This window comes from Medicago truncatula, chromosome 4, assembly GCF_003473485.1.
Source record: "Medicago truncatula cultivar Jemalong A17 chromosome 4, MtrunA17r5.0-ANR, whole genome shotgun sequence".
Taxonomy (NCBI): domain Eukaryota; kingdom Viridiplantae; phylum Streptophyta; class Magnoliopsida; order Fabales; family Fabaceae; genus Medicago; species Medicago truncatula.
This window is the reverse complement of record NC_053045.1, coordinates 50,222,685-50,284,804: the sequence shown is the minus strand read 5'-3', so window position 1 is coordinate 50,284,804 and position 62,120 is coordinate 50,222,685. Positions and strand designations below refer to the sequence as shown.

The 62,120-nt window shown below is 33.8% G+C and overlaps 7 protein-coding genes across 10 annotated transcripts in view; 5 read left to right on the top strand and 2 right to left on the bottom strand.

The window, feature by feature from the left end:
• The first annotated feature begins 8,269 nt into the window (after positions 1-8,269).
• Positions 8,270-8,911, top strand: LOC112420927 (uncharacterized). Its single transcript, XM_024780747.1, has one exon. It carries the CDS (start codon positions 8,270-8,272, stop codon positions 8,909-8,911), a length of 642 nt encoding a protein of 213 aa, XP_024636515.1.
• Positions 8,912-9,450: 539 nt separating this feature from the next.
• LOC11407135 (uncharacterized) lies at positions 9,451-10,628 on the top strand. The gene is made up of 2 exons (XM_003608761.3): positions 9,451-9,654; positions 9,848-10,628. The coding sequence occupies exons 1-2, from the start codon at positions 9,595-9,597 to the stop codon at positions 10,463-10,465; spliced, it is 678 nt and encodes a 225-aa protein (XP_003608809.3). The 5' UTR covers positions 9,451-9,594; the 3' UTR covers positions 10,466-10,628.
• A 945-nt stretch (positions 10,629-11,573) lies between these two features.
• LOC11412024 (peptidyl-tRNA hydrolase ICT1, mitochondrial) lies at positions 11,574-17,211 on the bottom strand. 2 transcript variants are annotated; one of them, XM_003608762.4, is made up of 8 exons: positions 16,836-17,204; positions 16,686-16,745; positions 14,210-14,292; positions 13,909-13,973; positions 13,774-13,807; positions 12,547-12,617; positions 12,252-12,382; positions 11,574-12,129 (listed from the first exon to the last, which is right to left on the bottom strand). In XM_003608762.4, the coding sequence occupies exons 1-7, from the start codon at positions 17,128-17,130 to the stop codon at positions 12,292-12,294; spliced, it is 699 nt and encodes a 232-aa protein (XP_003608810.1). In that variant the 5' UTR covers positions 17,131-17,204; the 3' UTR covers positions 11,574-12,129; positions 12,252-12,291. The 2 variants fall into 2 exon arrangements, 1 of the variants encoding a protein (XP_003608810.1); XR_003011492.2 differs by lacking the exons at positions 11,574-12,129; positions 12,252-12,382 and adding an exon at positions 13,498-13,624 and having other exon boundaries at positions 12,565-12,617; positions 16,836-17,211.
• Positions 17,212-22,694: 5,483 nt separating this feature from the next.
• Positions 22,695-30,038, top strand: LOC11415626 (arginine--tRNA ligase, cytoplasmic). The gene is given in 19 exon segments (XM_039832796.1): positions 22,695-22,703; positions 22,760-22,947; positions 23,129-23,204; positions 23,289-23,390; positions 23,533-23,751; positions 24,101-24,149; positions 24,409-24,440; positions 24,747-24,830; positions 24,932-25,036; positions 25,515-25,693; positions 26,130-26,214; positions 26,311-26,329; positions 26,909-27,079; positions 27,216-27,285; positions 28,716-28,785; positions 28,985-29,074; positions 29,338-29,406; positions 29,516-29,617; positions 29,706-30,038. Coding segments are annotated over 19 exon segments (1,830 nt in total). The 3' UTR covers positions 29,817-30,038.
• A 2,708-nt stretch (positions 30,039-32,746) lies between these two features.
• On the bottom strand, positions 32,747-36,613 carry LOC11416622 (neurogenic protein mastermind). Of its 3 annotated transcripts, none has more exons than XM_039833445.1 (7): positions 36,431-36,613; positions 35,222-35,808; positions 34,928-35,103; positions 34,764-34,844; positions 34,561-34,636; positions 34,366-34,440; positions 32,747-33,259 (listed from the first exon to the last, which is right to left on the bottom strand). In XM_039833445.1, the coding sequence occupies exons 2-7, from the start codon at positions 35,748-35,750 to the stop codon at positions 33,069-33,071; spliced, it is 1,128 nt and encodes a 375-aa protein (XP_039689379.1). In that variant the 5' UTR covers positions 35,751-35,808; positions 36,431-36,613; the 3' UTR covers positions 32,747-33,068. The 3 variants fall into 3 exon arrangements, with proteins under 3 accessions (XP_039689379.1, XP_024638513.1, XP_039689380.1); XM_024782745.2 differs by having other exon boundaries at positions 35,222-35,780; XM_039833446.1 differs by having other exon boundaries at positions 34,928-35,097; positions 35,222-35,780; positions 36,431-36,612.
• A 5,607-nt stretch (positions 36,614-42,220) lies between these two features.
• Positions 42,221-57,230, top strand: LOC11406385 (SNARE-interacting protein KEULE). Its single transcript, XM_003608754.4, has 21 exons — positions 42,221-42,668; positions 43,826-43,884; positions 44,854-44,935; positions 46,614-46,692; positions 48,810-48,860; positions 48,955-49,051; positions 49,170-49,202; positions 51,216-51,341; positions 51,442-51,633; positions 51,729-51,812; positions 51,891-51,989; positions 52,113-52,189; positions 53,518-53,614; positions 54,313-54,438; positions 54,591-54,686; positions 54,830-54,949; positions 55,037-55,111; positions 55,983-56,173; positions 56,451-56,541; positions 56,632-56,721; positions 56,814-57,230. The coding sequence occupies exons 1-21, from the start codon at positions 42,281-42,283 to the stop codon at positions 56,868-56,870; spliced, it is 2,310 nt and encodes a 769-aa protein (XP_003608802.2). The 5' UTR covers positions 42,221-42,280; the 3' UTR covers positions 56,871-57,230.
• A 3,079-nt stretch (positions 57,231-60,309) lies between these two features.
• Positions 60,310-62,120, top strand: part of LOC11407938 (sucrose transport protein SUC5) — a 3,486-nt gene continuing 1,675 nt past the window's right edge. The window contains exons 1-3 of the mRNA XM_003608753.3: positions 60,310-60,681; positions 60,769-60,980; positions 61,071-61,503. Coding sequence (XP_003608801.3) covers positions 60,310-60,681; positions 60,769-60,980; positions 61,071-61,503 — 1,017 coding nt within the window. The remainder of the gene's footprint in view (positions 60,682-60,768; positions 60,981-61,070; positions 61,504-62,120) is intronic.

Genomic DNA, 62,120 nt, shown 5'->3' with positions numbered 1-62,120 from the left:
TTTTATTTTTGGGGTATACTTCCTTTAATAATAATTATTCTAATACACCCTTGTAGTCGAGACTATATCTAAGATCATCAAAAAGTTGCAATGTAAGTCTCTTTGTAAAGATGTCAACAATTTGATAACGAGAGTGAACATGTAAGACGCCCCCTTTACAACATGCAATTTTTTCACGCACATAATGTATATCCATCACAATGTGTTTGGTGCCTTCATGTTGAACTGAATTTTAGAATATGTATAAGGCGCTTACGTTATCATAGTATACAAGAGTAGCTTTTGTAACAGAACAATGTATTTCTAAAAGTAAGATTCTAATCCAACATGGTATTAGCTAGTCCTTGGTATTCGGTCTCTACGCTTGATCTAGACAAGGTATGTTGTCTTTTTGCAGAACAATAGATTAAATAATCACCAAAATATATACAACAACCACAGGTAGTTCTTTGAGTGTCTGAACATCCAGCCCAATTTACGCCCGTATACGAAATGAGATTAATTACGAAGCTAGAATAGTATTTTCATTTAGTATTCATAAAAATTAAGAAATTAGGTGAATATTGAAGAATATACATGCCTATTATTTATTTATTTTTTTTGAGGGAAGAATATATATGACTATATTATGTTGTTATAGTACAACTCAAAGTCTGCACTTTTCTTGTCAAACAAATAAATATTCCATGCACCTCATAACAAGTTGCCCCTTTAAAATCCCGGTCATTGAAAATTGAAACCATATAAATCAATGGCTAATATTGAATTGGGGTATGATACACAAATTCTATCATCCGTGTATGCTAAATGTCACCATGACTACGATCTTAAAATCAAAGGCAATCATTTTCTTTCTTTGGCATAACAACTCCCAAAGATATCCAGTATGTAAACTTGAAGTGTAAAGTTATAAGTTATAAAAGATATCCCGTATGCAAACATGAGGTTCAAGCTATATTATTGGAGAAATGTGAATGTAAATATATTTATAAATATTGTTTGAGTTCTAAAATCTTTCTTAATTTGGAATAGAACACCATCCTTTCATCCTTCGAATTTTTACGGTTTTTAATTTGATTTTGTAAAAGTATGAGATTATTTTTTCTCACAATTTATTTTCTATTTTAAAAATAGGTCTAATACTTTTTAGAAATTTTAAAACAATAAAACACTATTTTTAATATTTCTAATTTTCTTTTATCTTCTCTTTATCGTAATTTTTTAATGCAAAAATATTTCATGTTCTTATTAACAATTTAAAATAACACAAATTTCAAAAAGTGAAAAAAAATGTTTTTGAAAATTTACAATCCTTAATCTTCCATTGTAACTTAAAATTTATTTATGAGATTGACACGGCATCTAATTAAGGAAGTTAATTTGTAATACTATTCACAAATTCAATTTCTAAATAAAGTAGTTTTTTGTTAGATTTTATTTATTTTTCAATTAACTTTCAGATTAACATTTTTGCATGTTGAAGTAGGACTTAAGAAACATGTCACACCTTGTTTATAACCACATTTTGTTTCTTACTTGCATGTTTAAATTCTCAATATGAATTTTATATAACAATGGTAAGATACTTGATTTTGATAAAATCTAAATTTTATAACTTTACAAAATTATATATCACTGATTTTGGGGAAGCATCAATCCACACATACATTACAATATACATACATGCCAATTATGATCATCCCTAAAAAAAATGTCTATTATGATCACAATCTCTCTACCGACACAAACACACAAATTGTTATAAAGGAACTTTAGGATTATCTGATTAGGTAAGTATGCGAACATATCAACAATTTGTCAGCAAATATACTTGCTTCCAAAGTGCTGCGTAGATGTGAATGTGACTTGGACCCAATTCATATCTTTATGTTTATGGTGACCTTGAACCCCTAAAAGACAAACACTTCCTTTTGGAACTATATATTTTTTTGGTACAGCATCCTTTTGAAGCTAATCTTATACATTTTCCTTATATAGCATAAACAATCGATAAAAGAATAAACGTGACCATTTGACCCTTTCCTGTTGCCACATATATTATATCTCATACCTTCTTATCAAAATCTCATCGTATCAGAATCACTGTAAGCCAGCATTATTTTATCACATATATGAAAAAGGAACTTGCGTAGTTGCGTACTGAAATATAAAATTCCACCGTTCTACATTTTCGTTAGTTATTTTATTTTTTAAATGGCTAGCCAGGTTATTATGATATTATTAATAGCAAGTAAAGAAAGGGTTATGTGTATATTAAATAATGAAGACGGCCATGGTTCTTAAAAAAAAAATACGGTCATGGGAGCATGCATATATATGGACCAGTTGGACGTTATTTTCAGTTTGGTTGGCATAATATAATATCGTACAAGAGGCTAGGGCAAGTTGGGCACCTAACCAAGGGCAGCAATAGCATGGTGTGCGTAAGGTGTAAATAAGCTAAGCTATTTGTATATCAATTAATATTAATATTCCAGCCCAATTCTTTACATGTTCGATCAAACTCGTTTATTTTATTGAAAAAATAAATTCAAACTTAAGAATGAGTTCGATTAATTAAATGAATTGTGCTTAAGCCTTAATAAACATCCCATAAGAATTCCCGTGAGCTTAGCTTAATTGTTATGGATATTGTGTTTTATATGTAGGAGCCGGAATTCGAACCCCGGACACTCCACTTCTCCATAATTAAATTGTGTGAGCTCTAGCCACTAGGCTACTGACAAAAAAAAAACATCCCTTAAGAAAAAGTACATTAACAACTCGTAAAGTCATGGACGGTTTCACCGTCCAGCGATCCCGGGCGGTCGTCCGGGCTCAATCGATAATTTTTGCACATTAGACTCAACCCAAAAGCCAATTAACACACTTACAAAAAGAAAAATTTGGGCAATCTGAAAATTCTCACACGCAAATAGGTCTCGGAATTTTATTTAGCACACAATTGATAAGTTCATCTCTCTTATTTTAACGGATTAATTGTTCAAATTGACTCTGTAATATACCTTATGTCTGAAAAATGACCCTTAAAAATACAAAACATATATTCTAGCATTGTAACTTGAATTTCTTCTTATTTTTGACCACCCTGTAATATACATGTAGTCTAAAAATGTGACCTAGATGTTGAATTTTTTCCTTTTTTTTTTCATACATGATTAGCACGTTAAAATATAGTTTTACATAAAAAAATTAAATTTCTTCGACCAGAGATAAATTAATTATGAATTTTCATCCCCTCATAATTATGAATTTCTTAAAACAATTTATAATTAATTTGTATCTCGTTTAAAGACTACAAAATTTCACTGTGAAGGTTCTTATCATGCTCTAGTCATGCCTACAAAATTAGGGAACTAAATTTGACTTGTGAGTATACGCTTACGCGGAACAAAATTTCAATTTTGCACGTTTTGGTTGAAAAATCATAATAAATTTAAACGACTTCGAAATGCTATGAAACTTTACATATCCTTTTTATATATTTTTATAGATGTCTCTACGAATAATGAGCTCAAAATTTGATTTATAGGTCGAGATTTTCATTGTTTTGTTTTTTGAGCTTTTGTCACTTTAAAAATTCATAATTAATTTGTCCTTTGTCGAAAATTTATAAATTTTTTGTGCAAAGCCGTATTTTAACGTTCTTAACTCGCCTCTAACAAATCATGAAAAAATTCAATCTCTCGAATTCTTTTTTGGACTTCGCGTATATTACAGGGTTATAAATAATAAAAATTTCGAATTACATGGTCAAAATACATGTTATTTAATTACAGGGCCAATTTTCAGACTTCACATATATTACATGGTCAATTTTAATTAATAATCCTATTTTAAATTGTACTTTTATTGACAAATTGATAAACCTCTTTTATTTCGATTTTTTAATTATTAAAATAAAAAATTGATTTATGACTGTTGATATAATTTGGGATAAATTTTCCGCTCGGGCTCTATAAATTTCCTGGCTCCGCCACTGCGTAAAGTTTATAGTAAAAAAAAATTAATCGCGAGTAACTCCTTTTAATTTTTATTTTTGAATAACACTCCTTTTAATTTTACAACATATAGTACATTTTTAACACTATTATATACAGAGTAAAAAAAACCTATTATATATACAACTAATTAAAACAGACAAAATTTTAAATGATGTTATTCGATTAATAAGTTGATGACGGTCCTGTCAAAAATAAAATGAAGTTGTTAATTGAGACTTTTATGGTACTTTTATATATATCCAAAGTTAATTAATAATTATTTTGTACATTCATCTGTATTTTTCTCTTTCACCAGGTTCCAACCTCAATCTCTTAACTCTCCCGATTCATTCCACTCTTAACTCAAATCGATCGAGTGATCCAACCTCTCAATTTTGTTAGCATTTATTATTTATATTAATTATTTAAGTAAGTAAACTACTCAATTCATATTTGATATGCAGTGTTTATTTTTTTGTCAAAAAAAATGTAGTGTTTATTTTGTTCATACATCTTTTTTAGGTAGATATATTTGATATTTTTGTTGTAGCTGAGAAGTTATAGATTTTCATTTTATGCATTATTGAAATGTAATAGTTTAGAATCATAGATTTCCACATTAAGTATTTTTTATTGACAATATTAGGTGCACATTTTTTTATTTGTACACTATTAACTAAAAGTAGGTAAGAAAAATGTGCATGAAAACTAAATTAGTTATAAATAAACAAATCTCAGGATTTTATATTTATTAACGAGTCTAAATGAAAATAGTTTTTTTATACGAGAAAATAGTGTATTTAATACATTGGGAATATATTCTTTTTTTTTTTTTTTGAAGGAAAGATGCTTATAACATTTCATTAAAGATGATATTTGTTTATACAATGCGGAATATTAAAATAAATGACGGGACTGGCTAAAGAAGTGGCCTCCCTTGCAAGTGCATGAGCTGCCGCATTCGCTTGTCGCCTAGTGAACTCAACCCGAGAATTTGTAAAGTGAGTGGAGAAGAGAGCTTGACAGGCTGAAATGATATGTCCAAACTCAGAGACGTCATCTTTATGAGAGTGAAAGGCATCATAGGTAATTTTTGAATCCGTCGCAAAGTCTACATTGTCAAATTGCATATCACTTAGCCATTCCAAAGCATGGTATAAACCCAAAGCTTCACCAACCCGGACCGTGTGCACAATGTCGAAGCTGATTGCTTTAGCAAGCACGTAAGCACCGTCGTCATCTCGCACACAAATGCCTATTCCGATTCTGTTCTTAGCCGTTGAGAAACCTGCATCCACATTGCACTTAAGACGACCATGGGATGGCTGCTGCCATGTAGCAGAATGTGTAGCAGTCACAGGAAGTTGCTGCATGTGCACAGGAGGCTGCTGTGCAGTAGCAATTGAAGCCTGCAAATGCACATTCTGCTGTGCAGGAGTGGAATGGTTAGCAGTCGCGAGTTGCCATTCTTTCATCATTACGCGCACTCGATCAACAGTCATGGCACACGAATCATTCTTATTCTACCACACCATTAGGTTCCTAGGCTTCCATAAACTCCACATTGTAGCAGCAAAAATCTATCTTTGTTCTATTGTAAGATGTTGCAGCAAGTGAAAAATGATAGCAGAAGCTGTGTCTAACTGACTTAAGGCTTGTTGAATTTCAGACCACAAACTGGACATCTACCAGGCCTGAATAGCGTAAGGGAAAGCAAAGATAAGGTGTGACACATCCTCCCTTGTTGCTGGACATATAACACACGCTTCTGGACATTGCACGCCTTTGTCTCGTAACTGGTTCCTAGTTGGCAGCACTCTTCTGCAGACACGCCACACAAAGTTTTTGATTTTTGGAGGGACTTTTAAACGCCAAATCCCAGACCAGTAGCCCGGACGCCTAAGGTAGGATGTATCAATTAAATCCTCAACACAAAGCTTATAGGCACTCCGAACTGAGTACTTTCCATCCTTTTCCGTTTTCCAAATAATATGATCCTGCTGAACCTGAGAGAAAAGAGGCGCGTTTATGATGACAGAAGCAATGTCATGAATGAAAACTTGCCGGATCAGCGGTTCATTCCATCTTTTTAAATTTTCCTTAAGCAAAATCTTAACAGTAAAGTCACGAACAAAGTGAACACCTTCAATAGAACCATTAATGCGACCCCCGTTCAATAAGAATAGGGATGTCACCACCTGTCCTAATACTCTAGTGAGCTCCCCCACGAACAAGGAATCTAGCACGAAGGATACTCCTCCAAACATAACTCGGATTGTGACCGAGATTGGTTGTGAGATAAGATGCTGAGGGGAAATACCGTGCTTTGAAAATACGGGATCCAAGAGAATCCGGTGCTGTGTGCAACTTACACCCTTGCTTACCGAGCATTGTTAAGTTGAAAGCAGTGAGGTCTTTGAAGCCCATACCTCCATGATTTTTATGCATAGAGAGCTTCTCCCAATTAGCCAGTTGATACCGCGTTGATTAGTTCTTCCATGACACCACCAAAACGAATTCATCATTTTCTCGATGACCTCTACTCCAAGCAGACATGTCCTCTGCGCAAACACTCAGTTTATGAAGGAGAGCAGCATTACCTTGTTGTTGCCAAGAGTCCGTAACAAAATCTTTGAACCCAGGTTCTAATTGCCATGCATTTTTGTAACGGAAACTACGTTTGTGTGTAGATGAGGTCGAGTCCTGGGGTTACGGTTCAGCACAATGGGGTAGTGATCGGAAGTCGGGGCTACAAGGTTCTCTAACACAGAATTGGGAAACAAATTAAACCACCCAGTAGTAGCTAGTGCTCTGTCTAACCGTTCCTCCACCGCATGGGGGGTACCCAAACTCTTGAACCACGTAAAGGGATAGCCCTCCACCGGAACATCCAGCAAACCGGAATCAAGAACGAATTGTCGGAAGCCATTAATGAGCCAATTGGGTCTAGTTGTTCGACCTCGCTTTTCACTCGCATCCATAATGTCATTGAAGTCACCAAATATGCACCACAGACTTGAATATCTACAAGACAAATCATGAAGAAACTCCCACGCAGCACGCCTACGTCCCCCATTAGGGTACCCATAGTAGCCAGTAAGTTTCCAAGGACGCAGATTAGAATCAACAATCTCAACTGTTATATGGTTATTTGAATAATCAATAAGTTGACAATTAAGAGAAGTGTGTCAAAAGAAAGCAAGTCCGCCGCTTCTACCGGTTCGGTCAACAGAAAAACAGGAGTTAAAACCAAGAACATAACATAATTCTTCAATTTTATTACGGTGGACTAATGTCTCACTTAAAAATAAGAGGTCCGGATTGAAGTGCCGAACTAGGTACTTTAAATCTGGAATTGCATTCGGGCTACCCAAACCCCTGCAATTCCAACTTATCAGGCTCATTTTCCTCGACTTCCTCGACACCTAATCGTCTTCATGATCAATCCCTTTTTGAAAGCAAATTTAGAGATCAATCGTACCAACATCCAAACAATTAAAACCGTAATTGAAAACTCCACTACCATGACAACATAATTCAAGGATTACCAACCACCACATCCAACTACCATGTAATCATGAGTCACGAGAAGCTCACATAATGCAATTTTAATTCATCAGCACATTTCTTTGAAAGCTAGCACAACTAATATACATGGAAGTGAAATTGAAGAACTAACCAGCCAAGACACAAGGGGAACAAATAGAAACAACGATCAAAGTTGAGAAACAATCTGATCGAACAACAAGCTCTCGCAATTGGGTGGCGGCAGCGAAACCCTAGGAGAGAAACAACAAACTCACAATTCGGAGAGAACAATGATCAAGTATGTAGATGAATCAAGTACGTAGATCTTAAAGTTATAAGTGTAGTTATAATTTAAATTTGATATTATTAAAAAACAAAACATTGAGAAGATATATACTCTATAGATCTAAAGTGTATACTTAGTTTTTCAATATCGTTCTCTATAGATCTCAATTTCAAATTCTACATAACTTTTTTGTGGTAGATATCAGACTTACATAAATTAATTTCATCTAAATTTAATTAAACTCTTTGTTAGTAGACATTGAAATTGATCCCTCAAATTAGTCGATTCTTAAATTCAAAGATCGAATTTCAAAAAATAATAAAGGGTCAGTATGTTGGTATAAAAAAATTAATGGAGTTGAAAAACTCAAAATGACCTTGATACAATTTTTTTAAAAGAGACTTATATATTAATTGACAGGTTATCCACACGACAACAAGCTCTTGTTGCAATGACCCTTTGGAGCATGTGGAAAAGTCGTAATGCCAAACTATGGGAGTCTACGGATACCTCTCCCTCATATATAGTCACTCGCGCAAAGGACGCACTAAATGAATGGAGTTGTATGCAACGAGCAAAGGCACCAATCCACAACAAAAATTCCGAGCACGCTTGGATCAAACCACCGGTTGGCATGATCAAATGTAATGTAGATGCAGCTGCTTTCGACAATAACTCTGTTATGGGGTATGGTATGTGTTTCCGTGACTCTATGGGTGTATTATTACTTGGCAAATCAGACTTCTACTACTCATCAGCCACTGTTTTAGAGGCTGAGTCTTTAGGCCTTCTAGATGCTATCAAAGTGGCTATCTCACATGGAATGCGTGACATCATGTTTGAGACCGATTCAAAAATCTTATCTGATGCTATTGCCGCCGCCACTATTCCCATCAACGAGTTCGGTGATCTTGTAACTCATTGTAGAAGGTTACTTCTTAGTAGACCCGACTTTGTAGTGTCGTATGTTAGGAGGCAAGCAAATAGAGTTGCTCATAATATTGCTAGAGCATCACTATCTCACCCTAGCCCCCATATCTTTCATCATGTAACACCTACTTTGTATCCGTTAATTTTTAATGAAATGAACTAACTTTGCCTTTGCTCAAAAAAAAAAAAAATTGTTCTAAAAGGCTTTTTTTTTTTGCCTTCTCATAAATTTTCTTGACCAAAAGATAATCATATATGAAACACTTAAACACTAAATTTAAACTTCTCTCACTTGAGATACAACAAACTTTAGTTCATTAAATCGTCGGAGTCTAGTCCATTCCACTACATGCATCCAATCCCCACATTTATTTCTTTCTCAAAGGGTATTTATGTCTACATACATTGAACTGGATGTTAGCTGACAAGATCCCTACATGGCTGGCTTAAATGTACACGCATGACTAAGAGAGAGAAAGTAAGGGTAGCTTGACAACATTGCAACAAAGTCGTCAAAGAAAGAGAAAGAAAGAAAGACTAATTTTATTTTTACCAAAAAAGAAAAAAAGAAAGACTTTGAACAAAACAGAAAGGCTAAAGTTTATCCAAATCTCACCTTCACCTACACGTTGGATTTGTCCAATGTCAACCCTATGCTCTTTCTCAACAAATTAAACTACTCGGTCCTCATCTCTTCTAGCCGCGTTAATAAATGCATGCTGGCTTCTCTCTTATATTCATTTCAACACTCTTATAACTTATCAACATTTTTTCCTCTTCCCAATTTTCAGACCCCACAATACAACACAACCTAAAACAAAATCAAAAACATCATCCGAAGAGAAAATGAAACTTGTCTGGTCCCCTGAAACAGCTTCCAAAGCATACATCGACACAGTTCAATCTGTAAGCAACCAAATCCTTACACACATACATGCATGAATTAACTTCTTCTTTTTCATTTCCATATTAATCTTGAATAAATTAAATTTTCTCAGCTCAGCTATAAGAGTTTGACTTTACAGAACATAGTCAAAATCTTATCTCTGTAAAATAACCGTGTTACCGTTATTAATAATAATTTTTTAACCTACATCAGTGCAAGGTTTTACGTGGATCCGGCATGGCGGAGCTAATTTCAGCCATGGCAGCAGGATGGAATGCAAAAATGATAGTAGAAACATGGTCAGAAGGAGGTGTAATCGAAACAAGCTTAGGTTTATCAATAGCAAGAAAACATACAAATGGGAGACACGTATGCATAGTTCCAAACGAGGCATCAAAATTAGAGTACTCTAAAAGAATGGGTGAACAAGGAACATCAACAGAAATCATTGTAGGAGAAGCAGAAGAAGTTATGAAAGATTTCATTGAAGAGATAGATTTCATGGTGGTAGATTGTGAAGGAATTAAGGATTTGATGAAGGTTTTGAAGGTGGCTAAGTTAAGTGTTAAGGGTGCAGTTTTGATATGTAAGAATGTTAATTTTAGGAGTGGGAATTTTAAATGGGAGAATATTGTTGTTGAGGAAGGAGGATCAAGGTCACGTCGTGTTGTTAGGTCGGTGTTTCTTCCTGTTGGGAAGGGACTTGACATAGCACATGTTTCAGCTGTTGGGGGTAATTTGGGAAAAGATGGTCATGGTCGTGGTGGTAGTAAGAGATGGATTAAGCATGTTGATCAACGGTCAGGAGAGGTGCATGTTATTAGACGATAATCAACATGCTTAATCCATCTCTATAGTATTTTTGGTATCTTTTTTGTTTTGACAAAAGTTTTTGTTTTGTAAATAGGCTGACAAATTATATTTGTGGTATGCTACTTGCTACAAATCATTATATTTCTTTATTCTTATCAATCTATAGCCCCAATTGTTTTAACACGTTTATAAAAAACCAAAGTTATAGCAAAATATAATTTTGAAATATTCATTTGAGTAAGTCAGATTATAAAGTATATGTTTTAATTCTATAATCTAAAACCAAGTTTAAAGGTAAACATTTTCTTTATTAGAAAGAATCTAAGGCGAAATCTGCACTTAACTACAGTAAGTGAGTGAGAAAATTGTCGGTTCAAACCAGCCGTGTTCTAGCATATCAAATTTCTTTACGGTTTTTATAGCTTTCTTGTAACTGAAAAATGGTGCAGTCACGCAGTCAATGCATCGTAAACCATTGAATTAAAATTGAACAGTACAGATTTAATACTAGCACAAATATTACTGATCAGATGATTGATTCACACGCAGTTTGTTGTCATGCAGGGAATCCATTTCCTATTTCATGGGTAAGTTTAAAGGCAAGAAGTCAGGTTAGGGTATTGAAAAAAAAAACACATAAAAGTTTTGCGTAAATCTTATGTTTGGAAGAATGTGGCAATGTAAACAGTCAAACGTAGAAGGAAGAATAAATCTTCTTTTGCTTCAAATGGACGTTTCTGTGCTTCTAACGACTTTCAAATCTTAGGTGTACTTTTTTTATCAAACCAAACGAACTTTGAAGGCAACCCCAATTTCAACCGTAAAATCAAACACAACTAGTCTTCTTTCTTCCTCATATTCAATATTTTTTTCAACCGAGGAGGCTCTCATAGAAGTTTCTCCTCCTCTTGTAATGATACAAATTCTTCCTTCCTTCTGATAACTTTTTCTCTCCCAAGTATAAATATCGGCTTTATTATTGATTTTAATAAAATTGGTTTTAAAATAATAGATATTATTAAAGGAAACGATTTTCAAAACATTCAGAATAAAAAATTGATTTAGGTGAGTTAAAGAAATATTTATGTTTGGGTAGAGCAAAGTAAACTGACTTTTAGAAAGAAAATCACCAAAACAGTTAAATTAAAATAAAAAATATTGTTTTCTTCAGAGTACCATACCATCAAAAGCAAATGCCAAACCCTTATCAAGTGAAAATAACATTTCATGTTTCTGTAGTGAAACTGTAAAGCAATGTACTACTGGAATTGGTTTCTTTCACTCTATGGGAAACACACTTCCTCTGAAGTGAATCTTATCCAAACTAAATCATAAGGGACCCAACCTTCCCAAGTACAAAAATGGACATGTTCCCAGGGTTGTTGACTTCCCGTAAAGACACGCGTCGAATTCCCGTAATTGCAGCTCAAGCTGATAAGGAAAACATTGTAGATAAAAGCAACATATGGTATTTCAATTTGAAAATTTCCTATTGCACTAAATCGTAGCTGCGTCACAAATTTAACCAACACTATGCAGCAATAAAACCACTTTGGATATCCTTCATGTTGATTAATGTTTTTCGAGTCCTTGATTATATCTTCAACCAATCATCTGATGTCATGATGTATATGTAAGATGTATCCAATTATGGTAGTATTAAAGGATTGTACTTCTGTGCTCTGCAGCCAAGAGATTCAAGTAACACATTAATTGAGAATGACATAAAAGAAATTTGGTAGTAGCAGGTTTTATAAATGAATCTCAAGTTGCAAATAATCGCGAACTTACTAAGATAACTTACTAAGATGATAGATAGTTTAAAGATTCTGAAAAACAATGTATTAGTCCCAACTACTTTTACTTCTTCTTTGCGCTTTCTTATCTGATTGCACCTTCTTGCTTTTGAGACGTTTGTGCTCTCCTATGGCAGCCCTACAGAAGTGCACATTTGATTAACAGTTGCTGGTTACAAGCCCTTAGTAATTCTAATGTTAACAGATTCCCTTAGCAAAATGTTAACCAAATAATAACCCGTATTTTAACCTGAAGAATAAAGAATATATATATATATATATAAAAACGAGAAGTGCTCTTACAACTTAGCAATTTTCTTCTTTTGCTCTTCTGAGGGAGGTGGTGGGACATAAGATGCTGCATCAATGATTTCCTATTTTTTTCCCATTTCATAAACAGAAAAGCACCATTGTTATATCTTTCAAAACAAGAAGTGAAAATATTTAAGTCTGTGTAATTGAAAGGGAATGAAGACTGAAGTCTACTTTACAAAACGACACGTCATATCCTAGAAGGGATTACCACGAAGAGTTACATATAATTATAACTTTAAAGGGAAGAGAAGCCTCACCAATACTCACTCTCAACACTCTCTTTCCACAAAGGGGTGGAATTCACATGAAACTCTTGGAAATGGATCTGATATTAAGGGGGGGAATTCACCCAATAAGAGAGGGGTGTTGAAAAGAGTGAAGTGATTGTTGATACCACTTTTCTTTGAGGAAATTATTGGAATGCTTATAAGATTTCCCATTTATTACATTTTGTATATGCCACAATAAGACTGAGACAACAGTCACCAAACCCCATTTTCCTTCTCATCAATCCTTGGATGGTTCCAAACAAGTAGATTACGGACTTTGTTATAAGGACAGTAGGGCGCAGCAACCCACCAACTCAACAGCAAAAGGAACAGACAACCAATATAGATTTGAGTCCTCCAAGAAATATTCAATTCTTCAATCAAGAATTCACAATATTATTATAACTCCCTAGTCCTCAGAGAATCATAAAAATAGTCAGAACCAAAACTCTTAGAATTTGATTTACTATGAGGGAATACCCGAGAATGAAGAAAATAAGTGAGATATTTTCACTATCCTAAACTGCATTTCCCCCTAGTTTGTTCACTATCAAGACAAAGGATTGTTTTGCAAACAGAACATTTCAGAACAAACTCCTCCCAACCCCGCCGCTACCAGAGAAAAATAAGTAATAGAATCGAGAACTACTAGAAAGTTTATATAGCTTACATGACTTCACAGATACTGTCTTTCATGACAGAAAATTTTGTTTAAGATGCCACCATTATTTGTAAAGAATAACGTCTCTGGTAAAAGAGCAAGACTCGAAAGCTATAAAACCATAATCATTTCTAACCTACAAAGCAATGATAACTGTTATAGAACTCATTCTTAGGTCTCACTAAAGCATTTGAGCTTTAAGGAGATATGTTATTTGGCAATAATATGTGATACTAAAGCATGCTATTAAACAATTTTAAAAAACTAAATTTTAGATTTAGATACCTGAAGCTTTGCCAAAGCATCCTCAATGTTTCCCCTGAAGAAAAAATCATAGAATAAGGAGGTCAGCCAATCTTACTTACAGCCAGCATACAATGAGAAAAAGACAATAAAATCAATAGAAGGGAAGAAGCAAACTTCTGTGTTCTAGTTTTGGTTGAAGAAATCACAAGCTCCCCATCCTTGTTCATACGATTTTTCTCCTGCAAAGGAACAATACAGTTCAAGAGTGTTAAAATATTAAAGTAGATCATAAGTCAATTTAACTACTTATTTAGCAAGAAGGATTAAACTCTAGATCACTTGGTAACAGAAGCTCCTATACGCCTATACCACGCCATGACTCAACATTTCAAAAGCTTGTAAATATTTGACATGTAACAAACAAACAAACAGTCAATTATTTGTTAGTGATGAGAAAAGATTAGCTGACACAAACCATTTGCATAATCTTCTCCCTGACCCTTTCACTTAGCCAATGTGCCTTTCCAACATTGAACCGCATGTCGACCTTGGTGTTCACTGTACAATCAGCAGGTAAATGTTTGTGTGTTATTAACTGCAAGTGGATGAGCTTAAAGCTCTTACAATGGTGGAGAAACAAAATGAAATGCATAAACCAGAGTTCTATGTCCCAGAGCTAGGCTCCTAATCTAAAGAGAGAACTCTCCTAAACGACTCTTAACAACTTTCTTGAATGTTTTACTCACTCCCCTATCTTTTCTTTTATAACCTCCTAATAGAATACTGCCAATTCAGGCTCTCTATTGGGCTTAAGCCCAAACCCAGTATCCTATCAAATCACAATACATACCAATGAGCCCCAACATGGCTATAAAACAAATGGTTAGATATGTTTACCCCTAGAAAATTTACATTCAATACAGGGACTAAACCCGCGTGGTTTGGTAATTCGTAGGACTATGGCCTATTTGGATAAACAACTTAGTGAGGCGCTTATAGCATAAGTGTTTATGAATAAGCTATTTTTATAACAAATGATAAAATAAAGTCAAATTGTTTTCATATAAATTATAAGTTGTTTTCTAAGTTATAATGAAGAGTTTAAAGAACTAAACTGAAAACAACTTATGAACATGTTACAAGTTAATTCCATAAGCTCTCACCAAGTAGTCCCGCAAAATGCTTATACCAGTAAATAAGCTCTAATAAGTCAATTCAAACTGGTATGGTAGGACATTATAACAACACAGAACTCACTCACTATGTAGAATAGAGATAACAGAGGAGCGATTTGCTTTTTTATAGGCTTAGTTCATGAATACATAAGTAAAGGAATTCCTACATGTTAAGAAAAGAAATGGTGATGTACTATAGGAGACAGTGCAGCACTTTGATCATACTAGTCTTAATCGCTAAGCAAAAAAACTTAAAATAGCTAAGAAAATCAACATGGGCAAGGATTTAAGGCCGGTGGCTTCATTTTGGTCCAGTTAAGACATTTCCTTAATGACAAAGTATAACACTATGTCATGCTTCCATAATCTTCTAGCATTTACTTGATTTAATTTTCAACATCGCCAAGCTTTGTCATTCCAAACATCTTCTTCAACTTGCGTAAAACAACTCAATCTTCAAAGGTTTTATAAAAATATTCGCAGCTTGTTTTTCAATGATCACCACTTCTTTCCCAACAATTATATTTTGTTGAGGCATGTATCTTATTGTTAATTGATGTCAATTCCATATTTCTCAAAGATGTTTGTACCAGCAAGATATTCTAGCCCTCTGTTTGTTATGAATGTTTCGATTATGCAACCACTTTCTTTCTCTACTAATGCTTTAAATGTTTTGAAGGCATCTTCTGATTTCAACTTCAAAAAATATATGCAAGCTTTTCTGCCAAAGTCATCAATTAAAGTACCTGCAGCTACAAGGTGTTGGTATTTTAACTAGATACGAGCCTAAATAAACTATCTCTAGTAGTTTCTTAGTCCAACCAGAAAGTCTTGGAGGGATAAGAAAGTATTGGAAATAGTTCATTCAGACTTGTGTTCAGTTGAAATACCAACACCTGATGGTTGTGACTTGTGAGTACTTAATTTCTTTTACTAATGAATTTAGCAGAAAAGCTTTAGTATATTTTCTAAAGCAGAATTCATAAGCTTGTGATGCCTTCAAGATGTTTAAAGCATTTGTAGAGAAACAAAGTGGTGGCAGAATCAACACATTCATAATAGAGAGGCAGAATATACCTCAAGCTTCTTTGAGCAACATGGAATTGAGCATCCGCTAACAACAAGATACACGCCTCAACATAATGTAATTGCTGAGGAAGAAGTGGTGATCGAGTACCGTCCCAATGAATAACAAGTTGTGGATATTTTTAAAAAACCTTTGAAGATTGAGTTATTTTACAATTTGAAGAAGAAAAATAAGGTTGAAATGATAAGTTTAGAAGCTTGATTTAAGGGAGGCAGTGTTGGAAATTCAAGTAAATGCTAGCATAACATGTTATTATTCTTTGTCATTAAAGAAATGTCTTACTTGAACCAAATTGAAGGTATCGTCCCTAAATCTTTGTCCATGTTCATTTCCTCAGCTATTAAGATTTTTTTCTTTTACAAATTAACTCAACATGATATACAAGCATGCCTTTATATATGCTTTTTGTTCTTAACATATAAGAAAATGAATTCTTATCCCTTGAGCAAATAAGCAAACAGTGCCTCCTAATTTCCAAGGGTTCAATTATAGCTTTTCTTAATCATGAAAATAGGAATATGCCATACTTCTATAATCTTCTAGCATTTACTTATCAAATTTCCAACACAGACTAACCTAAAAAGTGAATACAAGGACTAAAAAACTAAATTCCAAATAATTATAGGAACTCAAAACGATAGTAACTATAACAAAAAAAGGGAAACAAGTAAAAAAAAAAAAAAAACCACCTTTATTGACATTCTGACCCCCAGGTCCTCCACTTCTTGCAAAACTCACAGTAACATGATCTGAAACCCAACAAAATTATATAAAAATCAAACCATATTTTTTGCAGCATATATTCAAGGAATGAGAAAATTCATGAAAACAAAACAGACCCAAAGTGATTTTAGGAATTGGGGCGTTGTAATCAGCGGATAGAGATCGATGTTCAGCTTCTTGGAGAAGCTCATGGACCTGCGAAAGCCGAGAGGATACTTTGTTGTTCCCAGAATCTGAAGCTGAGGAAGCGCATCGAATTGCAGTGGCGGGATGCGAACGCTGTAACTGAAGAGAGGAGAGGAAGAAAGGGCGAGAAAGGTCGCGAGTAATGCGAAGAAGAGAAGAGGGAGGTGTGGAAGAGAGGTGTAATAGCAAAATTCCCTTCAGCATTCTGGTGGTTGTTGAAGCCATACCATACGTCCAAGTTTGGTTTCAGGTTTGAACCACGTCCACTAACAATCTCAACCTCTTTCTTTTGTTTTGTTTGATTTCGATCCCCATTTGAAAATTGCTCTTTTTATGTGTCAATTTTTTTATGCAAAATAGATGTCTCAAATCATTAAAGAATTTGATAAAAAGTTTTTACACTCGTTTGACGTCAAGAAACAAACATTACTTACTTTAAATCGTTTACGATTCTTTTCGTGATTTTTTTAATGTGATGAAGAAAGCATGATTAGAACTTTTTTTTTTTTTTTTTTTTTATGTTAAAAACAATTTCATTAACGAAAGTCTGATAATAAATCAAATGTCAATAGTTCTTAAGAATGGGTTGCATTTACATTACTTATTATTTTGCGACAATTTTAGAGCAATAAATCTATTTATATTTAGCTACCCAAACAAGTTTAATATCCAAAAATTAACATAAATAATAAAGTAAAAAAAAATTACTATACAAATGATAGAATTATTTGTATTGGTTTTATATTTTAAGTCTCAATAACAGCTAACTATAAAGAAAACTTTTTCAATAACAAATAGATAATGCGCTTTATTTTGCAAATAACATATTTATTTACATTGAAAGGATATTATTAATCTATTTAGTAAACATAAAATTATGGATAAAAGTGACTTTTTAAAATGCGTTTAGCTCAATTTTTTTAAATAACTTATTGTCAATTTTTATTTCCTTTGTTGTTACTTCAATTTACATTTCATATAAATAAAAGTTATTGTGATTTTTTTACGCTTTAGTTAAGTTTCGAATTAAATTTCGTTTTAATATCTACAATACTCACAATTTTAAAGTTAAGTTGATAAGGTTTTTTTATTTTATTTTAGTCTTTAATTTTTTTTATAGAGATTATTGCAAGACTAAACACACACTTTTTTTTGTAAAATTTTAAAAAATTGAATAAATTTTTTGTAAGGACTAAACCTAAAAAGTTATAATTTATGAGACTAAAATATGTTTACCCTTAAATTTAATACGATGGTTTTAAAAATATTTTGTTTTGTCTTTATATATTTAGTCCCTGCTTAGAATTTTTGCTAGCTCCATCGATTTCTCTATCAAAGTCAAGTACCGTTAGTACCATGTGTTGTCCCTCCGTTGCTTTATTGGCCGCCCATCTATGTCAGGTTTGCAATTTGCATAGTCTCGTTTACGTCATTACAAATTAAGTCTTATTTCATTGATCACCACTTTATTGGTATTGTGTTCCAAAAAAATGAGGGATGGCAAAGTGAGAGATAGATCGTGGCTAAATGCAAGATGAATTGTAGAGTCAACTCTAAGGATTATAAAGTGGTGAATGTCAAAGGGAAAGATTCTCAAGAGGGGAATGGCAAAGAGAAAGATTCCAAGAGGTGGATGACAAATCGAAGGATGTCAAAGAGGTGAAGTCCACAGAGTTAGTTAACAACATCATGAACGTGTGAGAAAATGTGGTTGAATCTTCTTTAAAAGAAAAATATGTTGAAGTCGTAGTGCAACTCAAGATGTTCCTCAACTATGTTGAAAGTATCATATTAAATTCTGTGAATGAAACTTTTTGTGAGCATGGACAAACTATATCTTGAAACTTGGCAACCCAACCACTACAGAGTTAAATATGCTCACGGAAAGTTGTAAAAAAATATTTGTTGAATAGTAAGAGAGATTTGGCAAGAGGTTGGGAGACAATTCACAATATGTTATGATTGCAGTGCATTGAGATACAAACATCTTTTAGAGGAGTTGTACTAACATGCAATATGTTACTATTTTGTTTAAGTGTGAGAAAGAGAGATGATGAAAACTGAGCGTGTGAGTTGTGACTAAAAATAAAACGATGTTGTATATATCAAAAGGATTGAAAAAAATAAATAAGTATTGAATGTTTGCGGGAGGGTTCTACTAATACCGGGCCAAATACAGCCATCCAAACCACATTCACTAGTATAAACTGATTATGCTACCGTTTAATCCGCAAAGCGACCAAACCCAACCACTTCTCATTTTTACACAGATTTCACGGTTTTGGGTCGGGTGAGACCCGCTTATCCACCCCTACTAGAACGTGACATCGAGAAGTTAACATGAGTTTGTTGAGTAGGATGAGGTCATGTGAGTCACTTAAATAAATAATTAGATCTCAACCATCAATATTAATCCATTGGATGAAAATTATCCATCTCACTCTGAAAAAGAATATTTTTACTCGCGTGTGTGTATCTCGTTGAAAATATTTTCTCGTGATTTTTCAAATATACTAAGTGTTGATAAGATTGAATCTCTTATGAGTGAATATATTTCTACGAGAAAAAACATGATTTTGTTGATACTAAGGCTCCATAGATTTTTTTTTTTTTTTTAAATTGTCATTCAATAATTTAAATATTAATAATTTTTAGAGATTTTATAAAAAAATAAGTATAATCTATTTTGTATTTGTTTCTCGTAATAAAAATCACTTTATTTAAAAAAATTTTTTTAACAATATATAAAAGTGATTTTACAAAATTATCTCCACATTTTGACTCTTATTTTTCTCTTTTCTCTAAAAAATAATAATAATTTGAGAACAACTCCTTATTTGATGCTATTTTTATGATTTTGTTTAAAAGTTGTAACAAAAAGATATAAAAAAAACTTGAGAATGCTTAATTTAATATGAATGATTATATTCCGAAGGAGAGTCCTCTCAAAATATGTATTGTACCCGTGAGCTTAACTCAGTTGGTAAAGACAGTGCATAATATATGCAAGGTCCGAGGTTCGAATCCCGGTCACCACAAAAAAAAAAATATATATATATTCCTAATGGGAATAAACATGATTTTGTCGATTCTCCCTAAAAAAATAATTTTGTTGATTCCAAGAGTGGATAACAATTAAAACTGAAATTATTGTAATAATTAATTTGTTTTATTTCAAAATTCCGTATCATTTTTACAAGTGAAAGCAATATGATACTAAGACTACTATTTTAATACTGAATTCAATATGTTATTGTGGCAACTCTATTATGGTGCTGATACCACTCAAATATGGTATTATCACCATTTTAATTTTTAACTTCTTCAACTATGATATTTAACCATACAAATATGGTGTTATCACCATTCTAACATATAACATCTTCAAGAGTGAAGAAATATGGTGTTACCACCATTCTAAATTTTAACTTCTTCGACTATGATATTTAACCGCACAAATATGGTATTGTCACCATTCTAACATATAACATCTTCAAGAGTGAAGAAGAATATATTTTTAAGATCATTCTTATTATACCGAAAAGGGACTATGATCTTAAAATATTATTTATCATGAAGGGACATAAATAATTGAACGGACTATACTCTTAAGACCATTCTTAATTTCGAAGGGACATTATACCGAATAGGAACTAAGGTCTCAATAACACTCTTAATTCTGAAGGGACAGAAAAAAAAATGAGATGAGGAGAAGAATAGCTCGTTAACACAAAGCTTGAGGGAGAAGAGAAAAAGTTCTCGACAACTCAATAAAACTCTTTGGTTTGTAAAATGGAATACGTGAGCTCTCTATTTACAAAATTCACTACTAATAAGTGATGAGAAACTTTGGGAACAAGTAACATTACTTTGACATTAAGGGGGGTGTATTGGATTGAGATTTTAAAAGACTGTTTTGATAGAAAAAATCTTGAAGATTTTAAAAGACTTTGTTGGATTGTATTGATTTTGTGGGATTTTAAAACACTTTTTTTGAAAGACTTTTTACAATCAAGATTTTAATGGATTCATGGTATAGATTTTAAAGGATTTTAATGGATTTTTAAGATTTTAAAAGGGTCAATAAATTTAAAGATACAGTACAATATAAATACTATTAGATGTATAGATCAGTTGTCAAAAAATCTCAAAAACAAAAGTACAATTATAAATCAACCGGAAAAAAAAACATTGAATCAATGAGTGTATAGACTATTAGATAATACACTACTAGCAGGTTGATTGATCTTAAAAATTCTCAACATATGATATCAAAATAAATAGACCTAAAAATAAGTTATGTTAGTTTATTGATTATAATAATTTGATTGAAAAATGCATGTTACATGTAGAAAAATGCAAGTAGAAAAATTATTATAATACCAATGAACGTAAAGTTGTGATTTTTATAATAATTTGATATATAGGTAGATGGTAAATTAACCACAAGATTATACAATACGTTCTTTTTTTTTATTGAACGTAAAAGTTATGTTAAGAAAAGTGCAAGTTAGAGGCATGATGATTTCGACAATAAGTTTGCAAAACAAAATATATAACCTGTCATTGTTACAGTAGAATAGAAAAGAATTTGAAAGAAACGTAAAAAAAAATAAAAAAATAAAAAAATTGGAAGAGTATTACAAAATCTCAAGAGTTTGTGTGAGATTGTTGGATGAGTGTATTTTAACTAAAAAGTCTCACACAATCCATTACACAAATGAATCCATTGAAATCCGTCTAATTTTCAATACCACGAGACATTTTATAAGTTTTTAGAAATCTTAATTGAATACCAACGGATTTTGATGTCTTGAAAAAAAAGTTTTTATTGTCTTCATTGAATACCACAAGATTTATTTAGATTCCATAAAAATCTTGATTCAATACCTCAAGATAAGTAATTAACATATTAAATCTAGTACAAAAATATCTTAAACTATCAAAACATATGCACAAAAATATATTATTGAGTATCAAAATATATTTCAGATCACGTACCAAAATATATTAGACTATGAACTAAAATATTCTAGATTGCATTCTAAAGTATATTAGCAAAACTTAAGGATTAAGAAAACACTTTCTAATAATGATTAAATTAATTATTTAATTTGTCATTTCCATATAATAAAATATATATTATTTTCTTTAGTCTTTTAATTTAATTTCCACACATATTCCAACAATTAGTTTACCTAAAGCCAACCCAAGTTAACTGACGTTATAAAAGTGATTTTGACATTAAATAATTTAGAAATTATTTTGTAGAGATTCTAAAAAAAAATTCATAATCTATTTTGTGTTTGTTTACCTTGATAAAAATCACTTATTTTAAAAAAATAATTTAGTTTGTTTGGATACAACTATATAAAAGGGGATTTTTTTGCAAAATTAGTTCAAATCTTTTGACCCTTATTTTCTCTCTCCTCTAAAAAAATTTATTTTTTAAAAAGTGATTATTTAAAAAAATGATTTTTTTTTCCTTAAAAAACTACTATAACAAACAGGCTCTAAGAAAAATCCTTCAAAAAAAAAAAGGCTCTAAGAAAAAGAAAAAAAAGAGCGCGGAGACTTGGGCAGCACGCTAGCTAGTAGTAGTATTAGGGTTTCAGATTTTGGTTCTTTCTCAACTCAACCAACCTCTCTCTCTCTCTCTCTCTCTCTTCTACATATTCACCGAACCAAATTCGTGAGTTTTGATAAATAATAACATCCTCTTTCTCTCTTTCTCTCCTTCTACATATTCGTGAGTTTTGATTAAGTGAAACGCACAATCCATATCCACCATGTTCATTGTAAGTTCTCCAAGTTAGATTGTTATTATTTATCATTATCATGATTATTTTGGTAGTTAAATGGTTGTTTTGGCTTATGTGTTTTTATATAGGAATTAGATTGTCCGTCCAGTGTCAAGAAGCAATTGGCGGAGCTGTTTCGAGAATCTCTGAAAGCAACTGTGCCTAGTGAACCTGATGTTGTTCCCTTAGTTGAAGCATGTGTTGCAAATAAAAATGGTGTAAAACATGCTGATTATCAGTGGTAAGTTAGGGTTTGTTGCTTATGAAACAACTTACCACTTTCTTAGAATAGATTATATTATATGAAAACAATTTGACTTGATCAAAATTATGTACAAACGATCACTTACATTGCCAAAATAAGCTTTTTTGTTGCTTAAAGCTAATCAATTTTTTTTTTTTATTTTTAATTCTGGATGCAGTAATAACGCGATGAGTCTTTTTCCTATTATTAAAGAGAAGCAACCCGAATTCCGAAATCCACGTTCACTTGGAGAGGTATAATCTGAGACTTTTTTTCATTCCTTATTTATTAATTACTCTTTTATTAATTAGATTTTTTTTATTTGTTATTGTGTGTAGGGCATTGCGAAAAATCTCCCTCCATCAGAGATGGTAGAATCGTGCTTTGTTGCCGGTTCTGGATATGTGAATATCGTCTTATCAAAGAAGTGGATAGCACAGGTGATTGATTGTATTTCCATTCGTAGTTTTAAATTAAAATTTATACATGTCTCCAAATTTCTAGGCCACTATCTGAATTGTAGCATGTGTTGTTTGGAATTGGATTATGCTCTTAACATGAAATGTCTTTGATCTCTTGCAGAGCTTACAGAAGATGCTCACTTCTGGTATTCATTCATGGGCTCCTCGACTTCCTGTCAAGAGGATTCTGGTTGACTTTTCCTCGCCTAATATAGCAAAAGAAATGCATGTTGGTCACCTGAGGTCAACCATTATTGGGGACACAATTGCACGGATGCTTGAATTTTGTCAGCCGGAATGTCTCATCCGCCGAAATCATATCGGTGACTGGGGCACTCAGGTAGATTTAATCTCTAAAGTAAACTATCCTTTTAGGGTTAAGATAATGCTGGATCCACCCATGTTAAAATTTGGGGCCTAACCCATCATCACAAAATCGGCTTGTGAAGTGAGGGGTTCCTCCTCTTTATAAACTTTCATCAAGAGTCTCATCTATCCGATATGGAACTTGAGTTTTTTCCAATAACCCGTAAAGAAAATAGTTTGGATATTGAACTATTTCAATTGCGACCTAATTAACAATGTTAACTTATAGCATATTTGCTTTAGTTATAGAACATTCTATCATGAAAAATCTCATTTTGGCATTGGAGCATATGACTTATATAGTCCACGTATTGATTTTGCAGTTCGGGATGCTGATTCAATACCTCTTTGACAAATTTCCAAATGTAGAAGATACTTCCTCCGATCTTATATACAAGAAAATATTCAAAAAATTATTTGGTCTTATTTATAAAAAAATATCACAACTTTTAAGGTATAGTTATTGCTTAAAAGACTTTTCTATCCTTTGTTTTATGTTTGTCTTTTTTTTTTTTAATATTAGAGGATATATTTTATGCTTCACAATTTTTTATGAGGGTATATTTGTAAAAATATTCAAATTGATTTTGATGTTTTTTTATTTTTCTTCTTAGAATAAGGACCGGAGGGAATATTAATGAATGTGATATTGGAGATCTACAGGTGAGATAACATATGGAAATGAACTTCATATAGCAGTTTTCTTAAGTAGGTGTTTATTCATATGTTTTGTCTATTTTTGGTTCAGATCTGACATCGTTTTTAGTTAAACTAGCTGCATGGTTATTATACATTATATATTCATGTTTTTTAGAAATTAAAAAGATGTCAAGATGTGAATTCAGGAATAAATGTCCGGGCTTATGTTTGACTGTAGATACAGCTAGTATCCAACTCCTCATTGTTATTCAGCTTTGATGGAAAATTGTTTTAGTTATTTTGAAATTATTTAAGTTGGTGCATTTTTAGGAATTCTATAAGACCTCAAAATCCAAGTATGATAGTGATCCCGATTTTAAAACCAAGGCACGTCAGTCAGTGGTCAAGCTCCAGGTAAATTTTTACTTCATGTTTTTTCTCTTCTTTTTGTCACCTATTTGCTAGATCACAGGGAATTGGTTATACATTTTTGTATGCCTGAATTTTGATTTCAGAGAGGGGATCCCAAGTATCGCGAAGCATGGCATAAAATTTGTGAAGTTAGTAGGGCTGAATATAACAAGGTCTATCGACGCCTTGGAGTTCATTTGGAGGAAAAGGTAATGGTTCTAGTTTCTTTTGAATCTCCCATGAGGAATTCCTTATCCCTTTTCTGTTCTTTTAATTTAGTGTTGGGCCTCTTAGAATTATGTGTGCCTGGTATATGTTTGTTTTGTACAAACTCTGCCTGTTGTTGTGGCTTTTATTGAATGTGTTGCGGCTTTGATTATGTGTTTTTGCCAGATATACCAAAAGTTTGGCTGGTTGCTTGCTTGATTTAGCTTGTTGGTTTTTTTCTGTTTGAATTCTGTTCTCACTCAGTTCAACTAGACTGATTTAGTTATTACTTATTATGACTCCTCTATTTGCTCTATTTCGTGTTTTAGCATTAACAATAAATTTGGTCAGTTCTAGCATTAAAATGGATAATGTATACTGCTGTAGCAATAAATCGAATATTTTTCATTTTTATTAAATAATAATAGTGATATGTTTTACTTTGTACTGATTGGAGATTGGTAATGTATTTGGTTACAGCCAGAGAGCTTCTATAATCCATATATCCCTCCTACTTTGAAGAAACTGGAGAAATTAGGGCTGATTGAAGACAGTGACGGTGCCCGTGTGATATTTGTTGAGGGTGTAGACAGACCACTAATTGCTAGGAAAAGCGATGGTGGCTACAACTACTTTTCAACTGATCTAGCATCACTTTGGTTAGTGTTTTTTTTTTTTATTTTTTTATATATCTTCTCGAAAGTTGCAATGTGACTAACATGAATATTCAAATTATGTTATCAATTAGTCAAAATTAGTTTATCTTAAATGTCACACGTACTGAAACACATTTAGGAGCTGAACCAGATCATAAATATGGTCCAGTTTGGTTTGGGTTTATGAACTATGCACCCACGTACGTAAGGGTATTCCAATAATTAGACTTGGAGGTAAAATACCAAGAAAAAATGTATCATTAATTATAAACAAGCATTTAGATTTTATGATTGTTTCTATATATACATTGTTTTTGTTTAAAATCTGGTGCACATGTTTCTATTTGTCTTGTATTTTTATGAGTATGGAACAGGAAATAGATTTACTGTGGAAAATAAACTGTTCTGGTTACCTTAATTAGCCACTTGAACCTTGCAGGTATCGTTTGAATATCGAAAAGATTGATTGGAATATATATGTTACAGATGTTGGGCAGTGGCAACATTTTGACATGCTTTTTAAGGTATTACCCAATTGACTGATATATTGTTAGTTCTACTGCTGATATTACAATGAGTTTAAATGTCAGACATCTCTTTTGATTTTTCTATCATATCAGGCCTTCAGGCGTGCAGGGTGCAGGGACGGATCTATTAATGTTGGTGTGGGAGTTGTTTCCTGGACTAACATTTCAAACTTGTTCAAAAACTTGTTCAAATATACACCATGCAGTATGTAATTTAACACTTCATTATAATAATTGTTATGCATTTTAATGTGTTGTTTTTCAAAAAATGCAAAGTAATAATAATTGTCTACTAGATTCAACCAATGTGATGAGTGAATTGTTTGTAATTTTTTAAATGTGTGAGGTGTTGTTTTAAATTTTTATAATCTTTATATACATTAAATTACAAAAATAAACTTAAATGTGTCTTTTATGAGTCATTTTAATCTTTAAATTTGTATCTAGAATAAACTTAAATGTCTCAAAAATATTTTTACTTTGTAAAATTGATCACAAAATTACTAACAAGGGATATATTTGAAGATGTGTTAGTAACTTTGTTAAATTCAGATATTTTAGTGACAATACTTCACACAGTTGGAGACTAAAATAATTATTTACTATATCTTTAAAACTCTATATGTAGTAATAATTGAAAGAGATATATACTGCCTCCACTAATCAAATTTTCTGCATCCGTCCCTGGCAGGGTGGCTTCCAAAGGATGCAAATGAATATCCAATATGCACTCATGTAGGTTTTGGTCTTGTTTGTGGCGATGATGGAAAACGATTTAGGAGTCGCAGCAGCGAGACTGTTAGATTGGTTGATTTACTTGATGAAGCTAAAAGCCGCTGTAAAGATACTCTTCTTGAACGTGGTAAGTAAGAATTGCCTATTGCAATTATTATTCCTTCGTGCGATCCAAAATCAAAGAAATGAAGTTTCTGTTTAAGATATATGAAACTGGTATTATGCATCAGACAGTTAACCTTCTAATTCCTTTGTTCATCTAGATAATGCTAAAGGTTGGACAGAGGAAGAGATTGACAAAACAGCCGAGGCAATTGGATATGGGGCTGTTAAGTAAGTTCTTTATCTCAATAATGTTTTCCCATATTCAAAGTATAATAGCCAACATGCTTTCCAGTTTCCAGTACTAACATGTAGTTAACTTACTTGTAGACATACTTTATTGAGTTAAATTGGAAGCAGATGTACTGTCTGAAAATTTCCTATTTACTGAATTTTAGAAGTTTAAGTGTTGCTTTTCATTCTACTCTAATGTTCTGAATCTGGTTGATATATACTTATTTTTAGTTTGAGGTTAGAATATGTGTTCTAAACCTTGCTACACATAGCTAGTCCCAAGCCCGGATAAAAGGATAGGGTTGTGTTAGGCCTCAAACGTAAACTTATTCGAATCCCTAACATGAATCTAATATCCAATAGCTGTAACTAGTGATGTTGTATGGAACAGAGTGTTGGGATCTCAAGAACCAACACGAAAATAAATTAGGCTTAGAAAAGCTAAAGATGTTTTGTTTGAAAGGATTAAAAATGAAACATTATAGAGAGTTGGGATAGCACTTATAATAGAAAAGATTGTGGAAACTAGGCTTATGTGGGGTGTGTTTGGTTTATAAGAGAAGTTGTCATTTCTAGAAGTAGGTAAGAGTGTGAGAAATATCTTCCATGGTTTGGTTAGATAGAAAGTGAGAAGAGAGAAATACTATTAGTTTTTAAATGACAAAAATACCCTTTAATTAAAAAACCAATATAAGCTTTTCTCCATCAAATTGTGAGAAGAGAAGTTGTGGAGAGAGAAGTAGGCAAGAGTGTTTGAAGAGAGAGAAAGGTAAGAAATACAGTAGTTTTGATGTATTATTTGGTATAAGAGAAAGAGATGTGAAATAGAAGAGAGAAAAGTATCTTCACTGCTTGGTTAGATCGAAAGTGATACCCTCGCAAAACACCATCGACACCATCAGAACAACCTAGTCTCTCAAACTTCCACCGAGAACTAAACCAAGGCCATCAAGTGTTTCAAATTTCACATTAAAAAGAAGTAGGTATGTATTCAATGTGTCAAATTTTTGTATGAAAGTTCCTATGATACCCTTTTGTATATGGATGTGTTCGATTTTAACTTCTCATCGTCTGCTAGGACACTTAGTAGTATTAATTACGGGTATATTTATAAAATTAAATTAAATTAATGTATCTAGTAATTTGAAAGGAAGCTGATATTTAGAGATATTTTTTTCTTTCAAAGAGGGCTAATATTTAGGGACATGGATAGTAAAAGCCGACGCACCGTTTTCTTGGTTATTGATTTTTTATCATGCCTAATGTTCCCCATTTATAGTGATTGTTTTTTGTATGAAATGACTCTGCATATGATTTTAGGTTTGACTTTACGACATTTATGTCGTCTCTTATGCCTTTGTTATTAAAATGTTGAATGAGTTGTAGACTTGTTGTCCATCATGTTCATGCTTTTGATGTGTTCACAGATATGCTGACTTGAAGATCAATAGATCAACGAATTACACTTTCAGCTTTGATCAGATGCTTAATGATAAGGTGCATATTTACTATTTTCAAATGCTTGTCAAGTAACAGAAAATCTTGTAGATTTTGTAACACCATTATTGATGGCCTCAAACCTGTCCTGCTCCCTTCTTATAGAAAATATTTCCAACTAATGTAAAGTTACAAATGTCGCGCCTTTTTAGTCCAAAAATAAATAAATTCTCACCTTTCTAAGCCTTTTGTCAAACAGGGAAATACTGCTGTTTATTTGTTGTATGCACATGCTAGGATCTGTTCCATTATCGAGAAATCTGGTAAAGACATAGAAGAACTAAAAAAGGTAAGTTTTTCTAATTTCCATGATGATGACATTAGATTTGTTGAAAAAAGTAATTTAATTCCTTTTTGCATCATATGCATAATTTTACAATGTTAAACATATATATGAATTGTGTATAGGTTTTATACTAGAGTATATCATGGTTAAATATTAGTCAGTTAAGCAGTCATCTATTGTGATTGTGATATGATTCAATACTGCATTTGTGTTTATAACTGGTGCAAATTTACATGCTTCATATCTTGTTTACCAACTTGTGACAGAATGGGAGTTTGGTGCTCGATCATAAAGATGAGTGTACATTGGCTCTTCATTTACTACAATTTACCGAGGTAGAGTGAAACATTTGTTCTTGAGTTTTATTCCTTGCATGCTATACATGTGTGTGTGATTTTACAATCTAAAATATGTATGCACTTACATGAGATTTTCATCTTTCAGGTTTTTGTGGAGTCATGTTCGAATTTACTCCCCAACAAGTTGTGTGAATACCTATATGATTTGGCTGAAATCTTCACAAAGAAATTTTATTCTAATTGTCAGGTATCCAAGGCCATAAATTCTGTCTATTAATTTGAATGTCGTTCATATTAACCTATTTGTTGTGTATTAATGTGAATGTCTTTGCCAGGTTGTTGGGTCACCTGAGGAAACTAGTAGACTCTTGTTATGTGAAGCAACACTTACTGTGATGAGACAGTGCTTCTATCTCCTTGGAATTGAACCAGTTGACAAGTTATGACCACGTTTGAAAGCGGAGTTCAAGAGCATGTTAGAGGGGAGTTCAAGAGCATGTTAGAGGGGAGTTCATCGAGTACGTTTTGGCATCGTAGTTGACAAACCTTTTAGGCTATCGCTGTTAATGCATTGTGACTTTGAGGGATGATTAGTAATCTAGTCCTTTTAAGTTTATTATATATAATCTTTGTAACCTTTATTATATGGTATTCTGTTAAAATTCTAATCTCCTTTGTTATTCTCTCTTCTTGATTCTCTATATTGTTAACAACCAGAATTGAAAATAATTTCTAGTATTAAACTTAGTGTATCTTGAAGAATATTCACTAAATTCTCTATATTATTATTTTTTTTCTAATTTTCTCAATAAAATTTTCATAATTGAGTCACTGCACAGTTAATATTTCTTCCACATTTCTTTCTCATATCTTGAAGAATCTGGCTGAAGAGTATGATAGTTTAGGAGCGTTCAGAACCGCAGTAGCCGAGTAACGCAAGATGGATTAGAATCTTCAGGTTGTAGCTTCTGTTGCTGGTCAAAATCAATACAGTTTCAAATACATTACATTTTCATAGTATTGATCATAATTATTCATGGCAAATTTTTAAGGATAAAACCACATCGGTTCACAGTGGACGGTGCATTTTGATGTGTTTTATTTTAGGCTTAAATATTGAACTCGTCCCTCCAAATATGGCCCGTTTAAGTTTTGGTCCTTGTAAAATAAAAATTCAGAAATCAGTCCCCGTAAAATTTTTTGTTTTTGAAAATAGTCCCTCCAGGGACTATTTTCAAAAACAAAAAATTTTGCAGGGACCTTTTTAAAAAACAAAATATTTTGCAGGGACCAAAAACTACAAAATGGGTTCAATCAGCGTGCGCCACGTAGGCATTTTGGTGACTTGTCATGACTTAAATGGGACAGGGGTATTTTTAAAAGACAGATTTTTTTGCGGGGACTGATTTCTGAATTTTTATTTTACGAGGACGAAAACTTAAACGGACCATATTTGCAGGGACGAGTGCAATATTTAAGCCTTTATTTTATTGTTACACTCTGAGTAATTTGTTTCTTCTAGATTTGTACTCCCAGAAACCAAGACTGAGAATGCAGTATTTCTTCTGTTTTGTTTCTAAGCACCTATGATATGGGAAGAAGTCCCCCCTCTGAAAACAACTCAAATCAATCATCTAAACGTGGAAACTACTTAATAATTAATAGAAACATAATCAGATCTAAAATTGTTAAATTTTCTGTCAATAATTAAAACCAGCTCCCAAAAGGTTTCTAGTCAATGGACTCGTCTGTTTTCTACTAAACTTACTCTGCCACCCAATTATTGATTGGCTTTGGTGTCTGGAATTAATTTCAAGAAATTTTTCGCTCCTCTTTATATATTATATACCATTCACATCGATATATAGTTTTTTTTTTTTAGAGGAGATGGATATATAGTTCACATGATAGATTTATCAAATCAAAATCTAATAACGTTGTGAAGGTTTTCTCTCATCTTCATTTTCAATTAGTTTAGCACAACTCATTCTCCAATCATAATATATTATTTCCAACTTCGGGAAGATGCTTAGGCTTTAATGTTGTATCGTTCAACAGAATGTACATGACTGTGGGAACAACGACAAGATATATGTTTGCATTAATGGTAAATTTGGTGGCAAAATCACGGTGATCTCATGATTTTTTTAAACTTCAAATTGAAATGAAATTTTTATCAAAATTATAGTGGCACATCATAATTATCCAAATCTCATCGTCAATCTATTATTCTCACAATCTTTCTTAGATATCATTCCAATTATGTGTACTCCTTTTAGTTGATGTCTTGTCCTCTACAATAACAATAAACGATCACGTCTTGTCCTCTAGAACCTAAAAATTATCTTGTCACCCGAAACTTTAGGGTGCATCTCGTCAGATCTATATCACAACTAGTGGGAAAATTTCCCCCACTATAGACATATGTACATGCAATGCATCAATGAGGATGTCTCTTTACACATGATCCCATCAAATAATTCAGTTTATGTCATCTACCCTCTCGCTGGTTTTGGAGTATCAAGTGAGTAAACAAACTCCTGTTAAATGTGAGTGCTGCACAGCAGAAAAATGGAATCCATGTGTTGTTTAAGCTCTTAGATAAAGATGTGATGTCCTAATAACTTTACGTGGTTGTTTGTCTTACATGAAAAATCTCCACAATGTTTTAGGCACTCCTCGGTGACCTAATAGTGAAACCAGAGTGAAATATTTGACTTAAGATAGCCAACTCAATGTATCAAATTTTTTTTATCGGATGACGTTCGTGTGAGTCAAGTTGGTGAAAAGTATAGTCTTGAGGGAAAGGATACCTGATGCATGGATGAACTAATATTGGGAGAGATGGTTAAGAGTATTATTTAAGTCTAAATAAAAAGTTCTACATTCGATGAAAATGTTAGTACTGAACCGTGTGAAACACTCATACGCCCATCTTGTGACTTGACACCCTAGTTTGGATATCAGCACATGGAAAGATAGGTAGGGGGTCAAGTAATATCAACTTGTGAAATTACACAGTGGACTCTAGGTCTTGTCATATAGAGAGGGGTCTGATGGCCTCATTCACAATGGAGAAGGAGCTTTGTAGTTTGAGTTCTCAAGGCATATTCGTGTTTCAAATAGACTCTAGGCAGAGCTCTTAGACACACTTTATGGATTAGGTCAGATATGGGAATCAGAGGTGAGGTAGAGGACACGGCTACGCCATGGCACACCCAACTTTTCTGTATGTACGTATTCTCGTACAATTTTCTATATGATAGATGGTTCTTCCTTCGAATCAATCTAGGATCTCCCCCGACACAATTGCTTTTTCATGCAAGCATCATTTTTATCAGAGAATCCTTTAGCAAAATAGAGCATGGCATAGAGGTTGCACAGGACAAGATAAACACCTCATACAAGGACACATGTATACAACTAAACAACCACAAGCAGTATTAACAGGCAGCAATATAAACCCCTATACGAGCCGCACTAAGTTGTACAGATCTCAGACGCTGGCATCACTATAACATTTTCAGTGGCCGAATCTGTCCAACCAAATCATAAAAGCTACAGCTAAAATTATCATGTATACCTATGGGGACGGAAAGAGAAAAGACACCAACAGGTAATAACATGGAATATCATGACACTGTTGCTAAGGTGAATAGGACTTGAGTAATGGTCAACTTGACTACAACAGTAGAAAATTAATTTCGGCCATGCCTTCCTGGGTGGTATGCACCCCTGCCATTTGAATCTGTCCTTTCCTTCTCTTCAGCATGAGAAGAACCCACCTTACCTCCAACTTCGGACATTCTCACAGGATGAATGTGCTCCGATGAAGGGAGCAGCCGACCTCCTTGCCCAGCCTGCCCAGCTTGTCCACCATGGCTAGCTCCTAAAACATGAACAAGAACAGGTTAAAATGATATAAATGGCGTACTGCTGTTTTGAAGAAACAATGACATTCAACAGCAACAGTATTTTAGCGCAGAAACCCACATAATACCATATACATAACCCGTGTGCCACACATTGCATTGAATTCTACATTGGTCTTGCTGCTTTTTTATATAAAAAAATGAGACAGGAAATTTGGAAATAAAAAATGGTAAATTATTTTATGAGATTAAGGAAAATACCCACAACATGTATATATTACTATCCCCTAATCATAACTTATCATTTAACATTCAATAAACTGCACTAAAAAAATTGGTAAAAAAAACTGCCAACACAACAGGCATACTACACCATTGAATGCACGGTCTACACCATTGAATGCACGGTACTTCACTACCACTGTTTCCTTACTTCTCATTAGTCAATAATAAAGAGCATGAGCTAGGAATATCACACTAGTGAACTTTGTAGTTTTCTACATATCATAAAGAAATCAATAATAATATATCCAACGTGATAACGATTTCACAACAATGGACATCAGAAATCAGAATACACCCCATGTGAAAGCATTTCACTCCATACAAGCTACATGTGAGCGCATGCTTGTATGCAAGTTATAGTTAATATATAAATAGACAAATAGATGTGTGAAAATATCAGGTAGTTGCAGAGAACTGAAATAGGGGGTGAAAAGATGCATGCATCGTAAAAACATACGCTGATGCACAAAAACAGTGCTATGAATGTGTCCACAGATACATTGTAACATAACACGGGGTCTTTCTTTCGTTAAACTGATTATTGGCTGAAAAATTGCAAATACTGCATGGCATTTCACGTGTAATGATTTTACGATTTTCGTAACATATATCATCACTCGTACAATTATTTTATTTCCTTGTATTTCAAGTATTCAAGTAAACTCACGTTTATAAAACTATGAATTTAGCACAATTTTACAAAATATGCTAATAACACTAACTTCACAGAACTTTTTGGCACGAGTATATAAAGGTAAAACTGTCAATAATATTTAATAAATAAGAGAGATATTCTAGAAATAAATCATCCATATTCCTCAATTAATCAGTTACTCACCAATACTCCCGCTCCATCCAGGCAGATACTTTTGACCCTTCCCTTTCCATTCTTCTTCAAAGCCAGCTAGTTCATCTGCGAAAAAACAATGCAAAACCTTCAGTAATGCTGACATACAGGTGTAAAGAACTGCTATAGTAGTTATTGTATCACGCCACCAGAAAAAGAAAAAAAACTAAGCATAAGCTAACTAACCTTCATTAATGTTGTGCAAAGTCTGCATAGTATCCACCTTACCATCTGGATTAAGTTTTCTTGAAAGGGTGTGCCCCTACAACAGATTAGATAAAAGTAAATTCAATTAAAGTAAGGACGTGGCTAAAACCACTAAAGAAACACAGCAAAAGTGATCCCAAAACCAAACCAACTCAATATAATATCGCTACCAAAGAGGATACCTTGTCATGCAGGCCTCTAGAAATCCTGTGAGAAGCTTGCCTTGTGGAAGTATCAGCCTCCTTGCTCTCCTCAAGTGTCACCTAACACAACGAAGATGGAATCAGAAGATAACATTATGCAAATCCTTGATTTGGTCTAGCTGTAAATCAGCGTAAAAGCTTACTCCGTCACTTCCGGTCCTCCTTGTCTTTGATGAAGTATAATATGCTCCATTTGGTCCACCATAGCTGACTGTGGAGCTCTGGAAGCTGAAACTGCGAGTTTGAGGCTGAAGCTCACTTGCATTGAATCTGTTGTACTCATTTCTACCCTGCAAATGTCTGATCTTCTTCCCTGCAACTTGACCCCAACCCAATAAAAATTAGCCAAAACAAATACAAAACTACAATTTTTTAGAGGGATAGAGCAAAAGGCACAAGCCCCAATTGGTTAATTCTAAACAGTAAACACATATTACCTTCAAGTTCATCATCTGGATGTTCTACAGAGGGTTCAGTGTTTGATCTTCTATGCTTTTTTGGATTTTCTCTCTTCTCTTCCGTCTCATCCTCATTTTCATTATCAGAGTCCAATTCCTGAATGATTGGGCCCCTTCGATTACTACGCTCTGGAGGTGGAGCACGAGCTTGATGCTCAAGAAACCCAGATGGATGCATGTCCGGGTGGAAAGGAAACCCAGATTGATTCATGTCCGGGTGGAAAGGAAACCCAGGTAACTGCATATTGGGCATATTCTGTCCGAGATCAAAACCCGGCCGATGCATTTCCGGAGGAAAAGGAAACCCAGAAGGACCACCCATAATGCTAGACTGGAACATCCCTCCAAAAGGCTGCGTGAAGAAAGGGTCGTCAAATGGGTCCCTTCCCCCAAAAAAACTTGACATTAAATTCCCAGGAGGCCCAAAGGGACCAAAGCCTCCAAAACCACCGAAAGGCCCGCCAGAGAAAGGATCCCTACCACCAGGCCCACCACCACGTCCTTGCATTCTGCCGTTCAAACTCAAGTGCAGCGATCACTGGAAGTACAAATGGCATTTAAGACAACTAAATCACAACCACAAATAACGTATAAACCATACAGCCAGCAATAAAATATGCAATTCAAGAGAATAATACAATATGAACAAACCCTTCCTATAATCTTCCAAATAAGCTACATTTTGTTATTATTCTCAAAATATTAAATACTTCTAAGTGCAATATTCACCAAGGTACATCGCGCATTTAAGATAACTAAATCACAACCGCAAATAATATAATATAAACCCTAAATTTCATAACACTAATAAAAGGATTCAATTCAAACACAATTTCAAAGAATAATTCAATATCAGCAAACCCTTATCGTAATCTTCCAAATTATTTTTTACCAAATATTAAAATACCTGTAAAGTTCAGAAGCGAAATACTCATTTCAAACAACAACAGAATCATCATAGTTCGTAGAACGATTTAAGCAAAACAAAAAAATAATCACCAATTCACGAATTATCAAATACAGAATCGATAAAATAAACTAAACATGATTAAAACTAATTGAGTTAAACACGAAGATATGAAGATCGATTAAATGATTGAAAATTAGCAAGCACAAAACGAAATGAAATGATCAAAATCGAAATTCAGAGCCACAGAATATTTATGAGAATTGAGAGAAAGAGAGTACCTGGGAAGCGATTGGAGAGAAAGGAAAGGAACCTCAAAGTGTGATGAATTTGATTTTATCTTGAACGAAAAAAATAATGGTTGGATTTTATGTAGATTGCATTTCACAATTCGTATTCCATTCTGAGGCATGGAAATGGAACTTTCTAGTATAGTTAATGAATGAACACGAGGATCATGACCGTGTGCATGAAAATTTTATGGGCTTTGTTTCTCAACTTCAAACTGACCAAATGGGCCCAATTCTATACCGCCTACCAATTTTACTTTATTGTTTACTACATTTTATTGGTAAACTATACCCGTGGGTTCGCAAGGATCGTACGCTGCGAAGAGTTTCGTTGATCGGCTAGTAGGCATGACAACAAAATTCATATATGCGGTTACCCATCCGAACCAAACTCAATTTGACGGGTTTTTTCCGGTTTGACTGAGTTTAGGTATGGGTATGGATTTTCCCCGATTTCAAAACACGGTATGGACGGGTAACGGGTATATAGGTACCCACCCTGAACCCATACTCAAACACGTCCCAAATATAAAAAGTACTTTATGTTGATATGCCATGTTATTTTGTTTGATAATTGTCTTGTTAATAAAAACTACTGTTGATATTTAAATGAGCAACTAAATCATCCTCTCTAACAAATGTTAAAGTGAACATATTGTTGGATATTGTATTACAACATTGCTCTTAGCGATGCCAAGAAATTTCTAATTTTTATTAAAAAAAAGTATTCAATGCAGGGACGGGAATGAGATTCAATTTCTCATCCCCGTTTGGTATGGGTAGGGTAACGAGTAAGTATATGAGAATCGGGTATGGGGACGGGGAATGTAAAACTCGTTCCCCCCCCCCCCCCCATTGCCATGCCTATCGGCTAAACGAGTCAGCCGATATGTATGATATTTGGTTAAGTACTTCTTCCGATCTTATATTTAGAAATAATATTTTTTTTTAGATTTATTGAATAATTAATGTATTTGGTTTTTATTTTGTATTAGATGCATTAATTATTCAATGAACTTAAAAAAGAAATATTTTCTTATATATGAAGGGGGTAAATAATTTCTAATATTAAATGATGTTGACATTAAGAATCAAAGGTAATTGAAATTTCCTCTTACACCTTAACTTATAGGATCTAACATCTCAATGTTAACTTTAGTTTCTCCTGCACCTTTAATCTTGCATATAACCAAAAAGGTTTAAAATGTGGACTTTCAATTGGAACAACTAATTCTTATGATTATCAATGAGCTCGCTTTTTATCAACTCATCTTCTTTGATAATTTGTATTTTATTGTGTTCGTAAATATTAGAATATAGAGATGAATATAATTTACTTAAATCTTTGAACTTCTGAAATATCAACAACAACTAACTAACATATATTTGTTTCTATTTTTTGAAAAAGCAACATACTGCTAATTGATTAACTAAATTACATCAAGCAACACATAATGTGTCGTTGTAATTCAATACTCAGTAGTCAGTATATGATGCATTTGCAAAAGTGAATAAATAATCCCGTTAATTTGTAGAAAATGTATCTTGTACCATCACATTGTGAAAAAGCGTGGTAGTTAACACTTTAATTACTGAAATTACCAACATGAATTATATGTGCAATTAAAACAATCTCACTAAATGTAACATATCACGAGGCGGCTAATTGTTCAAAGATAGTACCAATGGGAATGACATATTTAAAGTACGAAAGAAAAATTACAAAAAATAGAACCTATAAGAAGTTAATTTGTGATATTTATACAAACATATATAATAAATGGTATACATGCTTTCTCATTGTGTTTTATAAAAATAAAAAAATAAAAAAATTATAGTTAGAAAACTTCATATACTCGCTTAAGGCTTAGATTAGTGTGAAAGACGTAACAAAAAGGTTTCTTTTAACCTACAAACCATTCATGATATAGTAGTGAGGCCCGCCTTCCGAATCAACATGGATTTTAGTACGAAGAACATGATTAGAGACATGAAAGAGTTAATGACTTCAATTAATTCATATCGGAGGAGCTGCATTAGCTCCTGATGTCTGGGACCCTTAGAGCGAACATGGATAATGGTGAGCAAAACATGAAGGAATAAATGAGAAAAGACAACATTGACTTTTTCATAATGGTAGAGCAAAGATTTGGCCAAATTTAATGAAACCTTCTTTAAGTTTTTGTCGACCGAATATTTGTGCTTCATCAAGGTATGTCATTCTTCTCTGTTTGACGGCGCAAACACGCACGATGAAACTATAGTAGGTCAAATACGAGGATGTTAAGATAACCATAAGATGAAATTGGGTTGAATGAACCAATTTCGAGAGCAACTTAATATAATCATTTTCTATTCGTTAGTGGATAATGTCTTAAAATAATGATATGATAACAAATTTTTTCAAAAAATGTATAAATTTACAAGAAAGATACACGGTAACAATGTTATTTTATTATAGTTGTTTCTCTCATTACTAGTTAGTCTGTACATTTATTTCATAATGATATCACAAAGAAATATAATACAAGACAAATACATTTATAATTAATGATTAGTAAAAAAATTGTTGATAGATTTATTAAGACAATATTTTTCTCAAATAACGATCATTAGTTTCCTACTCGACCAAAAAAAGACAATTTTTAGCTTCTACCTTTATACGAATGATACAATGGGTAAAAAAGAGAGGATAAAAACATATCAAGGTCATGGTATCAGTCATTGAAAGCATTTATCCAACCACGTCGTAATTAAAAAAATGTATTTGCTTAACTATGCAATCATTATAAAAAACTTACCAACTTTTGCAACAAAAAAAAATATACAAATTACTTCAACGTTTTTTTTTTGTCAGGAGGATAAATAACGTAAATCTAACATATAAGAAGTTATGTCATTATTATAATGTAAATGTTGTAAATGAAATTTTTTGAGTATGTGTGATCGCATAAGCAGTATGGGATGCAACCAAATTGTTGGCGACTTATCATGCATGATGTTTTTGTTTCGGACAATGAACATTCACATTTCAAGAAATTTATCTCTCAAATCAAAGGACATTTAGAATATGTTTTTTGGCATCTTTTGCATCGAACAACTACAGTGATGTTAAAGATTTTATTTTGCAAAAGATAATTGAAGCTGTGAATAGTTACCATGCGATAAATGGCTTATATGAAAGGGATATGGAGGTTATGTTTTTTCCATCATTACACGGTGCATGGTGAGCGGGAGCATGAACCGAGGGAGGTCGATGAGGTGGAAGAACAATATGTGATTGTCGAGGAGGTTGTGAGATTGGTTCAATAAACATGCGTTGAAATGGTGTTAGTTTTGGAATATGACTTTGTATGGGTTGTTATGAGTTGTTCGTGATTATGTGATGAAATGAATATGTTGAAAGAAGAGTGAGCCAATGAGATTAGAGATTTGAAAGAAAGAATAATTTGTGTGTGGTGAAAGAATGAGTGAATTGAAATATCAACAACGAGAGACTGAGTTTTAATTGGAACGAGAGATGACGTTTGAAATAGAAAAGACTGAAATGAAACAATCAAACCACGTATGTTATATGGGATGTATCAAATGAGAGCATTAGTTATAGTGAGAGAAATTGTCTCAGATCTACGATTTTACACTTCCCCTTGCCATCTCCACCGTCATAACAACTTCACATCTTGCCACAACCTATCTTTTTGCCGTCGCCGCTCGTTTGCAACTTTTCACCAAATGAATGGGTCAATTTAATTGGAATTTGCAATAATATTGAAATCAAAACTTTTTATTTATTTGATGGAAGAAATTTTGTGAAGATTAATTAGAATTGGAATTTAATGGGTCAAGTTTTCACCAAGTTTTTCCGACGTTCTTTAGCCAAGATCTAAGATGCAATTGTGTAGAAACATCGAAATCAAAACTTTTTATTTATTTGATTGAAGAAATCGTGTGAAATTTTTGGTAGGTTAAATATGTCTATGAATTTTCAAAAAAGAATATGTGTGTGAATGGTGAAAGAACTAGCTTTGTCGGAGAGAGAAGATGGAGAACAAAAAAAAGAAAAAAAAATTTCATGTCAGCGCCACGCAAGAGAATCTGGTGAGTCAGATGGCATAGGGGTATGTATTTTGGAAAAAAAGTATATTTTACAATGATGAAATCCAAACAAAAATTTACAGGGGGAAACTGGAAATGACCTATATTACATGGAGGTAACACCATTAACCCTTTAAACTGTTATGGGATTATGATACATTGATATGTTGCACAAATGTAAATAACATGGATATGCCACATGTAAGAAAGATAGTAAAGTGGGGGGAAGAAAAATGAGAGAATGGGAGAAATTTGGATAATATGAAATTAGATAAGTAAAATATGGAGAATTAGGAAATTTAACGTGGTTCTTTTGAGAAAGTGATGTTGAAGGTTGAAGAAAATAGATAGGTTGTGGAATACAGTTTTAGCGGTACAATATTGGTGGCAGGTTTGACTCAGTTTGGTAGAAAAGTCTTTCTGCAGTCACCGAAGGTGTAGGTCTAGGGGCAGGTTCTTGGTTCTCGTCTAAATTAGGTCGTTGTGTCGGTGACATGTCATCTACTATGTTTTGGTGGGATTCTTGGTTGGAGAAGGGGGTTTTAAATGACAAATTTAGCCGTCTTTTCTGGTTAGTTGAGAACAACAAAACTACAGTCTCTGAGACGAATCATTTATGATGGGGGAGGACAAGGAGGCGTGGAATTGACGCAAACGTTTATTGACCTGGGAGGAGGAACACGTTGAGAAGTGTTGTGCATTGATACACGCTATTGTGATGTAGGTTGGAGTTTCAAACATGTGGCAATGTAATATTCACTCATCTTAACGTTATACAGTTAATCATGCTTATAATTACTTGACATATATGGAAAATACTACAACACAGGAATATTAAGACATCATTTGGCACAAGGCGGCACTTCTCAAAGTCAGCCTCTTTGCTTGAAGTCTTCTTTAGAATCACATTCTTACAACCGATAATTTTATGCGTCTACACTTACTTTAGAATCAGCAACAACAATGTAGGGCTGGGTGTGGTTCGTACGAGGGCATTAATCAGTTGTTCTTGCACTACACTTTTTTGTTCTATTTGGTCTTTGATTTCTCATTTGTTGGAATTTGATACGATGAATCCAACTCTTATAAGAGTTTATTTACTTCAATCTGGTCACCTAGACGGTTCATCTAAACAATAATGTTCAACTAAGTATCTTTTACTTCATCTTTTTTTTGCATTTACATTACTTAAACTTTGTAACATTTTGTTTTAGTCTTTTCTTTCTCACACACCTTGTGTTGAATTTTTTTTGAGCATCTGATAATATAATTCCATTTTAATTTATTAAAAAATAATTAAAATTTGACATGCTTAAGACAAAATAAATGAATTAATTCATCTACTATTTTACTTTCTCGTAAATTAATTTCACAAGGCACCTCCCATATTTTATCGTAGGTATTTACAATTTTTTTTTTGATGGGAGTATTTACCATAATTTATATCAATATTTTTTTCTAATAAAGATTGAAAAACACGTTTTATTGAATTATTGTCAATGTACGTAACAACTGTATCACCACCAGTCCACATTTTATTTTTAGTCTGAAATGTTAAACGAGGTAGCTTAGCAGTCATAAATCATAAATTTCCTTTCTCTAGAAAGAAAAAAGAATGTAGAAATTAGATAATAAGTAAACAAAAAATTCTAGAAAAAAAAAGCGTAGAAGAAGAAGAAAGAGAAAAGAAGGTAAAAATGCGTTGGCGTTAGGGGGTGGAGCCCACTAGCGGTTCAACGACATGGTATGGTACGGTGCCGGCTCAGGACCTCGTCCTCAATTGGTCCACTACGCTTCTCAGAAATTTCTTCAAACCTTTCAACACGTCATGCTCTTTCTTTCCTTCAACTACCTCTAATCATCATCATTTTCTCTTTAATCCAACTCTTAATCCTCATTTCGTACCGTAATCTCAACCTTTTTCTTTCACTGAACAAACCGTTTCTATTTCATTCCTTTTCTTCTTTCTTCATAGCCTCTGAAAAATTAGGTTTCCGATCATCGCCGATCTTCTTCTACTTCTCATCTCCGATCGAGATCAACGGTTTCGCCACCATGTCTATGTCTTTGTCCGATGATTCCTCATCTTCTTATGGCGGTGAATACAAAAACCTCAAACAAATTAGCCGCGAGAGTAAGTTCCTTTTCCATTTCCTGTTAATTATTCTCATTTTTTGGATTATTTCTCTTTGATTCTGTGTTTTTAGTTAATACTATACTAAACAGTGTTTGTTAATGGTTGATTTTGTAATTCTGCGTTATTTTCACGCATTGATTCTGATCTTAGTGAACACTAATATAATTTGTGTTTTGGCGCTTTTAATTTTTTATTCTGACTTTAAAATCTTAATATGTTTAATGATGAGGAATGCTTAGTAGGATCTGTTGATTGAGTTGGAATGTGTCTTTCGAAGTTGGATTTTCATTTTGAGCATCTCTCCTCTTTTATGCTTTTAACTTCATTTCTGCTTGTCTCCCTAAAAGAAAAGAAGGAAACCTACAATATGAATGAAATCAACAACAACAGTTAAGGCATATCAAACTATGTCGTAATGTTCTATCATAAACCATATATCCATCCAACTCATTAGAATTTTTGCAGAGATGGGGATGTTGTGTTGGATGCGTGGTAAGACTAGACTAGACTAAACGGGTAGGATAAGAAATGACAAAAAATTAGCGAGAGTTGGCGTAGCACCTATAGTAGAAAAGATGATGGAAACTCGGCTTAGGTGGTTTGGGTATGTAGAAAGACGACATGTAGATTCCATAGCAAGGAGAGTAGTCAAATCACTAGAGGCAAAGGATGAACTAAAAAAACTATAAGAGAAACTATTAAGAAAGATCTAGAAATTAATGAGTTAGATAGACATATGGTATATGATAGAGCATTACGATATCATTTAATCTATGTAGCCGGCCCCACTTAGTGGAATAAGGCCTGGTTGTTGTTGTTGTTGTTAACAATACCCAATACTTTATTATCTAACAGTTGTTTCAAGAGTCGAGAGATTGTTAATTAATTGCTGTATATGCCATATGACATATTTTTTTCCAATCAATATCAGCACCTAATTCAATGCTGCACTGTTTTGTTATTTTCATTAGCAGATATACTAAATTAAACATGTTTTGACATGTTCAAGTGGATAATTCCTTCACAAGGACTGCTTCTTTTTGCATTTAATTTTTATTGCCTCTAACATTCTAATACTAAATTGCTTAATCACGGCAAATTGCTTTCTGATCTGATAATTTCATTTAACTTCTGTGTTCTTAAATTTTCTCCAGGATTATTACATGAAATGCTCAGGTCAGCGAAAACAGGGGATTCAAAATCTACATGGAAGGTATAAAATGGCATTAGTTGAATGATCTCTGCCTCATTTACTTGAAATTCTCCAAAATACAGATGGGCCCACCCTTCTGTCTTAGATTAATTTTTTTAGTTTCATTCTAGGATTCTTTAGATTATTATTATTTTAATTTTTGGATGATTTTCAAATCTTTTCAGCATTCTTTCTTTTATTCTTAGACCTAGCACTGCAATGTGCTGCATTTCATAAGCAGTCAGCAACTGGGCATAATTCCAAGTGGGATGATTGTGGAAATTTTATCATTTTTCTTTGTATACCATATATCTGTACTAATATAAACTATTGAGCTGGTATAGTTTGTTGCATATGATTTCCGACTATAATGACACATTCTTGCAAAAGGTTTAATGGATGAAAGCTTGAGATAACTGATGAAAATGAGGCATTAGTGTGTGTGTGAGAGAGAGAGAGAGGGAGGGAGGGAGGGAGGGAGGGATTCTCTTTAGTGTCGTGTTCATGTAGGGTACTCTATGACCAAATAGCCTGAATTCAATCCTTGTCCCTATTCTTCGGAATAGAAGTTGAATTTCAACACAAGGATGGGCGGGTGCATTGTCTATGCTTCAATTCCAGAGGGGCCTTACTCTTGTCTGAGGGGGTATGTTAGATATAAAAGCAATTCACAAGATGATTGTTTCTAAAAGCAATCTCATTGTATTCATATAAATATGGGTTATTGATTTGCCTTTTGTATCCCTATGAATAGGGGTTAGTGTTTAGTCTTTGTATCCCTATAAATAGGGGTTAGTTTTTAGTCTTTTGTATCTAGTCATTATTAAGTTAGTATCAAATCATTATCAAGAATATTACACATTCAAACCATTATCATATTCAAAGTCCTTACTATTTCTCTTCTTTCATCTAAAAGTCATAATATCAAGATCATGATCCTTCAATTGTTTACCATCATCATGTCTTGGCTCATGGGTCTCTTGCCTGCAGGTATTAATAATGGACAAACTCACTGTAAAGATAATGTCTCACTCTTGCAAGATGGCGGATATCACCGATGAAGGTGTTTCATGTAAGAATCACTAGATGGATTTTTCATTAGTTGTTTCTGTCCACAGACAGTAAAAAACCTTCCATTATTTTTCTTTTATCTGGGTTTTATGCCATTCTTGTTGATTTCTTCTAATATACTCCAATGTTAAGGGAACTAATTTATACTCCAAAAATTGCTGTGTCTAAAATTGTTTAACAATAAACAAAGATAAATTATGAACCCTCCTTTTGCCTTCCCTTGACCAAACTATAAAAAGCTACCTGATAAAAAAGTTGAGAAAAATGAAAAACCTTATTTTTGTTGATTAATTCTAGCTTGATGCAGCTGAAGGATTTTGAGTGTAGTGGTTATGGCAGGATAGGCAGTGAAGTAGTTAACATATGTTCTTGCATATGTCTTGAGAAAAAATAGACTTACAAGTCGCAAATTAAGGAAGGTGATTTCATTTTACTCTGTTTGAATGGGCCTACTGTCAGAAAAGGCTTTGCAACCATCATGCCTATTATAGGCAGTCTTATGTTGCATTAGTAAGAGGGTTATTTCGTGACTCGAATCCATGTTGGCACCTACAACTTCTGCACCGAGGCTCTGCTTTTGACTTTTTGTTTTGAAATGGCAAAAGTTATTATGCTAGTATATGTTAAGTGTTATGTTGCGGGTGGGGATAGAATCCTCAGCCTCCTTATCACTCCACTTCATAACTCCCCCACTCCAATCACCAAGCTAACCTTAATTCCACTCCTCACTTACTAATTGCTTATATTGATATAACTTAGAAGTCTTTGATTGATAGAATTTGGGCCAACAGTTACCAGTTCATCACTGTTTTCAAAGAGGATTGAGTTATTGGAAGGGGGCCTCAATGCAACAGTGCCATGCGACTAAAATGTCACCGGGTTAAGTCACGGAATCAGCCTTTTGTAAATGCAATTTAAGATGTCTATAATTGACTCATAATGGATTCAAGCGTTCCCTGGTTCCTGCATGGGTGGAGCTTTAGGGCACTAGGTTGCTATCTTGGAATTATATTGGTGAGAAAGTATTGGTAATGAAAGATGTACAGTATAATGAAAGAAAATGATGGAATTTGGAAAGATTTTCCATCCCTATGTTTAGATGATAAACTTAAACCAGACAAGAAAGGAGAAAGTATAGGATTGTAATTGGCTAATTCCAAAGATCTATGCAACCCTAGTAAAAAATGGAATTAATTAAATTTTTAGTGTAAAAAATAGTAAATGACAATTTTTAAAATAGAAGTCACTCTCCTGCATTACACCCCAAATTGGAGGGCAACAAAAAGTGAAGTTTAATGTATTTTCTCTTTCCATTTGCTATGATAAATTTTTTAACTTCAAAAGAAGGGGAATATTTCTTCGCAGTCTTTTGTCTTCCGCCTGCAATTAGCTGCCAGCTAATTTTAAGATTTGATGCCTGTTTTTAGCCTTTATTAATTCAATTATAACTCGATTTTTTTCATACTCGTTAACGTTATAGCTTATAGGCTTTAATCACACATCCTTGTTAAGGTATAAGACTAAGTTTTAATATCTAATCATTCAATATTAAAAAACTTATTAAACTATTAATGTTGGATTTGGTTAACGAGTGCACAAGAAAATTTATGAAACACCTGCATTTTACACTAGTTCTATTTCTTCTTGCATGGTATAAGATTTCATTTTTCTTTTTGTAGTGGTTGAAGACATATACAAGCGAAGGCAGCCATTGCCCACCATGGATGCTATATACTTCATCCAGCCTACCAGAGAGAAGTACATATACTTTCTTATGTTTGTGGCATTTTTAATGAATTACCTTAAATTAAATTGAGAATGCTCAGAGACTGTAAAGTGCTCATAGACTGCAAAGGCAGTAGTACTAGTATATGCTGATTTTAGAGTTTAATTGTAGGGCTGACAGTGTAACGGCACTTTACACAGTCATCCAACAGAACTCAGCCACGTCGTATCTCTTCAATTTATTTAATTAAAATTTAATTCTAGAAACAAGTAATCATGGCGAAGTCGAACCATCCTTTTTCGGAACATGGCGACAACCTACCACGCACTGCACTTTTGGCATCCTTGACAGAGATGTGAGATTTCGGAATTGGAGAAAGTCTAGTATTATTCAGGTACTTGTTACATGATGATCATCAACATGCTTGTATTAGAAATCGGGGGATATCACCCACAAGAGATTTCAAAGTCTGATTTCTGGGAAAGAAGGCGGTGGATCTTCTATTTTTCTGTTCCAATGAGGTCAATCAAACACTCCTTCAATTACTTGGCTCTTTGTTCCTCAATTACTTACAGTGCGTTAGAACAGTGTGGGTTGCCGTCAAGTGCCGAGAACGATGATGGAGACTGTTATTGAAGAGATGGAGAACGATACAGCAGAGACACGGAGTGGGTTGTCGTCAAGTGCCTAGAACAAGGGGGCGTGCGAACTGAGAAAGATAATTTTTCAGACTTAATTAATTGAACTAACATATTTTGAAAGAGGGTATGGTGTGACGGAATTTTATTGGATGATTGTGTAAAGTGCATTTACACTGTCAGAGCACTACAATTAAACTCTCATTAGTCATTTTGTGTATATTTACAATCATAAAAAATGATTTTGTCCCCAAATAATTAAAAGTAAAACATTAAAAATGACGCCTTACTTAAAAATATTTTATCCCCAAATAATCTAAAACAAAAGCACTTAAGAGTGCTGGTGTTGATAGTGACTTGGGTATTAGGGGGTGCCTAAAGCCCACATTGGGTAGTATGAGATGCTCGATGAAGTATTTAAGTTGCTTGGTTCTTTCTCACGGATAGTCAGCTTTTGAGGGGGGCTTCCCCATATGCTTGGGTACTAGTTGCCTGCGTCTCAAAAAAGTCTACCTACAGAGGGGCTGACCCAAAAGGCTGAGTGAAACGTCTTAAAGTGTATTTCATGGGCATTGCTATGGTAGGGACTTGAGTATTATGGGTGCCTAAGTCTCACATCAAGTAGTACGGGATGCTCAATGGAGTATTTTAAGGGAGGGTTCCCCAAGTCCTTGGGCCCTAGTCCCCTATCAGACGCCGACCATGAAAATAAAAGAAGGAACTGTATTGTTGTCAGTTTTCAATTTTATAATTATTCATTTGGAACTGTACAAAGAATTGACTTTCATTTTTCGTGACTCTTCCTTTACGTATGTTTGGATGTATCATTTAGATAGAATAAGAACAACCATTGTGTTAGTTGGTCAATCCATTAGTTAGTTAGTTTGGAGAGATGAGAAGGGACAAATAATGGAAAATAAAGTTAGGGGGATTCATTCAGTACATTTGATAGTTTGTAGGTGAATTGAAAGTTCCTTTCTGAAGGGAAATTCTCGAAGAGAATTCAACTGTTGTTTTTCCCCCCACTTTTTAATATCTTGCTTCTTCTTTGTTTTTTTTTTTTTTTTTTTTTTTCATTTCAATTTCTGTGCTCCTACTGCCTTGTTTGGTATGCATTTTTTGTTTGTTGTAAAGTAGGTTAACAATGTCTGTAAGCATGCAATTTAAAGTCATTCTGGGAAATTGGGAATATAACTCTTACTGATAGTTTCTGCAATAAATTTCCTTTCTATTTTATCTTTTATGAATCTGATCTTTGTATAATATACTTTACTAATTTGTCACTAGTTATAAATTACTTTTTTTCCCCTTATCTATAAGATGTTTCAATACTCAGTCTCTCACTATCTCTCTCTCTCTACTTCTAACAATGCGTGTATCGAATTTCAATTATTATAAACTTGTGTCTGTAAGATAGTTTCATATAGCTTCTCTGAAAATGGTTTGTTAACCTATGCCACCGGGTTTTATAGAATTGTTTCTTATTGATTTTCCATCTTCTTTGTTGGCAGTGTAATAATGTTTTTGTCAGACATGTCTGGAAGGAAACCCTTATACAGAAAGTACGCGTTCTTTATATAATATCTCTTTCTTTGCAATTTCTTCTTCACTTCCACTTATTGGTTTTCAAGCCTGTTATATTCTGTGTTTTTGTAGAGCATTTGTTTTCTTCAGTTCACCTATCGCCAGAGAATTGGTGATGGAGATTAAGAAAGATACACTAGTTTTGCCTCGCATAGGTGCTTTAAGAGAGGTGAAGTTTTGTTTTTGTTTTTAAAAATATTTAGGAACTGTATTTAAATTAAATATTCATCGAAAGCAATTTCATATTTTGCTTTATTGTGAATTTTTCCTTTCACTTTTCATTGCAGATGAATTTAGAATATTTTGCCATCGACAGTCAGGTATGTGGTACGTGGTTGTACTTCATTTCATTCTCTTTTTGCCTTCCACTTTATACATCTTCACTCATATGAATGTGATTACTTTTCTTCCCTTTCAATAGTTAGTAGTAGCAGTTTTTGTAGACGCGCACCTAGGGTTTGTCCAGTTTCACATATATATTGTACATAGCTATTAATGCGGGCCAAGACATGGATCATTATGTTATTTCAGTTAAACTAACTTATTAGAATGTGTTAGCTGTGTTAGAATATAAATGGATCTGCTAAACATCGTGAATTTTATTCGTGAAAACACGCAAATGGCTCCTGACACTCCAAATTAAACAACCTTGGGTGGTAACACAGTTTTTCTCTTCTCTTCGTTTACCCCTTCAAAAAAATAGCAGAATAAGCAGTGTCTAGTCAAACCCAGACTGTATGTGATCTTATGCCTTCATCACAACCCTACTATGTATTCCTCCATTAGATTGTTCTCTTGCTATTCTTTCTTTTACCTTGCGATACAGTGTTTAACTGCTTTGGTTATCGAAATGTATTTGTTGGACCTCTGTTTACCCCAAAAGCAAAGCAATCGTACACTTTCATTACCATTGGTTTTAGTTATTCCTCACCACTGCCCACCATTGGCAATATTTGTTCTTTTGCAGAAGATGAAATTCGTGGACTGGATTTGGGTGGAGTGTGACTTTAAGCTTGGTGGGGAAAAAAAAAAAGTGGGAGAGGGAGTGCTGCTTTTGATTTAGTGCATAACATAGAAAGTGTAAATAGTAAACGATTAGCTAGTCGCAACAATATATCTATTTTTTTATAACAATATATCTATATTATTTTTTAAAAATAGCAAAAGGAGGAAAGGAATATAACATGTTGTTCCTTCATGATATATTCGCGAAAATTTAATTCGCTATATATGCACAACTCTATTGGAAAATATATTATAATATATTTTATATTGATCTAGAGTATCTCTTAGGATCAGAGTTTAATTGTTATTATTTTGATTTGGTCTTGATTTAAGATTGAGTTTGTGTATCCTACCGTATAAATAGGGACTAATCTTGAGTCTTTTGTACTGCCTCCGGTCCTTTTTATAAGAAACAAATTGGTCAACAAAAGTTGATGTATTTGGTCTTTATTATGAACCAAATAATACATAACTTTTGTTGACTCGTTTGACTCTTATAGAAAGGACTGGAGGGAGTATTATGCTACAGTCTATCAATAATATCCAATTCTTATTATTACCTCTTCCTTATACCTAAACTCTCACAAGCTCAACAAGCTGTTGAAGAAAACCTTCTTGAGATACAAACGAAGTTTGTTCTTCAGACTTCAGATTCAAATTCCAGAATACTGAATATATTTAAGAAACAATTATGCCTTTGACTTGACCTGCTAAGTTAGAGGCTTGATTAGGAGTTATAATGAAGTATTTCCCTAGAAATAAAAAAATGGAACAACCATATGGAATATGTGAATTGTACATCCAATGAATTGTGCAAATTGGCAATTTTAACCATTCTTGTATTTTGTTCCAATGTAACAGACTAACAGTATCTCTCCTAAAAATATTAATGTAGCTATAGTAGAAAAGATGGTAGAAACTAGACTTAGGTGGTTTGGGCATGTATAGAGAAGACCTGTGGATTCTGTAGTCAGAAGAGCAGATCAGTGGAGGGGAGTCAGATCACTAGAGGTGGGGGTAGACCTAGAAAAGCTATAAGAAACTATTAGGAAGGATCTAGAGATAAATGAGTTGGAGAAAGACATGGTTTTTGATAGAATACTATGGCATTGTTTGATTCATGTAGCCAACCCCACTTAGTTGGATAAGACTTGGTTGTTGTTGTTGTTATAGCTTTGAGCCCAAAATTCATGAAATCTGCTTGTTGAACCACTTTCACTTGAGGCAAATTTATTAACCTTTAAGTCTGGAAGTCTTTTACAGTGTATAATCTCATTCTTATAATTATCCCATTGTCTGTTTTCCTCATTTTTGTCCTGTTAATGCAGGGTTTCATTACAAACAATGAGAGAGCTTTGGAGGAGCTATTTGGGGACGAGGAGAATAACAGGAAAGCTGTTGCATGTTTGAATGTAATGGCTACTCGGATTGCTTCGGTTTTTGCTTCATTAAGAGTATGTAGTCAATGCTCTTTGACTCTTTCTTGTTGGAAATTGAAAATTATAACAATGACATAACGTTTCAAACATTTCTGAATCACGTAAATTTCTCCAGGAATTTCCTTTTGTTCGCTTTCGTGCTGCCAGGTCACTAGATGCGAACACAATGACTACTTTCCATGATCTTATTCCTACAAAGCTGGCTGCCGGTGTATGGGACTGTCTTATGAAATATAAGAAGAGTGTACCTAATTTTCCTCAAACTGAGACATGCGAGTTGCTTATCATTGATAGAACTATCGATCAGGTTTCTTATCTCTATTTTGCTCATGGGCTTGTAGAGTCATTTCAATAGACTGTATAATATTGCTTATAGTGAGGATTCTATTCTGGATGTTATAGATTGCTCCTGTGATACATGAATGGACTTATGATGCCATGTGCCGTGATTTGTTGAATATGGAGGGAAATAAATATGTTCACGAGGTATTATACAATTTCTCCTTTTTCCCTCTTAAATTGTGTCTGCTTACTTGAATTTAACACAAATATACTTTTCTATAGATTCCTGGCAGGAATGGTGGTCCACCCGAGAGAAAAGAGGTTCTGCTGGAAGATCATGATCCTATATGGCTTGAACTTCGTCATGCACATATTGCTGATGTATGTTCTGTCATTTCTGTTTAGTATTTATTGTTTAGGCTTTTGAATCTACTATGTAGAGTCATGTTTACTTTTTATTAGTTACGCAACCTGAATATCTAATGATTTTGATGGCCTTGCCAGGCTAGTGAACGGTTGCATGAGAAGATGACCAACTTCATTTCAAAGAATAAAGCTGCACAAATCCAGCATGGTTCGAGGTGAGTCGGAGTTTTCTCGAAGTTTTTCATGATGACATTGTGATTTGCCAGGATCTTTTGATTCTGAACCCACTGTAGTAATGATTTAACCAATTTGGAAAATAACATTGTTGCTTAATTCGGAAAGCTTTTGTTACTATCATGAAAGTTATTCAGTTTACGACGTTCAACTTATTTAGTATGGACACGATGGAAAAAACTCTTTTTTGCGCGCACCCATGCGTGCATTGTATGCTGCTAACTGTTCTGTTTCTGTTTTCATTAAATATTTTAGCCACACCTCTAGTACTAACCACCAAGGTTGATATTTGGATGTTGTTTCAATATGACATTTTTTCTGTGTGAATATGTAACTCAATCAGTTTGAATCTGCTTATCTTCCCTCCAAAAGTAACCTTGGGCTCCTCTAACATTATAAACGGGAGTTATGGGTGAATTGTCTATGTCATTTTTAAAACATCCATTCAGACATTCATCCTGGGGTGACTTTACAATACTGCTAATTAGGGTGACATAGTGCTTTTAAGATTTCACAATGGGAGAGTCAAGGGAAGGGTCGGACCCATTATGTGTCTATCTTGTAGTTGCAAGAAGCTAATTCCACGACCTTCTAGTCACATAACAACTTTTCCAATGTAGTTTTGAAATTGCTGCCTCTAGAATATTTTAACATGTATTATTTAAAAAACTATTTATTTACTGATATTTTAACCACAGTTACAAGTGCTGAATTTTTTTACGAAAGTTACAAGTGCCTAATAATGAATCATTGTTGGAGAGAGGAAAACACAGTTTAAAAGTAAATAGTCCAATGATTAAATGCAACTAACTTTATTTTTTCTAAACGTGGCTCATTTCTCCCAGAAATGCGTGTACTGTTTAACATCCTTTATTTTAAATACTACCAAAACCAAGGTTTTTTTTAAACCTATTAATGCACCTTCTCATGCAAGAACTCTTTGGGCTAAAAGTGAGAGGCATTCTATCTTGTATCGACATTCAATTTTTTTATAGAAGAATGGGATGCCACGGCAGGATTGAACTCCTGATAACTTGGCACATAGGTTCTAGTCCCATATAACGGACCCATTCTCCTAAAAAGCTGAAGTTTCATGAAAGTAGAAGATTGGTTTATATATCTAACGTAAATCTCTGTTGTGCAAAATGTTGTTCCTGGATTCGAAAATAAATCAGAGGCATGCTTATTTTATTATTGAAATAGTCTGTCCTTTCTAAAATTTAAGCCTAGATAGGTACTTGATCGACATATTCGTTCATTCATCTGGTTAATATCATCATCTCAACAAAACTTGCTGTTCCATTTATAGGGGTAGCGGTGAAATGTCAACAAGGGACTTACAGAAGATGGTTCAAGCACTTCCACAATACAGTGAACAAATCGACAAGCTCTCCCTCCATGTAGAGGTTAGTTCTTGTGCAATGCAATCTTGATACTCAGAAAGTAAATGTAATTGTTGTATGACATGGTAAAGAAATGTTCTATCTTCACGTGGAAGCAGACCTCTCGCACAGTTGTTGAAGCTAAAGGGATTTTAGATAAAAAGGAAAGCGAAAGAATACATACTTTTAAAAGGAAAAAAAATCTTTTTGTACTCTCTAGCAATACCGCATTTAAACTATATGTAGTTTAATCGGTTCTACTGGTATTTTAGTTCCTTATTACTGCCCCCCCGTAAAAGGAAAAAAAAGTCTTTTTGTAATCTCTAGCAATACCTTATTTTAATTATACTCGGGTTAAAAGGAAATATTTGGAAGGTGACACTGAGTAATTGCCGCAGTGTTAATTACTCAGTGTCGCCTTCCAATGTTTTCCTTTTACTCCTTCTACCTGTATTTTAGTTCCCCATCATCATCTCATCTCCCGTTAAAAGGAAAACATGGGAAGGCGACACTGTTGTCCTGCATAACATTGTTGCTTTTATCACATTTCTAGCTAGTGGATGACAGAATAAACAAACTTTTGTTCTGAAGTTAAAAGTTCTTTTTTCAACAGTTGATTGATCCAGGGTTTTAGTAATTTAGTTAAGTTGTTACAATAGTGGTGCTTATTATGTATGATAATAATAGGTTTGTATATATTAATGATGAGTTTCTCCATCTAGATTGCAGGAAAAGTTAACAGCATTATTAGGGAGACAGGACTTCGGGAACTTGGGCAGCTAGAACAAGATCTTGTTTTTGGAGATGCAGGAATGAAAGATGTAATCAAGTTTCTGACTACGAAAGAAGTAAGTAATTCTGAGATGGGAAATGAAAGGGTGTACCTTACACCTACTTAGCGGGTGAAATAAGAGAAATCAATTACACGAAATGGTTGTGAAATTACCTCAACTAACACTTTGCATTTCATTAGTTAAATTTATTCATGTTTCTTATGCAGGATACATCTCGTGAAAACAAGTTGCGATTGTTAATGATTCTGGCGGCCATATATCCTGAGAAATTTGAGGGTGAAAAGGGTCTTAATTTGATGAAGGTGTAGTTTCTTTCGGCTTGTGCAGATTAAATTTTAACTTAAGCTCATTGCGTCTTTTAATTATAGATTACATATGCTTTTCGTCCATTTCTTAACACCGTAACGGTGCTATGCAATATTTTAACCTTTCAAATGTCTTTCAGGTGGCAAAATTGACAAATGATGATGCGATTGCTATAAATAATTTGAGAGTGCTAGGGGGAGAACCTGATGCCAAAAAAACATCAACCAGTGGCTTTGGTCTTAAGTTTGATATGCATAAGGTAGAGATAATTTATGGTTTAATTTTAAATCATATGAATGTTCAGTGTCAACGTTATATGTGAAAAGTGTTTCTCATAAATTACCAGAAAAAGCGTGCAGTAAGGAAAAATCGTGCAGAAGAAGAGACATGGCAACTATCACGCTTTTATCCCATAATTGAGGTACAAATTAAGTTGACACAATTTTCCCACATCAAATATGTATTAATTTTATGAAAAGGTGATGGGAAAGGATATCATGGGTAATGCTACTGTTGAAAATTATCTTTTGTCTTTCCTTAATTAATTTCATAAAAGATGAACTTACTGTTTTATCTATTGTCTAAAGAACCAGAGGTAGGTTGTTTGAAGATTCCAACTACAATTCATGTTGTGAATATGCTAGTTAACATGCATGTTTGATTGGTAATTTTGGCAATTTAATATCTGGATGTATGTCTGATTGGTCAATATACAAATGCATAGCCAAATGTGTTAATAATATTATATCTCTCACAACCCACTTGGGTTGGCCAGGTGGTGTTGGCTTGGGACCTTGTAGTGTGCTCCTCTCAAGGTCTCAGGTTTGATCCCCCCCGGTGCCTATTTCCGGTGGGCTAGTCCATACATAACTTTGCTCTGGCTTTAAATGGGCCCCCCACAGGCCACAACTGAACGGTGGGGTTGGACCCCTCGGATTAGTCTGTTTTTGGGCCGGATACCGAGTTTAAAAAAATATATTATATCACTCACAATCGTTATGAAATACATAAGATAAGAGGCATGCATAGCGGAATGTGTTAATAATATTATGTCACTCACAATTGTTATGAAATACATAAGACGCAAGCAAATTAAATTAAACAAATATTGCACAGTATATTGAAGTTCAATTGAAAAGCTTACAAACAGGAATGGTAGAGCATGTTTTTCCGCATGTATCAATTAATCTTGCTGTAATATTAGAAAATAAGTGGACGTCATATTTCTACATCATAACATTTTTAATTTAGCTTATAGAGCCTCTTATGATGATTTGATTATCCATCACTAGGAACTCATTGAAAAAGTTAGCAAAAATGAATTATCGAAGGAAGACTATCCATGTCTAAATGATCCAAGCCCATCTTTCCACGGCACACCATATGCTGGATCCGTAACTCAAAATCCTCCCGCTCATTCAATTAGATCAAGGCGAACACCAACTTGGGCTCGACCTCGAGGTTCTGACGATGGATATTCAAGGTTTTACTTTCCTTTCCTGTACAAGTCATTATAAATATGATAATTGCTTCATGAGATCAGTATATTTTCCACTTCATTAACGAACCCTTTCTCTTCCTTCGTCACCTCCATCTCATTATCCTCCTAATTTCGGAGTTCTGTTACATGCATAAGCTTGCTATTAGGTAGATAGTTTTTATGGGACTGCCAAGTATCTTGTCTTGTCAAATTGCGACTACGATCTTCCATTGCCAAACTTTCTCACATTTACCTTTCATTTTTTGATGCTTGCATATAGCGATTCGGTGCTTAAACATTCATCCAGTGATTTCAAGAAGATGGGGCAAAGAATATTTATATTCATTGTTGGTGGAGCGACTAGATCTGAGGTTTGTGCAATGTTTTGATTGAAAGAGACTATTTTATTTATTCCTTTTCCTTCCAGCTTTACTAATATGATACATTGTTTTGATCAACAGCTTAGGATTTGCCACAAGCTTACTGGAAAGCTCAAGAGGGAAGTTATTCTAGGCTCGTCAAGTATCGATGATCCTGCACAATTTATTACGGTATTGAAGTGTTGCCTTTCTGAAGTCAAACATGTTTCCTTAGCTTGCAAATTTCCATAACGATCCTTGCATACTATTTTCTTCTTTTGTAGAAATTGAAGATGCTAACAACGGCTCAAGAACTTTCATTGGACGATCTCCAGATATGATGTTACGGGCTCGGAAACTGGACAGTGATCTGCTTGTCAAATATATGTTGTAATCATATAGATTATTCATCTGAATATAACAAATTCTTTGGACATTTGACCTGTGTGGTTCAACCGGGCCACTGAATATCATACTGTGCATATGCTAGGAATTCTTCATTGATCAGAGAGAATAACTTTCTGAAAATTATTATGGTAAATGAGATTCAGTAAAATATCACTTTGTTGTAAGGAAAGAAAATGCACCGCTTAACTCCCCTGCCCGACAAAATTGTTTTCCTTTTTTTTTTTAAGTTGCTTGTCAAGAATTTGTACCGAATAGATCGGTATAGAATGAGCCCTTGATTTATTTTTTTGCAAGACTTCGTAGCATGATCTATTTAAAGGGGAGTCTTGGTGAATGATTAGAGTTGTTTTGTAGTTAGAATGCATAAGTTTACCTGGAATTTTAACCTTTTCAAAATGCAGGGTAAGAATCTCCTGAAATTAGTCTCTTAACAAAAGCAGGACTTATCATAAACGGATCTGATTAGTTTCATATGATGCTTTTCTTCTTTTGGTACATATTACATTGTCAAAGTTGGTTCAAACCTGGTTTGCAACTATAATTTTGCACGTTTCATTTACATTTCTGAATGAACCGAGGGTCAAAGACAACTATATGTATAACCTTAAGTTGGCTGGTTAACTTAGCAGGGAATCCTCATGTCCTTAACCAGTGATGGATGGAGGAGTGAAAGTATGGACCTTACCGTGTCCATCACTAATTCTCGCCTCACCTTCTCTGCCTCACCTCCTCCACCTGAGATCACCGACGACAACAACCTCTTCCTCTTTAACCAAAAACCCTTTCTTTTAGCTCTATTACCGTCACAAGACTGAATATAACTCATACAGAAACGGTCTCATGACGGATAATTTCACACTCAATAAAGGCAAAGAAATAGTGTGTATATGTCACTTTAGTGTGTATCAATATTCCCAAATTGAATATCAAATTTCTAAATCCTTAAATCTCAAATCCCTAAATGTCATATAATTCTCTCTTTTGTTCAAAATTAATCTTCCATTAAACACGACTTACTGTTAGGTCTCTGGCTGTGCATACTTACTATCAGTTAGGTCTCTGACAATGAATTAGCAAATCTATTAGCATCAATGCATTAGTTATTCACATCTCTCCACCAAAAATTGGATATTGTTGTTGAAAGACACATCAAAAATCAAGCTATGACTTTAAAATACTTACATGGATTATAATTAAACACACCGTTCATAATTCATTTATCTATATATGTAATCCTGATGCCATTAATATACTAAAGGGAGAAAGAGGTAACAGAACCACAACACTATGTCACTACTATAAAACTCCAAACCTTAGCCCAACATATCATTGCCTCAAGATCAGCTTTCAAGCTAAAAAGGTCCCTAATAGCCAGGGACTTTAGTGAAATTTTGTGTTTACTATCAGGGACCTAACTGATAGTAAATATGCTTAGTCAGGGACCTAACAGTAGGTTGGTGTTTAATGGAAGATTTATTTTGAACAAAAAAGATATTAGATGACAGTTAAGGATTTAAGATTTAGGGATTTGATATTCAATTTGGGGATATTGATTTTTGGTTCAGGGACCAAAGTGACCATTTTCTAGTTTCACTTTGGTCCCTGTGACACCTCATATGCACCACATCATCACTTAACAGATTTTTTTAACGTCAGGGATTAAAGTGATAACGGAAGTGCAGAGTCAGGAACTTATTTGTATTTAATCCCGAGTCAGGGACCTATGTGACAGCAAGCTGCAGAATCAAGGACTAAAGTGACTATTTGCTCGATATTTATTTTACTTTTGGTGAAATAACTTTATGAATTTTTTTTCCTAATAGAATTGATGTAATCATATGTTATACTAGTGTGTTTATCTGTGCGTCGCATGAAAAAATTCTCTTTAATGTTTTGCTTTACTATTTATTGATATCTTTTTAAATTTTTATCAATCATCATTTGTTTTTTTCTCATTTAAAATTAACTACATTTGTTCATTTGTATAAAACGGTCAAAAATTGTTTAGGAACAACAAGAGTAATATTCAAAAGAGTATGGATATCATTCATTACTTCCATGTCTGTATCCATTCATCGAGAGTGTATAAAATATCAATGCATTTTTTAGGCATGTAGTAGTTAAACTATCCACTTTACGCCCATAGTAGGTTTTATTTGCGCATATCATGCTTATATATAGTTTTTGTCATCCCTAATACTACTACTATTACTATTATATTTATTGAAAGGTCCGTTTTTTGTTGTGTGAATTAGATACTCTCGTATAATTGCGGAGATTACTCCCTCAAATAAGGTAGAACTACAATGGTTGACAAAGCTCTCCTCAAGAGATTTATTATTGTTGCATTCATAGAGTTGGAATCGAATCCAATAACCCATGTCCTCAAACACAAACACGAGCACACGCGCGCGCACACACATATTTTATGGTTCTTTTTAAATATAATCTAACATTTTAGTTTTTTTTTTCTTCATTAAACTTCAATTTAAATTATACTAAACTCATCATAGGTTTTATAAAATTTAATAAATAATTTTCAATGAAGTTTTACTCAGTTGATAAGGAGTTTAGTCATGCGCAAGATCATGAGTTCAATTGCCGCTATCGATATGATGACATCTTCGGCATGTGATTTGTAAGTAGCTACACTCTTTGAACTTGATGTTTGCCAAGACCCTGGTGAGCACCTAAAGCTCAACTAAACTTTTTGTAACCCGAGAGACACGGAGGGGGACGAGAGAGAACAGTTGGAGAAAATATTGTAAAAAAATCTAGTGTAGATAGACCATGATAAAATCGATACACCTTTTATATGTATGTATGTATATATATGTCAGATTTAACTAAGACATCAAACTATACATATAAAAGGAAAATAAAACTCTACATGGAAAACATCAACTCTCCCCTATAATGGCAAATAGTTCATGTCCTAGTAGGTAGCAATGATGTGGGAGAAGTTATTTTCTTTTGAAAGGATACAATAATAAATTTATGACAGAAGTTGTTGGATAGACAAAAGAAGCTGGCTAGACAAAAAAACTTTGATATTGAAAAACTAAGATTGGGAGTAGACCAGAAAGAAGGCCACCCTTTACCTGAGACACACTATGCCACCCTCTACATATCACACAATATGGCTGGGTTTTTTACAACCCTTATTCTCTTGATAAATCACTGTTTTTCTACTCTCTTTACAACATTCAATCACATTTTTTCTACTTTCTTTGCAACACTCAAATATTGTTTTGCTACTCTCCTAACCACACTCAACCATCGTTTTGCTACTCCCTTTACCACTCTTTTTCTACTGTCCTTACCACACTTAATCTTTGGTACGCCACCCTTAAGGTAACCCCGATCTGTAAGATGACTGCAGTAGCTTCGATAGAGGTTGGTATCCAATTTGGATGGGCAATACATTTCGACACTTTAATCCCTTATATCCAAGAGGATCTTAGAGTCCCACACAAGTGGGCTGCCAACATATGCGTTCTCGGGCAAATATTAGGCCTAGTGGTCCAGCCATTCATTGACTATTACAGCGACCGCTGCCGTTCAAGTTTCGGCCGCTGTTGCCCATTTATTTTAGGAGGCGTCATTGCAGTCGTTATCACTGCCTTGCTCATTGCGTTTGCAACTGAACTTGGCCATTTGTTTGGCGACACCCTGGAGTCAGAAACAAAGCCACACACTATTGTCATTCTTGTCTTGAGCTTGTCCATGTTCGACGTAGTCCAAGCACCTTGCTAGGCCTTCATCGGTGACCTCGCCTATGACGATAACAACCAAGTGATAATAGGAAATTGTTTGTTTTCTTTTTTCAAGGTTGTCGGTAATATCCTCAGATATTTAATGAGCTCTAGATTTTTTGGAATTTTGCTTAATGATTTTTATTGGACGTTGAGAACGGCAGTCTACGAAGAGTTTTGTTTGGACCTTAAAGAATCCACGTTCATCTCAATATTGTTCCTCATCGTACTTTCTATCGTCGCCCTAATCTACGTAGAAGATGTCCCACTCACAGAAGTACAACCAGAGCCACAAGTTTCTAGTTTTGCTCAGTTACATGGTGAATTCAATGGCCTACCATAATCTATGTGCATGCTAATGTTGATAACGGGGATCAGTTGGGTTGCATGGTTCCCATTTTCTTTATTCAACATTGATTGGATGGGCCATGAAGTTTACTGTGGGAATCCTTTCCTGGATGAACGCTACTACAAAGGAGTCAGAGCCGAATTAAAGGGACTCATGCTAAAATCAATTGTGCTTGCTTTGATGTCTTTCGCCGTCAAACCATTAAGGTGTTACATTGGAGGTCCGAGGAGATTGTGGGGAGTTGGAAATGTTATTTTTGTTATTTGCCTTAGTATGACGGAAGTGATCGCTAAAGTGGCGGAGCATGAACGCCATACACATACTAAGAGTTCAATTCATCTATTTTCCACAAATGACCGATATACGGAGGTGCCCGCATCTGATCTACGTGGCGATAGTCCTTCTTCTGGCATTATCGCGGCGTGTTACGTTTTTTACACCGTCATTGGTGTCCCGCTTGCCGTATGGTTTAAGAAACTATTTTCTTCGTATTAAGTTTCATATAAATTTTCAAGAGACTTCAATTTTCAGAGACTTCTCATTTTTCCTATGTGATAAAAATCATTTTGTTTAGAGTAGTGATGCATACTTGACTTTTTATTGGGCTTTAACTGTCTTGTACACGGGGTCTTATTTATTGGACTTTAATTGATGTGATTTTTTTCCTAATAAAATTGACGTATGTTTTCCTTTACTATTAATAAAAAGTTCAATTAAATGTTCATATCTTGCAATTTATAAATTAATAAATGTCATATAACAACCTAGTCTATTAAGTATCATTCAATTAAATTTTATTACGACTACTACTGATTAATTAAATTTGAGGAATGCTATTTCCCACGAATACCACAATCAAGTACAAATTTGCTATCACAATTTTTGTTTAATATAAAAAAAAATACACAAAAAGCGGATTTGGTGGAAAACATGGGGCGGTAGTGTTATTCGCAGGTTTTGTTTTTTTTATTCGTAGTAAAAAGTATTTCCCATTAAATTTATATGATTTTAATAAAAAAAGAAAAAAAAATTATATGATTTTTTTTTTAGAGAAAACTTAGGTACAATTCCTTAGGTGT

Bases quoted from the DNA above. Each gene is read 5' to 3' on its own strand.
- LOC112420927 (XM_024780747.1), top strand. From the start codon at position 8,270: ATGACCCTTTGGAGCATGTGGAAAAGTCGTAATGCCAAACTATGGGAG.
- LOC11407135 (XM_003608761.3), top strand. From the start codon at position 9,595: ATGAAACTTGTCTGGTCCCCTGAAACAGCTTCCAAAGCATACATCGAC. The intron at 9,655-9,847 runs GTAAGCAACCAA...AACCTACATCAG, and splicing joins ACATCGACACAGTTCAATCT to TGCAAGGTTTTACGTGGATC.
- LOC11412024 (XM_003608762.4), bottom strand. From the start codon at position 17,130: ATGGCTTCAACAACCACCAGAATGCTGAAGGGAATTTTGCTATTACAC. The intron at 14,293-16,685 runs GTGGTTTTTTTT...CTGATTGTACAG, and splicing joins GGGTCAGAATGTCAATAAAG to TGAACACCAAGGTCGACATG. The intron at 12,618-13,773 runs GTATCTAAATCT...GGAAAAAAATAG, and splicing joins ATGCTTTGGCAAAGCTTCAG to GAAATCATTGATGCAGCATC.
- LOC11416622 (XM_039833445.1), bottom strand. From the start codon at position 35,750: ATGCAAGGACGTGGTGGTGGGCCTGGTGGTAGGGATCCTTTCTCTGGC. The intron at 35,104-35,221 runs GTAATATGTGTT...GTTGGGGTCAAG, and splicing joins TCCAGATGATGAACTTGAAG to TTGCAGGGAAGAAGATCAGA. The intron at 33,260-34,365 runs GTGAGTAACTGA...TTCATGTTTTAG, and splicing joins TGGATGGAGCGGGAGTATTG to GAGCTAGCCATGGTGGACAA.
- LOC11406385 (XM_003608754.4), top strand. From the start codon at position 42,281: ATGGTACGGTGCCGGCTCAGGACCTCGTCCTCAATTGGTCCACTACGC. The intron at 46,693-48,809 runs GTACATATACTT...CTTTGTTGGCAG, and splicing joins ATCCAGCCTACCAGAGAGAA to TGTAATAATGTTTTTGTCAG. The intron at 52,190-53,517 runs GTGAGTCGGAGT...TTCCATTTATAG, and splicing joins CAAATCCAGCATGGTTCGAG to GGGTAGCGGTGAAATGTCAA.